Source organism: Heteronotia binoei, chromosome 4, assembly GCF_032191835.1.
Source record: "Heteronotia binoei isolate CCM8104 ecotype False Entrance Well chromosome 4, APGP_CSIRO_Hbin_v1, whole genome shotgun sequence".
NCBI lineage: Eukaryota > Metazoa > Chordata > Lepidosauria > Squamata > Gekkonidae > Heteronotia > Heteronotia binoei.
This window is the reverse complement of record NC_083226.1, coordinates 186,624,700-186,695,719: the sequence shown is the minus strand read 5'-3', so window position 1 is coordinate 186,695,719 and position 71,020 is coordinate 186,624,700. Positions and strand designations below refer to the sequence as shown.

At 51.1% G+C, this 71,020-nt stretch overlaps 1 protein-coding gene across 1 annotated transcript; it reads right to left on the bottom strand.

Moving 5' to 3' along the window:
* Window positions 1-12,170: 12,170 nt before the first annotated feature.
* On the bottom strand, window positions 12,171-26,479 carry LRPAP1 (LDL receptor related protein associated protein 1). The gene is made up of 8 exons (XM_060236477.1): window positions 26,309-26,479; window positions 24,239-24,383; window positions 18,922-19,046; window positions 17,995-18,115; window positions 16,255-16,413; window positions 15,140-15,222; window positions 14,594-14,770; window positions 12,171-12,258 (listed from the first exon to the last, which is right to left on the bottom strand). The coding sequence occupies exons 1-8, from the start codon at window positions 26,477-26,479 to the stop codon at window positions 12,193-12,195; spliced, it is 1,047 nt and encodes a 348-aa protein (XP_060092460.1). The 3' UTR covers window positions 12,171-12,192.
* Between the last annotated feature and the right edge of the window lie 44,541 nt (window positions 26,480-71,020).

Sequence of the window (71,020 nt, the reverse complement as noted above, 5' to 3'; positions counted from 1 at the left end):
TTTAAGCGGTGGAAAACCAGTCCAAGTGAGATTAGTAAAAGGGAACACAGGCTGTGGCAAATCAAATGCAAGACTGTGATCAGGCAGGCAAAAAGGGACTATGAGGAGCATATTGCAAAAAACATAAAGACCAACAATAAAACTTTCTTCAAATATATTAGAAGTAGGAAACCAGCCAGGGAGGCAGTGGGGCCCTTGGATGACCATGGGGTAAAAGGATTACTGAAGGAGGATAGGGAAATGGCTGAAAAGCTAAATGAATTTTTTGCCTCCGTCTTCACTGTAGAAGACGAGAACTTTTTGCCCGCCCCAGAACCACTAATTTTGGAAGGGGTGTTGAAAGACCTGAGTCAGATTGAGGTGACAAATGAGGAGGTCCTACAACTGATAGACAAATTAAAAACTAATAAGTCACCGGGTCCAGATGGCATACATCCGAGAGTTCTGAAGGAACTCAAAGTTGAACTTGTGGATCTTCTAACAAAAATCTGTAATCTTTCATTGAAATCTGCCTCCATTCCTGAGGACTGGAAGGTAGCAAATGTCACCCCCATCTTTAAAAAAGGTTCCAGAGGAGATCCGGGAAACTACAGGCCAGTCAGTCTGACTTCAATACCGGGAAAGTTGGTAGAAACCATTATCAAGGACAGAATGAGTAGGCACATTGATGAACACGGGTTATTGAGGAAGACTCAGCATGGGTTCTGCAAGGGAAGATCTTGCCTCACTAACCTGTTGCATTTCTTTGAGGGGGTGAACAAACATGTGGACAAAGGAGACCCGATAGATGTTGTTTACCTTGACTTCCAGAAAGCTTTTGATAAAGTTCCTCATCAAAGGCTCCTTAGAAAGCTTGAGAATCATGGAGTAAAAGGACAGGTCCTCTTGTGGATCAAAAACTGGCTGAGTAATAGGAAGCAGAGAGTGAGTATAAATGGGCAGTCTTCGCAGTGGAGGACGGTAAGCAGTGGGGTGCCGCAGGGCTCGGTACTGGGTCCCATGCTTTTTAACTTGTTCATAAATGATTTAGAGTTCGGAGTGAGCAGTGAAGTGGCCAAGTTTGCGGATGACACTAAATTGTTCAGGGTGGTGAGAACCAGAGAGGATTGTGAGGAACTCCAAAGGGATCTCTTGAGGCTGGGTGAGTGGGCGTCAATGTGGCAGATGCGGTTCAATGTGGCCAAGTGCAAAGTAATGCACATTGGGGCTAAGAATCCCAGCTACAAATACAAGTTGATGGGGTGTGAACTGGCAGAGACTGATCAAGAGAGAGATCTTGGGGTCATGATAGATAACTCACTGAAAGTGTCAAGACAGTGTGCGTTTGCAATAAAAAAGGCCAATGCCATGCTGGGAATTATTAGGAAGGGAATTGAAAACAAATCAGCCAGTATCATAATGCCCCTGTATAAATCGATGGTGCGGTCTCATTTGGAGTACTGTGTGCAGTTCTGGTCGCCGCACCTCAAAAAGGATATTATAGCTTTAGAGAAGGTGCAGAGAAGGGCAACTAGAATGATTAAAGGGCTGGAGCACTTTCCCTATGAAGAAAGGTTGAAACGCTTGGGACTCTTTAGCTTGGAGAAACGTCGACTGCGGGGTGACATGATAGAGGTTTACAAGATAATGCATGGAATGGAGAAAGTAGAGAAAGAAGTACTTTTCTCCCTTTCTCACAATACAAGAACTCGTGGGCATTCGATGAAATTGCTGAGCAGACAGGTTAAGACGGATAAAAGGAAGTACTTCTTCACCCAAAGGGTGATTAACATGTGGAATTCACTGCCACAGGAGGTGGTGGCGGCCACAAGTATAGCCACCTTCAAGAGGGGTTTAGATAAAAATATGGAGCACAGGTCCATCAGTGGCTATTAGCCACAGTGTATGGAGCACAGGTCCATCAGTGGCTATTAGCCACAGTGTATGTGTGTATATAACATTTTTTGCCACTGTGTGACACAGAGTGTTGGACTTGATGGGCCGTTGGCCTGATCCAACATGGCTTCTCTTATGTTCTTATGTTCTTATCTAGTTAAAGGGCTGGGACACTTTCCCTATGAAGAAAGGTTAAAACGCTTGGGACTCTTTAGCTTGGAGAAACGTCGACTGCGGGGTGACATGATAGAGCTTTACAAGATAATGCATGGGATGGAGAAAGTAGAGAAAGAGGTACTTTTCTCCCTTTCTCACAATACAAGAACTCGTGGGCATTCGATGAAATTGCTGAGCAGACAGGTTAAAATGGATAAAAGGAAGTCCTTCTTCACCCAAAGGGTGACTAACATGTGGAATTCACTGCCACAGGAGGTGGTGGCGGCCACAAGCATGGCCACCTTCAAGAGGGGTTTAGATAAAAATATGGAGTTGAGGTCCATCAGTGGCTATTAGCCACAGTGTGTGTGTGTGTGTGTAGATATATATATATATAAATTTTTTTGGACACTGTGTGACACAGAGTGTTGGACTGGATGGGCCATTGGCCTGATCCAACATGGCTTCTCTTATGTTCCTTATGTTCCTAACCCCCTGCACAATACAGGAAACTCACAAATACCTCCCCCTAAATTCACAGATAGGGTTGCCAACTTCAGTTTAGGAAATTCATGGATATTTAAGGGGTGGAGCCTGTGGAGGGGTGGGACCTCAGACAGGTAAAACGCAATTTCCTCCTAGGGAACCACTGGAGATCACTATGATTCACAACTGCTCTCTAGATAGCAGAGATAAGCCCCCCTTGAGGTGGGGGGGGGAGTTAATACCTTCAGTTGGGTGAGTGGGAAGACAGTAAGGGTGGCAGGCACTTGCCCAAACCCTCCTAGAGCCCATTGTATTTTTTCTTCACAACGGGCCTTATTCCTAGTAACAATTATAACTCAAGAAGCATTTTAAGGTAGATGCTGAGCTGATATAATTTTATACACCTTCCGGTGATGTCAGGGGTGGGTGGCATATGCAAATGAGTTGTGCTAATGAGTTTTTTCTATGAAATGACCCCTGGGTACAGAAATTCCCAAAATATGATCTTACTTACAATAAATTAAACACAGCAGTTTAGACCACTGTTGTCACGTTCTCCGGGTGCAGGCAGGCGGGAGTCCAAAGCCAGTCCAAGGTCAAAGTCCAAGAAGTCAAGAAGGAGCCAAGTCACCAATGCAGAATCACAAACCGGAATCAGAAGTCTGTGTCCAAAAGCCAAAGGGTCAGGGTGCCAAGGAAATCAAGCAGGGCAGGATCAGGAAGGAGTGTGGATGCAAGCCAGAGAATAGACTAGTTGCTTCCACAAGGTTGCCAGGTCCTGGGTGGAAGCTATATGGGAGCCTCAATCAGCCTGCTCCCTGGTTGGCAGCGACTCTGCTAGAACTCAAGGCTGAGAGATCTGAAGCATTGGTGTGCCTCATGTCTTCGCTCTGAAAGTTCTTTCCGGAGCCTGCTTCGAACTCTTGAGATGGGAGGAGGAGAGCTTGGAGGAGATTGATCGTCAACAGCTGACACTGGTTCCTGGAGAGTGCTTGATGGGCCAGCTGCTGTTTGTTCAGCTGAGGAACTGGCTGGCAGCTTCCAGGTCTGTTAACCCTTCCAGCTCCTCCTCATCAGGGCTCATGACAACTGTCCTTAACCATTTATCTGAGCAAGTCTGTAAAACTATTTTCTGCTGGGCAACCTTATGACCTGAGCAGAAAAGCTCTCTGGAATAGTCCAGTTTTGCGTGGTTTGCAGAGGGCCAGGAGGGGGGAGCGTCCCCCACCCCCTCACCTGGCAGGAGCCACAGGGGAGAAAGCAGCTGGCCAGGGGAAGCTCACAGGTGAGTGAGTGTTGACTTTGCCCATTTTCACGTTGGCACCTGTGTCATGCGATGCCTGCCAGCATGAATGAAGTTGCCGTGGACTGGCATGGAGGTGGCCCCACACAGGAGAGGCCAGGGCCACGAAGAGCTTGGCATGTGATTGCCATGTACGTCATACGTGTTTTGAATTATTAGCTGCCTTGTTGGTCCTTGTAAGGATAGGAAGGTGGGTTATGGATTGTGTAACTGAGTAAGGAAGTTGTTGGTTGTATTAGAGCGGAACGGGGCAAGGAGGTGCTTAAGGCAAGCAGGGTGCGGACTACAACTGCCTATGGGGGTGTTACGGGTTCGCTGCACGTCTTCTGCCCTGACGGCATTGTTTTCTGCCTCTGTGCTGCCAGCATTCCATGCCTAATACTGTCTGCTTGGTCTCGGATTTCTGGAGTCCTAATCCTATTACATCGCACTGGTTATTAGATGTCTCATTGTATTGATCCCATCGACTTAAGACTTACATGGGATAATCCGCTTGAGTCTTAAGCGAGAAAAGCAAACTGTAATCAAAGGGGGTGGGGAGATGAAGCAGACGCCCTCCGTTTCTCTCTCCACCTCTCCAGCCCTGTTGCCCCAACAACCAGGGACCTCCAACACCCCACAGCAGCCAGATGACCCCCCCCCCCATTATATTGTTCCCACAGAACCTCCAGTGCACTGGGAAAGTGGGAGCCACAATTGCAGCGGGGGGGGGGGGCCTGGATCCCCCCACCTTCCAGCAACTGGCACCAGGATCCATCCAGGTAAACAGAACCCCCCTCTCCATCAGATGAAGCAAATTCCAGACCTGGTGATCCCCATAGACAGTCACTTGGGCCAGGTAGCATCGCCCCTCTGCAATGGACTGCGTTGTGGGGGCTGTTATAGGTGAACAATCTCCAGCCCTAGCAGAGCTGCTTGCTAAACAAGCACATGTGATTCCCCCCCCCGCCCCACCTCCCATTGGCTCCTTCTTGGTAAGCAAGTTGTTCACAGCCCTCTCCGTCCAAGAGCAAAATTCAAAAGCCAAGAGCACAGCCTGTGCCTGACAAAGGCAACTTTGACCCCTGAAAGCTCATAAGCCACCCTCCTCCAGCAAAAAACCCTCTTTGGTCTCTAAGGGCCCCCTGCACTCCTTCCCCCAACCGCCCATTCTGCCGCAGACAAGAGGGCTCTCCGTCCTGCAACCCTCCAGGGAGTCTGTCAGGAAGGTCATAGAATCCTAGAGTTGGAAGGGACCTCCAGGGTCATCTAGTCCAACCCCCTGCACAATGCAGGAAACTCACAAACGCCTCCCCCACACTCTTTATTTGGACCTCACAGTGCAGAAGCTCACCAGAACGACTCATTGGACCAGATGCTCCAGGGGGGGAGCAAACGTTTCTGGGCATGATTTTAAGACCTGGCCAAGCTGGCCTAAGAAGGTGCATCTTCCAGCAGGCAAAGAAGAACCAGGTTTCTGGTGGCTGCAGGCCGGGGCCCTAAGAGCAAGAGGTCATCAAGCAAACTCCATAGCAACACGACCCCCCCCCTAGTTCCCCCTTAGCCAGTGAGAGTCCGAGACACATTTTGGGAAACGGATCAAGCAGGATAGCTGTCTTAGTCTCTCTGTTGCAGCAGAAGAGAGCCAGAGTCCCAGACTTTGACAAAGAGAGCTGTGTTTCTTGAAAGCTTCTGCTACAATAAAATTTGTTAGTCTTCAAGGTGCAAATGGACCCTTTACTATTTTGCAGCAACAGACTAACACGGCAGACTCCTCTGGATCAGGGTCCCGGGGCAACTTCAAGACTGACGAAATCTGTGGCAGGATGTGAGCTTTTGTGAGTCACTGCTCTCTGGTATCACTGAAGAAGTGCGCAGTGACCCACAAAAGCTCACATCCTGCACACATTTTGTTAGTCATAGAATCCTAGAGTTGGAAGGGGCCATAGAGACCATCTAGTCCAGCCCCCCTGCTCCATGCAGGATCAGCCTAAAGCATCTCTGACCAATAATCAGCCAGCTGCGTTTTGAAGACTGCCAATGAAGGGGAGCTCACTACCTTCCTAGGCAGCTGCTTCCACCTCTGAATTACTCTGACCGTAAATTTTTTCCCCCTAATTTGGAGAGCCAATTTGGTGTAGTGGTTAAGTGTGTGGACTCTTATCTGGGAGAACGGAGTTTGATTCCCCACTCCTCCACTTGCACCTGCTGGAATGGCCTTGGGTCAGCCATAGCTCTGGCAGAGGTGGTCCTTGAAAGGGCAGCTGCTGTGAGAGCTCTCTCAGCCCCACCCACCTCACAGGGTGTCTGTTGTGGGGGAGGAAGAGAAAGGAGATTGTGAGCCCCTCTGAGACTCTTCGGAGTGGAGGGTGGTATATAAATCCAATATCTTCATCTACCTCACAGGGTGTCTGTTGTGGGGGAGGAAGGGAAAGGAGATTGGGAGCCGCTCTGAGACTCTTCGAAGTGGAGGGCGGGATTTAAATCCAATATCTTCATCTACCTCACAGGGTGTCTGTTGTGGGGGAGGAAGGGAAAGGAGATTGTGAGCCGCTCTGAGACTCTTGGGAGTGGAGGGCGGGATATAAATCCAATATCTTCATCTACCTCACAGAGTGTCTGTTGTGGGGGAGGAAGGGAAAGGAGATTGTGAGCCGCTCTGAGACTCTTCGGTGTGGAGTGCGGGATATAAATCCAATATCTTCATCTACCTCACAGGGTGTCTGTTGTGGGGGAGGAAGGGAAAGGAGATTGTGAGCCGCTCTGAGACTCTTCGAAGTGGAGGGCGGGATTTAAATCCAATATCTTCATCTACCTCACAGGGTGTCTGTTGTGGGGGAGGAAGGGAAAGGAGATTGGGAGCCGCTCTGAGACTCTTCGAAGTGGAGGGCGGGATTTAAATCCAATATCTTCATCTACCTCACAGGGTGTCTGTTGTGGGAGAGGAAGGGAAGCATCAGCATGCATATACATACATTTAATTAACTCATGACAACAGGAAGTGAAATTGCATCAGAAACCCAACAGTTTCCCCCACTGTGCAGGGGGGGGCATGCACATTAATAGGGCTGGCCCTGGGCTGTCTGGCGCCCCAGACAAGGCGAACTTCTGGCACACACACACACACACACCACACTGATAATGCCACCAAGTCACATTTTGCTGTTCAGTCGCACAGTTGAGTCTGACTCTTTACGTCCCCCTGGACCAAGTCCCGCCAGGCCCTCCTGTCTTCCACCATCCTCCGAAGTCTGCTCAGATTCGTGTTTGTTACATCAGTAACACTGTCCAGCCATCTCATCTTTTGCCGCCCCCGTCTTCTTTTGCCTTCTGCCTTTCCCAGCATCAGGGTCTTCTCCAGGGAGTGCTCCCTTCTCATTGGGTGGTCAAAGTATTGGAGCTTCAGCTTCAGCATCTGACCTTCCAGGGAACAGTCTGGGCTGATTTCCCTTAGGACTGACTGATTGGATCTCCTTGCAGTCCAAGGGACTCTCAAGAGTCTTCTCCAGCACCGCAGCTCAAGTCACATGGGGGTGTCCCATTTGGTGCCCCCAGGAGGCTGGTGCCATACCTAGGCAATCACCTCGCTTGCCTAGTGGCAGGGTTGGCTCTCTGCACCCGGCTTGTGCTTCTTTCTGAACTGCAGATGAAACTGCCCTCACAAACACACATGTGCACACAGACACACACACACACACACACACATAGAGGCAGGCTGCAAGCCAAGCAAGAGCCTGCCTACTGAGCCGCAGCCCTTTCCCAGGCACACTCTAATGTTTATGCGTTTCTTGAACTTCCTTGTATGTTGACTGCTGCCAGTCTGAGCTCTGCAAACACACGAGGCCTCTTCTGCTCAGCGTGGCAGGGGGAGGGCGGAGGGGAGCGCACCCCCCTCGAGAGCAGCAGAGGGAAGGGCTGCAGGTGCCCCCTGCAGAAGGAAAGCGGGAGGCGCAGCAGCAACTGGGGTGGGGGTCTCTAAACAGCAACTCAGGTCCAGAGAGTGCCAGAGGAGGACTCATCCAGCAGGAGATGCTCTTGGATTTGCTGGTGCTGGTGGCTACAGTCCCGTTGGCATTTGGCAACCCCTGGGAGTCAGGGAGGAGGAGACTGGATTTCTCCCCCGCCCTTCACGGGGAGTCTCAGAGGGGCTTACAAGACACCCTGTGAGGCAGCTGGGGCGGAGAGAGCTCTCCGAGAACTGCTCTTGAGAGGAACTGACCCAAGGTCACACCAGCAGCTGCACATGGAGTGGGGCACCAAACCCAGTTCTCCTAGATTAGAGTCCACGCACTCCACCACTACACCAACCTGGCTTGGGAAACACAAGCGGAGACCTCGGGAAGCCACCAATTCCCCTAAACCGCCTGGAGATCCCCCAGAAGGAGCAGTGGGAAAGTCAGTTTGTTCCTTCATGCTCTGCATCCCGAGAAGGGCACAGAGCCACACAAGCTAGAACGCATTAGGGGAGATACTCCTCCTCTAAGTCACTGTGGCTGGAAATGCCAAACCCTGTGGATTCCTCAGAAATGGGAGTGCACTCTCCCCAGGGCTGCAGTCAGCAAGGGGGGCCCAGGGGCGGGACCCCTATAGACTCTGCAGCACCCCCACCCATCTTCCTCTTCATTGGATGCAGGCGGGAACAGAGATCCAGAAGTCCTTATAAAAGGCCAGGCAAAAGGCAGGAGGGACAGCGGGTGCAGGGGCAAAATGCCGAATGCCCCGTTTGCTCAGAGCAGAGAGAGATGCTGTGGGGCCAGGAAACGCAGGGAGATGAGGATTGGAACACTGCTGTCCGGGTGCTTGCCTGGTCTTTGCGGGCACGCTCCCCCTTCCTCATCAGCAAGCAAGAGAAGAGTGTTCCCTGATATCTGTTCAGATGCAAATCACTTGTGCTATCTACTGCCCGGAGTCATTTCATTTGTATTTTTGTTATATTTTTAATCAGTGTTCCGTTTTTATCAGCTGTGTTATATTTTTAATCAGTTTGCTGTTGCTTGGTTTCCTTGCTTTGCTTTGATGGGCGTTTCAATGCTCTTTTTCATGGTGTGCTTCTATTTGTATTCACCCCTGGGAAGTGGCACCCCCCCCCCATTCAGCCCTCCTCGTGCCAGGGGGCAGGCTGGGTGCTCCACGCCATGTCTTTGTCCCTCCCAGGCGACTGACCAGCCACTGGGTGAGACCAGAGGATGCTGGGCTAGATGGACCCCACTGCTCTGCTGACATTCTCATATGCCTTCTTTTAGAAAAAAGAAAAGAAAAAAGCCAGTTCCAGGCATCTACGATGGATACTTAGTCTGGAAGCAGATTCATTTTCTAGCAATAAGTTCTGTTTTTAGCACAGAGTCCCAAAATAATACTTTTAAAAAATTGATTGAGGTATCTGCCGCCTCTTCAGAGGCCCACTTGAGGTGATTAAAAAACCCCTATTAAACACACCACCATACCATTAGACATCACAAGCAGCATAAGACCAATCCATAAAACAGAAGCAGGACTTGAAAGGCAGCTCTTCATAGAATCCTAGAGTTGGAAGGGACCTCCAGGGCCATCTAGTCCAACCCCCTGCACAATGCAGGAAACTCACAAACACCTCCCCCTAAATTCACTGGAAACTCTTGATTTAATTTCAACCCCTTGGTTCTGGTCCGACCTTCCGGGGCCACAGGAAACAATTCCACCCCCTCCTCTATAGGACAGCCCTTCAAGTCCTTGAAGATGGTGATTCTATCACCTCTCAGCCACCTCCTCTCCAGGCTAAACATCCCCAGCTCCTTCAGCCCTTCCTCCTAGGACTTGGTCTCCAGACCCCTCACCATCTTCATCGCCCTCCTCTGTACCCGTTCCAGCTTGTCTAGATCCTTCTTAAAATGTGGTGCCCAAAGCTGAACTGAATTTGCAGGCTGCAGAGCACGAGTGTGCAGAGCAGAGCAGAGCCTGTGCCTCCCCTGAAGGGACTCCTGGGATGGATGCAGCCGGGAATGTGCTCGCCTGCTCCTGGCTTTTGAAAGGCACTGTGGTGTTGACTCACTCCCTGGGCAGAAGACAGAGCTCATTTTGGGCCAGGGCCCTGGCTGAGGAGGGCAGCATCTTGCTTGGCAGGCAGGAGGCCCCCGGCTCAATCCCCAGCTGGCCGCATCCACAGTACAAAAGGGATCAGAGAGCAGATGATGTGAAGGCCCGGGGGGCCATTCTTGGAGGGAAGCCTCTCAGCCTCTGCGTTTGCTTCTGAGGGCATCTGCAGACAGTCAGGGAGTAATGTTGAGTTTCCCGCTCAACATGAAGAAGAACTTCCTGACCGTTAGAGCAGTTCCTCAGTGGAACAGGCTTCCTCCTCAGGAGGCGGTGGGCTCTCCTTCCTTGGAGACTTTTCAACAGAGGCTAGATGGCCATCTGACACAATGAAGGTCCTGTGAATTTAGGGGGAGGTGTTTGGGAGTTTCCTGCATTGTGCAGGGGGTTGGACTAGATGACCCTGGAGGTCCCTTCCAACTCTAGGATTCCTCCTGACACAGGAAAGTAGAAAATATCTTCCACTGATCAAGTGTATGGTCAGCAGGAACTGCTCTTTAACGGCAGGCAAAGGCAACAAGAAAACAGGACCACCACCAGGCTATTTCTGGCTAGAAACTTGCCAAGAGCTTCCCGAGGTGCTTCCTGATGCAGCTGCAGGGCCGAGTCCTCCCCCTCCCTTCAGGCAGCCCACCCAGAGGCCCCTTGGCCAGGGCCATGTGGTTCAGCTGCAGCCCCTCTCCTCTCTCTCAGAGCAGGCTGAGACCAAACCTGTGAAGACTTACAGGCTGAGCACCACTGGGGAAAGCCGTGAAGCGTATAGGCCTGATAACCACCATTCCTGAGGCCTGCAGTCCTAGGGGCTCCCTGAGGGACCAAGGAAGGAAACCTTGAGGGTTAGATCTGAAAGGTCTGTGCTCAGATCCCTGCTTCTGCAGGACCTTGGCCATCCCAGAGCTTGTTCTACGCATGACATGCCCCAAACGGCCTAAATCACAAATTAAGGAAATGTCCATGACGCCTCCACCACAAGGGGGCAGGCACGCACAGAGGCAAAAAGCGGAAAGAGGCAGCAGCAAACAGAACTGCCGGAAATACTGCTAGTCTCAAAGCAACAGAACGTTGTTTGCCCTTTATGTATCTCCCCCCCCCACCACCTTTTGTAATAAAAGTTGACAGAATTCATTGCAGCACACTTTCTCTTCCCTCCCTTGACATCAGCAACGGCACACAGCTGAGAGTTCCTTTCCCCTCCTCCCAGCAGGAGAAATGGCAACCGTTCCTCGCAAAGGAGCTCAATCCGAAGGTCGCGAGGCTCTGCCCAGCAACCGGGAGGAGTTTGGACTGGGGGCAAGCGGGAGGCGCAGGGGCGGGTGGACGAGGAAAGCCAGAAGGGAGGCGGCGCTGCTTAAGACATCTCTCGCTGCGCTTGTCTGGCAATTCCTGGCTCTGACATGCCGTGTCAGTGAGGAGTCTCACTTTGATACCACGATGCACGCCGGCCTCTTAGCTGCCTTGACTCCTTTGAGGGGAAGTGGCAGCAAGACATTCCAATGAAATAAATTTTCACGTTTCATTTATTTAGCGAGTTGTAACAGAAAGTCCAGTGTCTGCTCCAGAGCCCCCTCCACATCCTCCCTCCCACGTCCTCTTCCTGGGGCACTCTCGGTCTCCTGGGGCCCACAGATGATCCACCCTCCCTCCCCCACAGAGGGAGCTGCACTTCTGCTTCACACATTTCCCCAGGAGCCAAACAAACCCCCAGGGCAACATCCGGGGTCAGGCTGGAGGGTCAAAAGCAGCAGAGGCCAGAGGGAGAAGCAGCCACGTTTGGTCCACGGGGCAGAACCCAGCCAGTTTCCCAGGCCTGCCACCAGCCCCCGGGAACAGGAAAGGCCTGTGGAGAGCTGGCTGGGCAGCCTTGGATCCCCTCCGCACTTGCCGCTGAAAAGGTCAAGAAGAGACAGGCCGTGCACTCGCGGTTCTTCTTCTTAACCGATGGTGTGGTCTGCTCCCAATCAAGGATGAAACAAGACAGCAGACGACAGTCCAGAAATCTCTCTGCCCCCCCCACCCCCCCCCCCCCCGGGACAAGCACAGCATCTAACTGCTGAGCCCACCCCCCCGCCCCAGGGCACTGTCTCCTTCTCTCTCAAGAGCCTCCCATTCCAGAAGCTTGTGCTTGCTGCAGACCCAGGCCGCAGAACACGGCGGAAAAACTGTAACATACAAGGTGGGCCCTTCTCACACTAATCAAGAGTGTGATGAGGACACATGACTGAGGGGAAAGCCCCTCTGCACCCCCCCCCCCCGGCCATTCCACACAGCCGCAACTCCCAGCGCCCTTCAGTGGCCGGGCAGAGGCTCCGCTCTGGCAAGCAGTCTCAGAGTTCATTGTGCTGCAGCCCTCGGGAGATCCTGCCCGACAGATCCTGCAGGTGCTTCTTGACCTGGAGAAGAGAAAGGGCCACGTGACCCCCTTGGCCAGGAGAGACGGGGAGGGGCCGGGCTCCCCCACTCCGCCCTGGGCACCCCCTGGCAGCAGGAGGAACGCAGCAGCTCTGAGGCGGGGGGGGGGGGGGGAGAAGCCTGGCCCCGGCAGCTGCAATGGGCGGCCCCTCTGCTGTGCCCCACAACGGGGACCTCAGAGGAGGAAGAGGAGCCAGTCGCAGCATTTGCGGGCAGAACCCCAGAACACCCTGCTGCCTTCCCCTGCTGTGGCCTCCTGGCTGTTCCGGGATTCAGAGGTTTAGGGGCTCTGAATGGGGAGGTTCCCTCAGCCGCCAGGCAGGGCTCACAGCCACAGACAGACCTGGCCTCCATGGAGCTGACTCAACCACTTCCCAGCCTTCCTAAGCCTGTGGCCTGGAATCACAGCGGCCTCTGGGGGCAGCCAAGCCCACGCCTGAACCCCTCTCTGGGCCAAGAAACTCTTGAACCTGCCCTTCCACTCCCCTCGATGCCTTTGAGCTCTCCTCTTCGGGGAGCGGAAGAACACATCCCTCTTCACCCTCTCTCGCCACCCCGGCATCCTTGGATGTGCTTCTACCACCTCCCCCCTCGGTCTAAACTGGTCGTTTGGTGTTCATTCTTCACGGGAGTAGCATTAGCCATCCAGCCTTTGCTGAAAAACCTCCAAGGGAAGAGAGCCCACCACCTCCCGAGGAGGAAGCCTGTTAGAATCATAGAAGAGTTGGAAGGGACCTCCAGGGCCATCTAGTCCAACCCCCTGCACAATGCAGGAAACTCACAAACACCTCCCCCTAAATTCACAGGATCCTCATTGCTGTCAGATGTCCATCTAGCCTCTGTTGAAAAACCTCCAAGGAAGGAGAGCCCACCACCTCACCAGGAGGAAGCCTGTTAGAATCATAGAAGAGTTGGAAGAGACCTCCAGGGTCATCTAGTCCAACCCCCTGCACAATGCAGGAAACTCACAAACACCTCCCCCTAAATTCACAGGATCCTCATTGCTGTCAGATGTCCATCTAGCCTCTGTTGAAAACCTCCAAGGAAGGAGAGCCCACCACCTCCCGAGGAATCGTTCTAACGGTCAGGAAGTTCTTCCTAATGTTGAGCCGGAAATTCTTTTGATTTAATTTCAACCCCTTGGTTCTGGTCCTACCTTCTGGGGCCACAGAAAACAATTCCACCCCATCCTCTATAGGACAGCCCTTCAAGTACTTGAAGATGGTGATCCTATCACCTCTCAGCCGCCTCCTCTCCAGGCTAAACATCCCCAGCTCCTTCAACCTTTCCTCATAGGACTAGGTCTCCAGACCCCTCGCCATCTTTGTCGCCCTCCTTTGGACCCGTTCCGGCTTGTCTAGATCCTTCATAAAATGTGGTGGTCAAAACTGAACACAGTACTCCAGGTGAGGTCTTACCACAGCCTGTGATCATGGAAGTTCAGTTGGCCATCTAGGATCATGGAAGTGTCAGATGGCCATCTAGCCTCTGTTTAAAAGGAGAGCCCACCACCAAGGAAGGAGAGTCCACCACCTTTCGAGGAGGAAGCCTGTTCCACTGAGGAATCGCTCTAACGGTCAGGAAGTTCTTCCTAATGTTGAGCCGGAAACTCTTTTGATTTAATTTCAACCTATTGGTTCTGGTCCTACCTTCTGGGGCCACAGAAAACAATTCCACACCATCCTCTAAATGATAGCCCTTCAAGTCCTTAAAGATGGTGATCACATCACCTCTCAGCTGCCTCCTCTCCAGGCAAAGCAGCTCCTTCAGCCTCTCCTCCTCATGGGCCTCAGTCTCCAGATGGGTGATTTGGCTCAAGGTCTCCCAGTGAGCTTCACAGCAAGTGGGGATTTGAATCTGATTCTTCCTGGACCACACTTGTGAACATAAAGCCCCCTTCTTGCATTTTACAAGCTCCTTGGAAGAGCCGGAGAAAAGACCTTGCCCCACTTCACTTCAGGCAGCCTGCCAGACCACGTGTGTGTGTGTGTGTGTGTGTGTGTGTGTGTGTGTGTGTGTGTGTGTGTGCACTACCTGAAGAAGTGGGGAGCTCCCCATCGCTGGCAGTCTCTAAGCAGTGGCTGGACAAACACCTGTCAGGGATGCTCTAGGGAGATCCTGCACTGACTGAGCAGGGGTTGGACTAGATGGCCTCTACAGCTCCTTCCAACTCCACAGTGATTCTATAACGTCTCTGCCTGGGGAGACTCCTTGGGATGAGGGCAGTCTGCCTGCACAGGCACTCCACCCCTTCTCCGCCCTGCAGGTCCCCAGACAAGCCCCCCAGCCGAGGGGAGTGGGAAGGCTCCCTCTGACCTTGTAGCCCAGCTCTTTGGTCTTCTCCTCCAGCAGGCTGTACTTCTCCTTGTTCCTGCTCAGGTGCTCCTTGTCGCCAGTCCCCTCCACGTGCTTCAGCTTCTCCTGGGAGATCTCCAGCTGCTTCTGGTAATGATGGTGCTTTTCCACCTTGGCCTCAAAGTGCTTCAGCTCCTCCTGGGAGAGCAGAGCAGGACATGCCTCATTTCTGGCCACGGATGCCCTTCCTTCTGGCATGCAGAGCAGCCTCAGTGCCCCCAGGCGGCCAGAACAGGGCTGCTGCTGTGTGGTTGTCGGGGGGGGGGGCTTTTGGGGTGGGGGGAGAGGCCAGCTCCAGACCACCCACACCACACCCATGCCCCAGCAGCAGCAGAAGGCAGCTGGCAAGGCCTCCCTGGCCCAGGGCCCTCCGTGGAGGGAAGGGGGGGCATCTGGAGTCTTTGGCACTCAGCAGTGTGTGTGTATGTGTGTGGGGGGGGGGGAGAACAGAAGTGCCCTTCCCCACCCCACCCCACCCCTCTGTCAAGCCAGTTCTGTCCAACTCACCCGAAGTGAATCCAGTTCTTGCTCTGTAAAGTTGCCGAGTTTTGCCATATCCCACAAGTCAATCACTCGGGGCTCTTCAAATTCTGCAGTGACAGAAAGCAAATATGCAAAAATGTACTTCCTGCAATGATGGCCCTCCCCCCTTCTCCCCTCCCCAAGTGGCTCCCCCTCCTTCTCCTCTCCTCCTTTGAGAGCCAGTTTGGTGTAGTGGTGAAGTGTGCGGACTCTTATCTGGGAGAACGGGGTTTGATTCCCCACTCCTCCACCTGCAGCTGCTAGAAGGGCCTTGGGTCAGCCAGAGCTCTGGCAGAGGTTGTCCTTGAAAGGGCAGCTGCTGGGAGAGATCTCTCAGCCCCACCAGAAGAGAACAAGTTTGGTGTAGTGGTTAAGTGCACAGACTCTTATCTGGGAGAACTGGGTTTGATCCCCCACTCCTCCACTTGCAGCTGCTGGAATGGCCTTGGGTCAGCCATAGCTCTGGCAGAGGTGGTCCTTGAATGGGCAGGTGCTGTGACAGCCCTCTCAGCCCCACCCACCTCACAGGGTGTCTGTTGTGGGGGGAGAAGATAAAGGAGATTGTGAGCCGCTTTGAGTCTCTGATTCAGAGAGAAGGGCGGGGTATAAATCTGCAGTCTTCTTCTTCCATTTTATCCTCACGCCGACCCTGTGAGGCAGGCTACACTGAAAAGGTGTCCCTGTCCCACAGCAAGCAGGGTGGGAATTCAGGCCTGGAGTCTCCCAGATCCGAGGTGGACCCTCTGCCCACTCCACCACACTACCCGGCCCCTCTGGTCCTTCCCTCCAGAAGCCCATGCCTGGCCTTTCCGCTCCAACATCCTCCCAGGTCCGGGGCAGCCTGTTCTTCCTCACCCTCCTTGGAAGGCTTGCAGGCCAGACAAATGCACCCCCTCTCCTGGGCCCCTTTCCAGCCAGGCAGGCCCCCAACTGGCCTCCTTCTCCCCCCTCCTCTCTCAAAGCCGGCTGGGACTGGACTGGGGGCAGCCTCTGGGATACGGCCATCTTGGCTCCCTCCCCCCCCCCCAGCAGGAAGAGGCAAGATGCAGATGGCTCCACCCGTGCCCCCCCTGCCCCCTAGAGGGGGGAGTCGCCCGCACCGCTGGAGGCGTCGTAGCCCTGGTGGCTGACTCTGCGCAGCCGCTCGAAGCCCTGGCTGATGCTCTGCATCTTCTCCTTCAGCTCTCGGTGCTGGTGCTGCAGCAGCTCCTCCTTCAGCGCCTCCTCCTCCAGGGGCTGGATCACGTTCTTGGAGAAATCTGTGGCCAGAAAGAGGGCTTAGCTGCTCTTGAAGACGGGCACTCCCCCACCAGGCCAAGGACGGGGACCTCTCCCACAGCCCCCTACAGTCCAAACGGCCCGCACCTCAAACAGACCTGCTGCAGTTTTACTTTTGTGCTGGTTTGGGGGGGGGGGCGGAGGGTGTAGGATTCTGTCCTGCTATTTTTAGGTTAAATGGCTTTACAAAACAAACCATTAACCAGCTTATGCCAGTCTCCGGACAGCACACACTCCCTATGTAAACTTTGTGACATTTTCAGAAGTTGGGAGCACACTTCTGGGCCGCCCCCTGAACCCCTCGACTGAGGGGGCAGCAGCAGACAAAGGGGACTCTTCCCAGAAGGGCTGAACATCGGAGAGGCAACTGGAGGTCCCCCCCATCCCCAAGAAGGCCCCATGGGAAGCAGGAAAGCTGGAGCATCTGCCTGGCAAGGAACCCCTGAAGGGCTCAGGATTGTGGGGCTTTGTGAGCTCCATAGTCAATACTCAGACCTGCTGCTGCACGATCTCCCAACATCACCAGGTGTGGAGGGAAGGGCTCTGGGAGGGCTGCATTCACCCCTGCTTGCTGGCTTCTCTGGCAAGCCACGCTTGGAAACAGAGTGGTGGACTATGTGGAACCTGACTCTTCCGTGGCAGGGCTGCCCCTCGGGGCCCTGGGGATGTCCGTGGAGGAGCCCAAGGCAGCGTGGCGGGCATTCAGAACTGTTGCAGAATGTGGGTTTTAATTGTGTGCTGCCCTGAGGGGCAGGAAGGCACCCAAAGAGCCACAGGGCAGGGCAGGGGGCAGAAGGCACCAAGAAAGAGAAACCCAGCAAGGCCAGACTCTAAACTGACCGTCTGGTGTTCAGATGGGACCCTGCACCCTTTCCCAAGGGTGGATCTGTAAAACGTGGCAGGTCTTACAACACCCAGAAAAAGGGCCCAATGCGACTCAATGGGATGCTTGTGCGTTCCACACTCTGCAACCCCCTTGGCTCTAAGCCTGCTGCTGGCCTTGGTTGGCTCATCTCAAAGCCTCCCTTAATAAGTCAATACAACTAAGTTCCATGAAGAAGTTGGGCAGAAGATTCCTGCATGGGGGTGGAGTGCTCGAGGTGGGAAGGGGCTGTGCCGGAGGCATCACCTGCATCCCCAGGCGGGCAATTCTGGCACCAGGTTTCCTGAGCAGCTGCACATCTCTCCCCCCCACCGTTCCCTGCAGCAGCTTCTTGCTCAGGAGGAAAACTGGACCATGTGACTCCCACAAGAGAGCAGCAGCTGCAGCAGCCTTGAGGCCTCAGCTGCCACCATCTGGAGGGACGGTGGCTCAGTGGTAGAGCATCTGCTTGGTAAGCAAAAGGTCCCAGGTTCAATCCCTGGCATCTCCAAAAAAGGGTCCAGGCAAATAGGTGTGAAAAACCTCAGCTTGAGACCCTGGAGAGCCGCTGCCAGTCTGAGAAGACAATACTGATTTTGATGGACCGAGGGTCTGATTCAGTAGAAGGCAGCTTCATATGTTCAATATCTCCTTCTCAGCTCCCCCCCCCCCCCCGCTGCAAGCCCTCAGGTGCTGTTACCTTCTGTACGGCTGACGGTGTCCAGCAAGAGATTGTAGTCGTGGACCTTCTCGGTGTGGTGCTTGAACTCCCTCCACAGCTTCTCCAGCTCCTCCTTGGAGAACTTGCCGGAGGCCTTGGCCTGGAAAGAAGACCCGGGGGTTGTGAGGAACAGCCCACACGACAAGACTGGCCCCTGAGCCCAGGGCTTGGGACACCCCCCTCCCCCAGCTCCACACTCTGTTTTTGAGTAGGGCAGAAAGGAGTTAGGTGGCCCTCTGAGGGCAAGGCTGCTTCCGTGAGAGAGAGGCCAGAGAGGGCTGCAGCAGGGCCTTTCAGGGAAATGCTTTTTTGCCACTTTGGAGTCTGCAATTTCCCCCCAGACCAGTTTGGCAAGGGATTCTGGGGGGAGGAGGGTTGGCTGTCGCTGGGGGGGGGGGAGAGATTTCTGAATCTCTTGCATTGTGCAGGGGGTTGGATTGGGAGGTCCCTTTCCACTCTACAATTCTGTATCTGGAGAGAACGACTGGAGCAAGGGAGGCTCAAGCTTCACTGGAGCACTGAGCATTTCAGATACAGCCCCTGGGTCCACTCTGCCTCTGTGTCTGCCTTGGCCTATGTTTGGAGCACTTTCTCTAGGAAGAAAGGTTGAAGCTAAAGGGCTCTTTAGCTTGGAGAACGTCGACTGCGGGGTGACATGATAGAGGTTTGCAAGATGATGCATGGGATGGAGAGAGTAGAGAAAGAAGTCCTTTTCCCCCTTTCTCACAATAGGAGAACTCGTGGGCATTCAATGAAACTGCTGAGCAGTCGGGTTAGAACGGATAAAAGGAAGTTCTTCTTCACCCAAAAGGGTAAAGATTCATCACCAGGGAATGCAGCTGACAAGAGGAACCCAGACCAAGGAAACAGCCGCCCGATGTGAGGAAGAGGCTTCATCTCACCCACCTTGTTCCACAGCTTCTCCAGTCGGGGGTCGTCCAGGACGTCGTTTTCCAGGCCCCCCTTGATGTAGTTTGTGGCCCCCAGCTGAGCGTCCTTCTTTCCGTCCAGGCCGTATTTGGCCATAATTACTGCAGGGGGAGAAATCAGCCCCAGAATGCTTTGCACCAAGACCCACAACTTGGCTAGTGATGCTCTTCTCACCAGGCCTTCTGGGCCTCTGTGGCAGACGGAAGCCCCTCTGAGGGCTCCCAGCTGATTGCTTTGGATCTGCCAGTGGGCGGCAGAAGTTCTAACGGGGGGAGGGGGGGAGAGAACACACGACCCACATGCCCAGTCAACTCCCCCTCCCAGTCCTTGTTTAACCACAGCTCTGGACTCTGCAACGCCTGGGGCATGTGCCTGCTGCTGGTCTCAGACAAGCCTCTGTGTGGTCAGCAGAGGGTGAGAGGCTGGCAAGGAGAGCCCAGCACACCTCTGCCCAAAGCCACTTGGGGAACCAGTGGAAGGCCTCCGATCCCAAAAGCCCGTCAAGAATGGCACAGCAAGTCTTGGGAGGGAGGCAGCCTGTGAGACCAGGCAGGGATGCTGGCAGGCCAATGAAGAGCAAAGCCCTTTGGCTCCAGAGGGGAACTCCTCTGCTTGCAACAAAAGGACCCAAAGGAACAAAAGCTGCTCCCAGGAGTCCGCTGCAGCACCAGTCAGCAAAGGCCAGCTGGGAGGGGGAATGTGCCTGAGGGAGCAGTGGAGTGACTCTTGAGACACAGACGGAGAGAAAACCAGGAGCACAGAGAGTTTGGGTTGGCAAAAGGAAGTGAGAGAGAGAGGGGACACGCACACACACGCAACGGACAGGCTGAGGAGTGAAAAGGAGAACAACGCGGGGATTTTGCAGAAGTAGGCAGCGCATGAGTGGCTGGGCTAGACAGGCAAGGATTTGTAAAATGAAGATGTCAGGAAAAGAAAATACTGCTGACAACAGTTGAAAGGATCAGGCTTATTTGTGTGTCTTTTGCACAATTCTATTTGACTGATCTGTATTTTTCAAATACTGGAAGTTGGAAAAAGTGACAAAACTCCCTGCACTTCTATGTTCTCAAAATAAAAGTTATTTTAATGCAGTTTATTTTATAGATATTGAGTCCTCGGCAGTTTCCCCCTGAAAATTAAGGGTTCCCACTCATGCTGTGTAATCTCAGCTACCATAAGTGGGAGGAGAGGGGGTGAGGGGGGGGTCCAGAGTGATCCTGGGGGCAGCGTGGTTTGTAGGTTTTGGGAGGGAGGCAGGAAAGCACTTCTGGTGCGAGAGGCCTGAGAAGCCCTACGTGGGGAAAAACGGACTGCAGATCTGAAAGGAGCGGGGGGGGGGGGGGGGGTGCACAATTCCTAGAATTAAACTTCCTAGAATCCTAGTCTTAAAGGTGCTGCTGCACTCAAACTTTGCTCTGCCAGTCTGGCCACACTGATTCACACAGAGGGTCAATGTGGTGTAGCGGTCAAGTGTGCAGACTCTTATCTGGGAGAACCAGGTTTGATTCCCCACTCCTCCACCTGCAGCTGCTGATGTGATCTTAAGAACATAAGAGAAGCCATGTTAGATCAGGCCAATGGCCCATCCAGTCCAACATTCTGTGCTCCATATTTTTATCTAACCCCTTCTTGAAGGTGGCTATGCTTGTGGACGCCACCACCTCCTGTGGCAGTGAATTCCACATGTTAATCACCCTTTGGGTGAAGAAGTACTTCCTTTTATCCGTTTTAACCTGTCTGCTCAGCAATTTCATCGAATGCCCACAAGTTCTTGTATTGTGAGAAAGGGAGAAAAGTACTTCTTTCTCTACTTTCTCCATCCCATGCATTATCTTGTAAACTTCTATCATGTCACCCCTCAGTCGACGTTTCTCCAAGCTAAAGAGCCCTAAGCGTTTCAACCTTTCTTCATAGGGAAGGTGTTCCAGCCCTTTAATCATTTTAGTTGCCCTTTTCTGAACTTTCTCCAATGCTATAATATCCGTTTTGAGGTGCGGCGACCAGAACTGCACACAGTACTCCAAATGAGACCGCACCATCGATTTATACAGAGGCATTATGATACTGGCTGATTTGTTTTCAATTCCCTTCCGAATAATTCCCAGCATGGCGTTGGCCTTTTTTATTGCAAACGCACACTGTCTTGACATTTTCAATGAATTATCTACCATGACCCCAAGATCTCTCTCTTGGTCTGTCTCTGCCAGTTCACACCCCATCAACTTGTATTTGTAGCTGGGATTCTTGGCCCCAATGTGCATTACTTTGCACTTGGCCACATTGAACCGCATCTGCCACGTTGACGCCCACTCACCCAGCCTCAACAGATCCCTTTGGAGTTCCTCACAATCCTCTCTGGTTCTCACCACCCTGAACAATTTAGTGTCATCCGCAAATTTGGCCACTTCACTGCTCACTCCCAACTCTAAATCATTTATGAACAAGTTAAAGAGCATGGGACCCAGTACCGAGCCCTGCGGCACCCCACTGCTTACCATCCTCCACTGCGAAGACTGCCCATTTATACTCACTCTCTGCTTCCTATTACTCAGCCAGTTTTTGATCCACAAGAGGACCTGTCCTTTTACTCCATGACTCTCAAGCTTTCTAAGGAGCTTTTGATGAGGAACTTTATCAAAAGCTTTCTGGAAGTCAAGGTAAACAACATCTATCGGGTCTCCTTTGTCCACATGTTTGTTCACCCCCTCAAAGAAATGTAACAGGTTAGTGAGGCAAAATCTTCCCTTGCAGAACCCATGCTGAGTCTTCCTCAATAACCCGTGTTCATCAATGTGCCTACTCATTCTGTCCTTGATAATGGTTTCTACCAACTTTCCCGGTATTGAAGTCAGACTGACTGGCCTGTAATTTCCCGGATCTCCTCTGGAACCCTTTTTAAAGATGGGGGTGACATTTGCTACCTTCCAGTCCTCAGGAACGGAGGCAGATTTCAATGAAAGATTACAGATTTTTGTCAGAAGATCCACAAGTTCAACTTTGAGTTCTTTCAGAACTCTCGGATGTATGCCATCCGGACCTGGTGACTTATTAGTTTTTAATTTGTCTATTAGTTGTAGGACCTCCTCTTTTGTCACCTCAATCTGACTCAGGTCTTTCAACACCCCTTCCAATATTAGTGGTTCTGGGGCGGGCAAACACTTCTCATCTTCCACGGTGAAGACGGAGGCAAAAAATGCATTCAGCTTCTCAGCCATTTCCCCATCCTCCTTCAGTAATCCTTTTACCCCATGGTCATCCAAGGGCCCCACTGCTTCCCTGGCTGGTTTCCTACTTCTAATATATTTGAAGAAATTTTTATTGTTGGTCTTTATGTTTTTTGCAATATGCTCCTCATAGTCCCTTTTTGCCTGCCTGATCTTGGGTCAGCCACAAGTTCTCACAGAGCTGTTTCTCTCAAGAGCAGTTTCTGTCAGAGCTCTCTCAGGTCCAACTACCTCACAGGCTGTCTGTTGTGGGGAGGGGAAGGGAAAGGAGATTGTGAGCCACTCTGAGACTCCTTCAGGTAGTGAAGGGTGGGGTATAAATCCAATCTCCTCTTCTTTTTCTTCCAGGACATTATTGATTCATTTTAATTTACATTATTTAGTTAGCCTTTGTCCCATGGACTCAAGGACATCACACAAGGTGAGAACATAAGAGAAGCCCTGTTGGATAAGGCCAATGGCCCATCTAGTCCAACACCCTGTGCCACATAGTGGCCAAAAAAAAAGCCAGGTGCCATCAGGAGGTCCACCAATGGGGCCGGGACACTAGAAGCCCTCCCACTATTGCCCCCCTCCAGCACCAAGAATACAGAGCATCACTGAGTGTTTATGAGTTCTTGTATTGTGGGAAAGGGAAAAAAGTCTTTCTTTCTCTACCTTCTCTGTCCTATGCATAATCTAGTAAACCTCTCTCATGTCTCACCCCTCAGTTGACATTTCTCCAAGCTAAAGAGCCCCAAGTGCTTTCACCTTTCTTCATAGGGAAAGTCCTCTAGCCCAGTGGTCCCCAACCTTTTTGGCACCAGGGACCGGTTTTGTGGAAGGCAATTTTTCCACAGATCGGGGTGGGGGGGAGGGGATGGTTTCGGGATGATACAACTCTGCACTTTATTTTGGTGTGGTGGTGAAGTGCACGGACTCTTATCTGGGAGAACCGGGTTTGAGTCCCCACTCCTCCCCTTGCAGCTGCTGGAATGGCCTTGGGTCAGCCATAGCCCTCACATTGTCCTTGAAAGGGCAGCTTCCGTGGGAGTCATTTCGGTGTGGTGGTTAAGTGTGTGGACTCTTATCTGGGAGAACCGGGTTTGATTCCCCTACTCCTCCACTCACACCTGCTGGAATGGCCTTGGGTTAGCCAGAGCTCTCTTATCTGGGAGAACCGGGTTTGATTCCCCACTCCTCCCCTTGCAGCTGCTGGAATGGCCTTGGGTCAGCCTTAGCCCTCACATTGTCCTTACAAGGGCAGCTTCTGTGAGAGCCAGTTTGGCGTAGTGGTGACGTGTGCGGACTCTTATCTGGGAGAACCAGGTTTGATTCCCCACTCCTCCACTTGCACCTGCTGGAATGGCCTTGGGTCAGCCAGAGCTCTCTTATCTGGGAGAACCGGGTTTGATTCCCCACTCCTCCACTTGCAGCTGCTGGAATGGCCTTGGGTCAGCCAGAGCTCTCTTCTCTGGGAGAACCAGGTTTGATTCCCCACTCCTCCACTGGCACCTGCTAGCCTGGCCTTGGGTGAGCCATAGCTCTTGCAGAGTTGTCCTTGAAAGGGCAGCTTCTGGGAGACCTCTCTCATCCCCACAAGGTGTCTGTTGTGGGGGAAGAAGATAAAGGAGATTGTGAGCTGGTCTGAGATTTGGAGTGGAGGGCAGGATATAAATCCAATGTTGTTGTCTTATTATTATTACTACATTGTTATATATAATGAAATAATTATTTCATTATAATTACTGGGGAGGGGAGAGATTTTGGTTTGGCTATTTTATCTTTGGTTTTAGCTGAGGATGTTTTAACTATTACTGCAAGCTACCTTCAACCCAGAGGAAAGGTGGGATAGAAACATTCTAATGAATAAAACAATCTCCACCAGATGTTAGCCAAAGGTTTTGGGGTAAACTTGCTCTCAAGGTATCTAAAGAAGGGAGGCGTGACTCACAAAAGCTCCTCTCCTGCAGCCACAAATGTTGTCAGTCCTGAAGGTGCTCCGGGATTCTCGCTCTTTCCTCCTGCTACAGACAGACTGACCCGGCCGCCCATCTGGATCTTTGCTCTCTGTGGGCATCCCTCCTTACCGTGCAGCCTGCGCCTGAGCTGGGCTTCTTTCTCTCCATCTTCGTCCAGCCCTTCAGCCTTCAGCTTCTTCCACCGCAGCTCATCCTTCTCTTGAATCTTGAGGTCGCTGTGCAGCTCAGCCAATTTCACAGCAGAGAGATGAAGCTGCTCGGGCAGAGAGAGGGAAAGACCCCGTGAGTCGCTGCTCTGGGAATTCAGTGGCATTCAAGCCCTCTGTGCTTCTGCCACAAAGCCAGCCTATCCAGAGCGTGGAGGAAGGAGCTGGGGAACAGGGAGAGAGTTGGGGGACAGCATCCCTAGAGAATGGGGTGATGGCCAGAGGCTGCCTCACAACATAGAGCACGTGCTTTTCTCATAATACAATCATTCAGAAAACGGACACAAAACTGCACAGTTGGCCAGAGTACTTGCATCCTACAGGCATCCCTTTGGGAAGAGGCAAGTTAGCCGTATTCTTATTTTGCAACACTGCCTGCCTCTGTGTAGCAACCGTGGACTTCTTTGGTGGTCTCCCATCCAAGTTCTAACTAGGACCGATGCTGCTTAGCGGCAATCCAGGGCAGAGCGTTTTATTTATTGTTACATTATTTTAATCGTAGGCTGCACTAAGCAGGACTCTAAAGAAACAGCCTAGGAATGCCCTAAATAAAGGGATCCCTTCTCACTTTCCACCTGGAGTCCGGCTTCTCTCGCCCAGCTTTTAAAAATTATTATTAACATGGCCACAAACGAGCTTTGTGCTACCTGTTTGTTCTTTAGCAGCACAAGCAGCTTTTTCCTGATCATCAATTGATCCCTATTTCTAGCACACGCACAGCTTCTTTGCGGCATGATCTCCACCAGGACATGAGACCAATGGCCAGTCCCCCATTGCCCCAGCACCCAGCAACGGCTGCTCAGCTTCCAAGCGTCACAGAAATGACACAGCCCTTCCCTGGCTGGGCATTCCGCTCATGCACCCTGCTAATGGCAGCCGCTGCACACCACGAAGGTCCTCCATCTCCAGCAATATCATAGCACAGGCTTTGGGCTGCCCCGGCAGCAGAGCTCAGCAGGAGAGCAGAAAGCCTCAGGACCAAGTCTGCCCAAAGCCTCCCTGTCTTGCACACAGCCCACTCAGCAGAAGGGAAGTCCACCAGGCCTAGCCCACTCTGTGGAACAGGGTCCGTCAGCCTTGCCCTTCAAAGGGCTTCCAAAGCGGGGTGGGAGGCCATGCCTACGTGGGCACGACCAGGCTGCACATCTGCCTGCAGCGGCCTTCCTTTGTGGAGCTCCCATCTGCCGGACCTCTGAGCAGGTGGCAGCGGGAGAAAAGACAGACAGACCGACCGACCCAGCTCAGGGTCCCTGGCTCCAAAGTCCAGCAGCCTCTGTGGGGCCAGCCATGAGTCAGAGTGGGTGAATAAGCCCCTCTGACGGCCCTGCAGCCCCTGAGCAACATCAGCCCCTTCCCCATCCAAGGCTGCAAAGAGGGGCCCACGCCAGGCCACCCCTCTGACCCCCACCCCCCCCAGCATTCAGGCCATCTCTCGCTCTGCACTCAGCACCACCCACCCACCCGCCTGACTGCCCCAGGATGGAAGAGGCGGCCCTGGGGAGGGGGGTCCCAGCAAGCCCAGGGGTGCGGGGAATGGATGGCGTTCTCCGGGACCCCCTCCCCACCAAGGAGGGAGGTTTGGGGGGGAAGGGCCAGCAGCGGGGGAGACCATGGAAGTGCTCCCCACCCCCTACCCTCCCCCACCCTCCTCCCCCTCCCCCCCACCAAAGAGGGAGGTTTTGGGGGGAGGGGATCCCTTCAGGGAGGGGCCAGAGGGGGGGAGACCCTGGCAGTGCTCCCCCCCACCCTCCTCCCCCAACCCCTCCCTCCCACCCCGCGCCCCTCCCCCTAGCCCCCTCAACGCCTCCCCCACGCCCCTCTGCCTCCCTCCCCCAACGCCTCCCTCCCCCAACGCCTCCCCCTCCCCCTGCCATCCCCTCCCCCACCCTCCTCCCCTCCCCCTCCCTCCCACCCCGCGCCCCTCCCCCTAGCCCCCTCAACGCCTCCCCCTCCCCTCCCCCGCCCCACCCACCCGGCGGCCCTTCCCCCACAGCTGCTCCAGCTTGACGAGGCGGAACTCGGCGGGGGGGGGCTCCTGCTCGTTGGCCGCGCGCGAGTACCGCCCCGCCCCCTGGGCGGAGACCAGCAGCAGCCCCGCGGCGGCCACGGAGCTCAGCGCCAGCCAGGCCCGCACAACCGCCATCGCCCCGCTCCCACTGCACGGCGCCGGACTTCGACCCCCGGCGTGCCCCGCGCCACGAAGGGGCCGCCGGTCCTGACGTCACCCCGCCCGCGCTGCGCATTGGCTGCCCTCGACTCTTCGCTTACGACCCCGCCCCCGGAGGGCTCGTCGCCTGGGCAACGCGGAGGCGCAAGGGAGGGACACGCCCACCTCCCCCGCACCGCGGTGGACCGAACCACTCGAGAGCGGGGGCGGCCGGGGCCCTTCCTTCCTTGCAGGGGGTGGCGCCACTCCCCTCCCCCACCTCCAGCAGGAGCCGCCCCCCCCCCCAGTAGTTCAACCAGGGACCCCACCAGGCAGCCGAGAGAGAATCACAGAATCCTAGAGTTGGAAGGGACCTCCAGGGTCATCTCGCCCAACCCCCTGCACCATGCAGGAAACTCACAATCGCCTCCCCCTGAATTCACAGGATCTGCATTGCTCCTTCTAGCCTCTGTTGAAAAACCTCCAAGGAAGGAGAGACCACCACCTCCCAAGGAGGAAGGCTGTTAGAATCATAGAAGAGTTGGAAGGGACCTCCAGGGTCATCTAGTCCAACCCCCTGCACAATGCAGGAAACTCACAAACACCTCCCCCTAAATTCACAGGATCCTCATTGCTGTCAGATGGCCATCTAGCCTCTGTAGAAAAACCTCCAAGGAAGGAGAGCCCACCACCTCCCAAGGAGGAAGCCTGTTAGAATCATAGAAGATATGGAAGGGATCCCCAGGGTCACCTAGTCCACCCCCTTCACAATGCAGGAAACTCACAAACACCTCCCCCTAAATTCACAGGATCCTCATTGCTGTCAGATGGCCATCTAGCCTCTGTAGAAAAACCTCCAAGGAAGGAGAGCCCACCACCTCCCAAGGAGGAAGCCTGTTAGAATCATAGAAGATATGGAAGGGATCCCCAGGGTCACCTAGTCCACCCCCTTCACAATGCAGGAAACTCACAAACACCTCCCCCTAAATTCACAGGATCCTCATTGCTGTCAGATGGCCATCTAGCCTCGGTAGAAAAACCTCCCAAGGAAGGAGAGCCCACCACCTCCCGAGGAGGAAGCCTGTTAGAATCATAGAAGATATGGAAGGGATCCCCAGGGTCACCTAGTCCACCCCCTTCACAATGCAGGAAACTCACAAACACCTCCCCCTAAATTCACAGGATCTTCATCGCTGTCAGGTGGCCATCTAGCCTCTGAAGGAAAACCTCCAAGGAAGGAGAGCCCACCACCTCCCGAGGAGGAAGTCTGTTAGAATCATAGAAGAGTTGGAAGGACCCTCCAGGGTCATTTAGTCCAACCCCCTGCACAATGCAGGAAACTCACAAACACCTCCCCCTAAATTCACAGGATCCTCATCGCTATCTGTGTTCTGGTCGAGAGAAAGAGATTGAGTTTCTTCATGCTCTCAATGACTGGGCTATGGAGCAGATGGTCTCAGAACCTACCAGGGGTGGGGCGATCCTGGATTTGGTCCTAAGTAATGCCCAAGACTTGGTGAGAGATGTAAAAGTGATTGCGCCGCTTGGGAGCAGTGACCATAATGTTATTGATTTCACCGTTAAAGAGCAGTTCCTGCTGACCATACACTTGATCAGTGGAAGATATTTTCTACTTTCCTGTGTCAGGAGGAATCCTAGAGTTGGAAGGGACCTCCAGAGTGATCTAGTCCAACCCCCTGCACAATACAGGAAACTCACAAACACCTCCCCCTAAATTCACAGGATCTTCAATGCTGTCACATGGCCATCTAGCCTCTGTTTCAAAACCTCCAAGGAAGGAGAGCCCACCATCTCCCAAGGAGGAAGCCTGTTGGAATCATAGAAGAGTTGGAAGGGACCTCCAGGGCCATCTAGTCCAACCCCCTGCATAATGCAGGAAACTCACAAGCACCTCCCCCTAAATTCACAGGATTCTCATTGCTCTCAGTTGGCCATCCAGCCTCTGTTGAAAAGCCTCCAAGGAAGGAGAGCTCACCACCTCCTGAGGAGGAAGCCTGTTAGAATCATAGAAGAATTGGAAGGGACCTCTAGGGTAATCTAGTCCAACCCCCTGCACAATGCAGGAAACTCACAAACACCTCCCCCTAAATTCACAGGATCTTCATTGCTGTCAGGTGGCCTTCTAGCCTCTGTTGAAAAACCTCCAAGGAAGGAGAGCCCACCACCTCCCGAGGAAGAAGCCTGTTAGAATCATAGAAGAGTTGGAAGGGATCCCCAGGGTCATCTAGTCCAACCCCCTGCACAATGCAGGAAACTCACAAACACCTCCCCATAAATTCACAGGATCCTCATTGCTGTCAGATGGCCATCTAGCCTCTGTTGAGAAACCTCCAAGGAAGGAGAGCCCACCACCTCCCAAGGAGGAAGCCTGTTAGAATCATAGAAGAGTTGGAAGGGACCTCTAGGGTCATCTAGTCCAACCCCCTGCACAATGCAGGAAACTCACAAACACCTCCCCCTAAATTCACAGGATCTTCATTGCTCTCAGATGGCCATCTAGCCCGTTGAAAAACCTCCAAGGAAGGAGAGCCCACCACCTCCCAAGGAGGAAGCCTGTTAGAATCATAGAAGAGTTGGAAGGGACCTCTAGGGTCATCTAGTCCAACCCCCTGCACAATACAGGAAACTCACAAACACCTCCCCCTAAATTCACAGGATCTTCATTGCTCTCAGATGGCCATCAAGCCATCTCCCAAGGAGGAAGCCTGTTAGAATCAAAGAAGAGTCAGAAGGGACTTCCAGGGTCATCCAGTCCATAAGAACATAAGAGAAGCCATGTTGGATCAGGCCAGTGGCCCCTCCAGTCCAACACTCTGTGTCACATAAGAACAGAAGAGAAGCCATGTTGGATCAGGCCAATGGCCCATCCAGTCCAACACTCTGTGTCACATAAGAACATAAGAGAAGCCATGTTGGATCAGGCCAACGGCCCATCAAGTCCAACACTCTGTGTCACACAGTGGCAAAAAATGTTATATACACACATACACTGTGGCTAATAGCCACTGATGGACCTGTGCTCCATATTTTTATCTAAACCCCTCTTGAAGGTGGCTATACTTGTGGCCGCCACCACCTCCTGTGGCAGTGAATTCCACATGTTAATCACCCTTTGGGTGAAGAAGTACTTCCTTTTATCCGTCTTAACCTGTCTGCTCAGCAATTTCATCGAATGCCCACGAGTTCTTGTATTGTGAGAAAGGGAGAAAAGTACTTCTTTCTCTACTTTCTCCATTCCATGCATTATCTTGTAAACCTCTATCATGTCACCCCGCAGTCGACGTTTCTCCAAGCTAAAGAGTCCCAAGCGTTTCAACCTTTCTTCATAGGGAAAGTGCTCCAGCCCTTTAATCATTCTAGTTGCCCTTCTCTGCACCTTCTCTAAAGCTATAATATCCTTTTTGAGGTGTGGCGACCAGAACTGCACAAAGTACTCCAAATGAGACCGCACCATCGATTTATACAGGGGCATTATGATACTGGCTGATTTGTTTTCAATTCCCTTCCTAATAATTCCCAGCATGGCATTGGCCTTTTTTATTGCAAACACACACTGTCTTGACACTTTCAGTGAGTTTTCTATCATGACCCCAAGATCTCTCTCTTGATCAGTCTCTGCCAGTTCACACCCCATCAACTTGTATTTGTAGCTGGGATTCTTAGCCCCAATGTGCATTACTTATGTGACACTCTGTGTCACATAAGAACAGAAGAGAAGCCATGTTGGATCAGGCCAATGGCCCATCCAGTCCAACACTCTGTGTCACACAAGAACATAAGAGAAGCCATGTTGGATCAGGCCAACGGCCCATCCAGTCCAACACTCTGTGTCACAGAAGAGAAGCCATGTTGGATCAGGCCAATGGCTCCTCCAGTCCAACACTCTGTGTCACATAAGAACATAAGAGAAGCCATGTTGGATCAGGCCAATGGCCCATCCAGTCCAACACTCTGTGTCACATAAGAACATAAGAGAAGCCATGTTGGATCAGGCCAACGGCCCATCCAGTCCAACACTCTGTGTCACAGAAGAGAAGCCCTGCTGGATCAGGCCAATGGCTCCTCCAGTCCAACACTCTGCGTCACACATAAGAACATAAGAGAAGCCATGTTGGATCAGGCCGATGGCCCATCCAGTCCAACACTCTGTGTCACACAGTGGCAAAAAAAATTATATACGCACACACACACACTGTGGCTAATAGCAAAGGGGCACCCGCTTGGGGGAATCAGGCCCACAGCAGGCTGCTGGCCCTCTTTGGCCATCCCCCCTTTCTGCCCTGTGGGTGAGTTGTGCTCCCACAATGTGTGCCCTTTCCTTAGGGTGACTGAGGCACACTGCGGGGTGTGGTGCTAAGTCCCAAGGCCAGGGGACTGACTGATATAGCCCTGCCATGCCTCCTACCCATGCCCATGGACCAGGGTGTCTATCACCTGCCAGGTGTTGGAAGAGGAAGACCGAATGCTGTCACTTAGCCTCCCACTGCATGGGGGTGGGACCAGTGAGTTAGACGGACAGGCAGACTGTGGGTTTCTTTCCTGTTGCTCTCCCTGCCTCTGTTCCCTTCGATGTGTAGACGGATAACACAGGGAAATTGCCTCCCTCCCTCCTCTCTCTCTCTCTCTGGCTCTCACATACAACCAAAAAAGGAGCAGGCTGCTGGCCTCTTCAGCACGAAGGAGGCTGGATGCCTCTTAAGAACATAAGAACATAAGAGAAGCCATGTTGGATCAGGCCAATGGCCCATCCAGTCCAACACACTGTGTCACACAGTGGCAAAAAAAATTCTATATACACACACACTGTGGCTAATAGCCACTGATGGACCTCTGCTCCATATCTTTATCCAAACGCCTCTTGAAGGTGGCCATGCTCGTGGCCGCCACCACCTCCTATGGCAGTGAATTCCACATATTAATCACCCTTTGGGTGAAGAAGTATTTCCTTTTATCCATTTTAACCTGGCTGCTCAGCAATTTCATCTAATGCCCACAAGTTCTTGTATTGTGAGAAAGGGAGAAAAGGACTTCTTTCTCTGCTTTCTCCATCCCATGCATTATCTTGTAAACCTCTATCATGTCACCCCTCAGTCGACGTTTCTCCAAGCTAAAGAGTCCCAAGCGTTTCAACCTTTCTTCATAGGGAAAGTGTTCCAGCCCTTTAATCATTCTCGTTGCCCTTTTCTGCACTTTTTCCAGTGCTATAATATCCTTTTTGAGGTGCGGCGACCAGAACTGCACACAGTACTCCAAATGAGACCGCACCATCAATTTATACAGGGGCATTATGATACTGGCTGATTTGTTTTCAATTCCCTTCCTAATAATTCCCAGCATGGCTTTGGCCTTTTTTATTGCAAACGCACACTGTCTTGACATTTTCAGTGAGTTATCCACCACGACCCCAAGATCTCTGTCTTGGTCAGTCTCTGCCAGTTCACACCCCATCAACTTGTATTTGTAGCTGGGATTCTTGGCCCCAATGTGCATTACTTTGCACTTGGCCACAAGGGGGGGCCACCGCATCTGCCACGTTGACGCCCACTCACCCAGCCTCAACAGATCCCTTTGGAGTTCCTCACAATCCTCTCTGGTTCTCACCAGCCTGAACAATTTAGTGTCATCCACAAACTTGGCCACTTCACTGCTCACTCCCAACTCTAAATCATTTATGAACAAGTTAAAGAGCATGGGACCCAGTACCGAGCCCTGCGGCACCCCACTGCTTACCATCCTCCACTGCGAAGACTGCCCATTTATACTCACTCTCTGCTTCCTATTACTCAGCCAGTTTTTGATCCACAAGAGGACCTGTCCTTTTACTCCATGATTCTCAAGCTTTCTAAGGAGCCTTTGATGAGGAACTTTATCAAAAGCTTTCTGGAAGTCAAGGTAAACAACATCTATCGGGTCTCCTTTGTCCACATGTTTGTTCACCCCCTCAAAGAAATGTAACAGGTTAGTGGTTAGTGTTTACATGTTTACAGCTAGAGAACAAAACTAGGAATGGCTTCTCTTCTCCAAACTTAGACAAAGAGAGGAAGAGAACCATAAAATGCAGAACGGCCAATACATTGATTTCCAGTCAGAACACTCAGTTCCAGGTGATTTAACTAAGACCCCCACAAACATTGGGGGCTTTCTCTTTAGCTAACAGATGGGTTACAGTAAACACATGTGACTTCCTGTTGATTAACAAAGTTAACTCTATAATGACTGAAGTGTTGCTAACTTGCAAAATTCTAACACTCTGATGCTTGAAAATTCAGCCCCCACCCCCAATCTTGCTGGTTCTGAAAGTGCTTCTGCTCTCAAATTTAGTAAAGGCGCCCCCCTCCACCATGTGTGATCTAGCCCCTGGGACTGCAGAGGGCCCCCTGAGGCTGCAGGGGAGACAGCGGGCTGCTTCAGAGACCCAGAGTGCCTGCTCGGTTCTCTCGACGATGGAGACCCTCACTGGCCTCCTCCTTAGCTTTGAGTTGTTTAGGCAACGAAGTTAGTGAGTTGCAAACTAAGTATCCAGATGCTGTTTTTATTGTAGCAGGGGATTTTAATCATGTTGATTTGCGAGTTGTTCTTCCTAAGTTTTATCAACAGGTGACATGTGCGACTAGGGGTTTGAATATTTTAGATAAAGTTTATATAAATATAGCACAGGGGTATAGAGTTTTGCAGCTACCACAGTTAGGTATGTCTGATCATTTATCCTTGGTCTTGGTTCCTGTGTATATTTCTAAGCGGAAGAGGGGGGTGATTGTAACTAGGACAGTGAGATGCTGGCCTGTGGGGGCGACTATGCAGCTTCAAGACTGCTTTGAACGAACAAATTGGGACATCTTTGAACATCCAGACCTAGAGTGTTATACAGATACAGTTTTGGGGTATATGGCCCACTGTATTGATATTGTTACAACAAACAAGTGTATTCGAACCTATCCAAATCAAAAGCCATGGATGACTGGCACTGTTAGGTTTCTCTTGCATAGGAGATATAAGGCTTTTAAGTCTGGGGATGCCTCACTTTACAGTGTGGCCAGAGCAAATTTGAAGCGGGGTATTAAACAGGCCAAAGCTGCATATAAGGGCAGGATAGAAGAATGGCTTTCTCAGAATAATTTGAGACAAGCCTGGCAGGGGATTCAGCAGTTAACTAATTTCAAGGCGCTAAAGGCTAGTACGAATGGAAAGCAGGAGCTGGCAGAGGAGTTAAATACTTTTTATGCCCGGTTTGAAGTGGATCAAAAGGAAGCGGAATTACTAGTAACATCATCATTGGGGACCGAGCAAGGTGCTCCTTTCGTTGTGAGGGAGCACGATGTTAGGTGTATAATGAAGGCAGTAAATTCTAGAAAGGCTGCAGGTCCCGATAATATCCCTGGTTGTGTGGTAAAGGAATGTGCAGGGCAGTTAGCCGGGGTGTGGACTGAGATTTTCAATCGTTCTTTGTCACAATCCATTGTTCCCACTTGTTTGAAGGCTTCCCTTATTGTCCCAATACCAAAGAGGACGCCAGCAAAGGTTTTAAATGACTATAGGCCAGTGGCCTTGACTTCTGTGATAATGAAGTGTTTTGAACAATTAGTTCGAAAATATATTATTTCCTGCCTTCCTGTTATTTTTGATGAATATCAGTTTGCTTACAGGAAAAATAGATCTACTGAGGATGCTGTTAATACTGTTCTTTATACTGCTTTATCGCATTTGGATAAAAAGGGGACGTATGTTAGAATGTTGTTTGCAGATTTTAGTTCTGCTTTTAATACAATATCACCCCATAGATTGTTGTCTAAGCTTAAAGATTTGAAGCTGTCGGACTCTATATGTGAGTGGATTTTGAATTTTTTGTCAGGTCGTTCACAAAGGGTTAAAATGGATGGATATATTTCCTCCGTGAAGATCTTAAATACTGGCACCCCTCAGGGATGTGTCTTGAGTCCACTTCTTTTCACTATTTACACATCTGATTGTGTTTCCAGCAGTCTGAGTAACAAAATCATTAAGTATGCAGATGATACAACGTTGGTAGGGCTCATCTCTGAAGATGATGAGTCTGCGTACAGGAGGGAAGTTCAACAGCTGTCCCTTTGGTGTAAAGTAAATAATCTTATTTTAAATATAAATAAGACGAAGGAAATTATAGTGGATTACAGGAAGAGTAGTTTGGACACCCAGCCGTTGTTTATTGATGGTGTTATGGTAGAACAGGTGACAGAATGGAAGTTTCTGGGAATTACCATGAAACAGGATCTAACATGGGGGGCAAATACTTTAGCTCTAGAGAAAAAGGCCCAGCAACGACTATACTACTTAAGACTCTTAAGATCACTACAACTGTCAGGGAGTCTGCTGGTTGCCTTTTATCGTAGTTCCATTGAGAGCATTTTATCTTATTGCCTCTGCGCGTGGTTTGGGAGCTGCACGGAAGCAGAGAGAAGGGTGCTCCAAAGAGTGACGAGAAGAGCACAAAAGATTTGTGGATGTTCTCTCCCCTCATTGGTGGATCTGTATAATATGGCATGTAAAAGGAAGATACAAATGATCCTAAGGGACCATACACATCTGGGCCATTTGCTTTTTGAGATCTTACCGTCAGGTAGACGATATAGAGTGTTGAAGGCTAGGACAAACAGATTTAAGGACAGTTTCTATCCAAGTGCTGTGGTTAGGTTAAATGCAGGGTTATGAAGGATTATCTGTTTTAGATGTATTTAATGGTTTAAATGGTTTTAATGGTTTTATGAATGTTTAATGGTTTTATGAATGTTTATTTAAGGGTTTAAATGGTTTTAATGGTTTTATGAATGTTTATCCGTTTTAGATGTATTTAAATGGTTTTAATGGTTTAAATGGTTTAATGGTTTCAGATGTATTTAAATGGTTTATGAATATGTGTGTTTGATGTGTTGGTATGTTTGTGGAAGAGCACCTCATTTCGTTGCTCTCTTTTTGTTGAGAACAATGACAATAAATTCATCTATCATCTATCTATCATATTGTCTCCACCATGCTCTCCCTGTCCCCGCCCCCCACAGGCCTGAGCCACATGGCCACCAGAGGCAGCTTTCATGGTGATGGCCCCTGGCTAGTCCAACCCCCTGCACAAGGCAGGAAACTCACAAACACCTCCCCCTAAATTCACAGGATCTTCATTGCTGTCAGGTGGCCATCTAGCCTCTGTTGAAAAACCTCCATGGAAGGAGAGCCCACCACCTCCCGAGAAAACCTGTTCCACTGAGGAATTGCTCTAATGGTCAGGAAGTTCTTCCTAATGTTGAGCCAGAAACTCTTTTGATTTAATTTCAACCCATTGGTTCTGATCCTACCTTCCGGGGCCACAGAAAACAATTCCACACCATCCTCTATATGAGTACTTGAAGATGGTGATCCTATCACCTCTCAGCCGCCTCCTCTCCAGGCTAAACATCCCCAGCTCCTTCAACCTTTCCTCATAGGACTTGGTTTCCTGATCCCTCACCATCTTCCTCGCCCTTCTCTGGACCCTTCCAGCTTATCTATATCCTTCTTAAAATGTGGGGCCCTAAACTGAACACAAGACTCCAGGTGAGGTCTTACCTGAGCAGAGTAAAGCGATACCATCACATCATGTGATCTGGACACTAGACTTCTGTTGATACAGCTCAAAATTGCATTTGCCTTTTTAGCCTCCGCATCACACTGTTGACTCATGATCATTGTATTTTCCACTAAGTGTCAAGCATCGATATTTCTCAATAATCAAGCTTTTGTTCTTTAATCAATAGTTGCTTTATTGTTGAAACTCCATAGCTTGCCCAAGGACGGACTCCTTGGAAGTAATGACATACATAGCATTGCATAGTAACTTATAGGCATGCTTCAAAGGGAATGGTTACAGATAACTTCAGAAGGATAATATAAAGATACAAATTAAGTTGAGGGTTCAAAGGCTACTCACTATGTCTTTATGACTAAGGAATGTCAGCTAATAAAAACATCTCCCTTTCTCAAACATTATCTGGGAACTGATAAGACCTGACTGTGTGAATCTGGGGGAGAGGCACTCTACACCATTAGCACAAGGTTACTCTAAACTCTCATTTCAGCTATTACACCCAGATGTTCCATTAAAAAATCATAGGATCAGGCCTGTGCTTCAAGCTGGTTCAGATCTCTTCATTCAGGGTTGCAGTCTCCAATCTTAGCCATCAAAGGCTTGGTGGAAGAACACTTTTTTTTTCTTTTTAATGATGAATGATGGTAACCCTTAGCATGCTCATGTTTTCCGTTGATTGTAGTTCTACTTTGATTTCATGTATTCTAGCCAGACCCTCTCCATTACATCCATAGTAAAGAGCTCCATTTTCACAGAGTTTGCTACGTTTCACAGAGTTTGCCCCGTTTTCACAGAGTTTGCTACGTCATGGTGCGACCGAATTGTCCAGCGGTATAACCGGATGGGCAGGCTGGGCCCACCAACCTCGTCAGCCTAAGAGAAGGAAAACTCTAACATCAAACCCGGGCAGATAGAGCTCGTTAATGTAACACCTACCACCTGGAGGACTCGCTGCCGGCGTCCCGGCTTACTGGGCCATGGCAGATGACCCCCAGGTGAAAGGGTGGAGCCAGTACCGCGCACACTGCGCTTCACCTAAAAAATTCCTCTGCGCAGGCCTGAAGGGCATATCCACACACACAACCCACAACGCATCAAGTCCTGCAGCGATAGGCAAGGGGCGAAACGGCAGGTGGAAGGTGCCACTGGAAGCCGCAGTCCCGATCCTGCATGTAGGCGGTTCAGGATATTGGTCGCCTGATGCTAACCCGGAGACGAAAGCATCTTTCGGCAGCACCCTGAACGACCAAGCAGCCTTATCTAGGGACAGCACTGCTTGCTCCACACGGAGAGGGGCCTAGAAAAGGTGGCCTAAACAAAGCTCGTCTCCCCCACCCCAGTTGGCTAGCCGCGGTCAACGGGCATCCTTACTTGCGGTCGAAAAATAACAACAAAGAAAAGGCATGCACCTGCCTCACAAAGTGTGCAAAGACTAAAGCTTGCGTGTTGGAACATCAGAACCATGCTTGACACAGTAGGCAGTGGTCGCCCTGAACGACGCTCTGCTCTAGTTGCCCACGAACTTCTCAGGTTGAATATCGACATAGCAGCTCTCAGTGAGGTCCGTTTCCCTGAGGAAGGTAGTCTTCAAGAACACGGTGCTGGCTATACCCTCTACTGGTCGGGCAAGTCAAAGGCTGAGAGCCGCCTTTCTGGCGTTGGCTTCATGGTCAGGAACTCCATTGCCTCCAAACTCGAAAACCTTCCAACAGGTCACTCAGATCGCATCATGTCCATGCGCCTCCCACTTCAAAACAAGCAGCATGCAACACTCTTCAGTGTGTATGCCCCAACCCTTCAAGCAGATCCTGCAGAAAAGAACAAGTTCTATGCTGATCTACACAACCTCGTACGGAAGACCCCTACAGAGGACAAGGTGATCATCCTTGGCGACTTCAATGCCAGAGTAGGTAAAGACTCGGAAGCCTGGAAAGGAGTACTTGGCAAACACGGAATTGGCAACTGCAATGACAACGGGCGCCTCCTGCTAGAATTCTGCATGGAGCACCAGCTCACCATCACCAACACTATCTTCCAGCAGAAGAACAGTCTGAAGACAACCTGGATGCACCCACGGTCCAAGCATTGGCACCTTATCGACTACATTCTGGTGTGCCAGAGAGACCTTCGAGATGTCTTACACACCCGAGTAATGCCCAGCGCAGAATGTCATACGGATCATCGTCTTGTACGCTGCAATCTCCGTCTTCACTTTAAGCCCACACCCAGGAGAGGAGGTATCCCTCGGAGGAAGTTTCAGGTTGGCAGCCTCCAGTCAGCCGAAGTTAAAGCTGCCTTCCAGGCAAAACTCCAGTCAAGAATTGAGGACCTCAGTTGCCCCACAGACCCTTCTCCAGAAGCACTCTGGGAACACCTAAAAACTACCGTCCTGCAGATCTCTGAAGAAGTCCTCGGGTTCTCCACAAGGAAGAACAAGGACTGGTTTGATGAGAACAATCAAGAGATCCAAGAATTACTGGCAAAAAAGAGATCTGCCTACCAAGCACATCTTGCTCAGCCCTCCTGTCCTGGGAAAAAAGCAACCTTTCGCGCTGCATGTAGCAACCTCCAGCGCAAGCTTCGAGACATTCAGAACGAGTGGTGGACCAAGCTTGCAGAGAGAACCCAGCTGTGCGCAGACACTGGTGATTTAAGAGGGTTCTACGAAGCCCTGAAGGCAGTATATGGTCCATCATATCAGGCTCAGAGTCCCTTGCATAGTGCAGACGGCCAAGTGCTCCTCACAGACAAGGCATCCATACTGAACCGGTGGTCGGAATATTTTCAGGTTCTCTTCAGTGCCAACCGCGTAGTTCAAGATTCAGCAATCCACCTCACCCCACTTCAACCGGTGAAAACAGAGTTGGATGAGATCCCCACCCTAGAAGAGACTGTTAAAGCCATAAAGCAACTGAAAAGTGGCAAGGCAGCAGGAGTTGATAGAATTCCACCAGAGATCTGGAAGCATGGGGGCACAGTACTACATAGCTCACTTCACAAAGTACTTGTCACCTGCTGGGAACAAGGCAAATTACCACAGGACTTTCGTGATGCAATCATCATCACCCTATACAAGAACAAAGGGGAAAAGTCAGACTGCTCCAACTACCGGGGGATAACCCTGCTCTCCATCGCAGGCAAAATCCTTGCCAGAATACTCCTGAACAGACTGGTGCCCACCATTGCAGAAGAACTCCTCCCAGAGAGCCAGTGCGGCTTCAGAGCTAACAGGAGCACCACCGACATGGTATTTGTTCTCAGGCAGCTCCAAGAGAAATGCAGGGAACAGAACAAGGCTCTGTATGTGACTTTTGTCGACCTTACCAAAGCTTTCGATACCGTTAGCAGGAAAGGCCTGTGGCAAATCTTGGAACGTTTAGGATGTCCCCCAAGGTTCCTCAGCATGATCATCCAGCTACACGAAGACCAGCGAGGCCAAGTCAGACACTGCAACGACCTCTCGGAGCCCTTCCCAATAGGCACAGGTGTAAAGCAAGGCTGCGTTCTCGCGCCAACTCTCTTTACGATCTTCTTTAGCATGATGCTTCAAAGAGCCGCAGTAGATCTAGATGAGGACGATGGTGTCTACATCCGCTATCGCACCGATGGCAGCCTGTTCAACCTGAGGCGACTAAAGGCACACTCCAAGACAATGGAAAAACTCATCCGAGAGCTACTGTTTGCTGATGATGCTGCACTCGTCTCCCACTCGGTATCAGCTCTGCAGCATATGACGTCCTGCTTTGCAGAGGCTGCCAAGCTATTCGGCCTAGAAGTTAGTCTGAAGAAGACAGAAGTTCTCCACCAGCCTGCACCCCAGGAAGATTATCACCCTCCCTGCATCACTGTGGGTGAATCAGTTCTGAAGACAGTCCAGCAGTTCAGCTATCTGGGGTGCATCATCTCCTCAGATGCCAAGATCGACAAGGAGATTGACAACAGGCTGGCAAAGGCAAACCGTGCATTTGGCCAACTGCACAAAAGAGTGTGGAGCAACAAGCATCTGAAAAAAGGCACAAAGATCAATGTTTACAAAGCGGTTGTGATGACAACCCTCATCTATGGCTCCGAATCGTGGGTTTTATACCGTCATCACCTGCGACTCCTTGAGCGTTTTCATCAGCGCTGCCTTCGCACCATCCTCAACATCCACTGGAGTGACTTTGTGACCAACACTGAAGTCCTCAAGCGGGCAGAGGTTACCAGCATCGAGGCACTGCTGTTGAAGACGCAGCTGCGCTGGGCGGGGCATATTTCTAGGATGGAAAACCACCGCCTTCCCAAGATTGCCCTGTATGGCGAACTCTCCACCGGCCATCGAAATAGAGGGGCACCAAAGAAGAGGTACAAGGACTCCTTGAAGAAATCCCTTAGCACCTGTCACATCAACCATCACCAGTGGTCTGACCTAGCCTCAGATCGCAAAGCATGGAGGCACACCATCCACCAGGCTGTCTCTTCCTTTGAGAACACACGCATAGCTGGTCTTGAGGACAAAAGGAGATGGAGGAAGAATCGCACTGCTACAGCACCAACCCTAAATCAGACTTTTCCCTGCAGCCACTGTGGGCGGACCTGCCTGTCCCGCATTGGTCTTGTCAGCCACCAGCGAGCCTGCAGCAAACGTGGACTACTGCACCCTTCTTAAATCTTCGTTCGCGAAGCCAAGCCGAGAGAGAGAGAGAGAGAGAGAGAGAACTCTAAACATCCTGGGTCCAGATGGATTTATTATGCACCATTTGGTTAGAAGGAGAAAACAAGGGGGGGAAGAGCATGAAGAGTGTTCTGCTTTGTATCTGACTTGTTTTTAGTTTTTAGTTTAGTTTCTTTACGATTTATATCCCGCCCTTCCCACCAAGGTGGCTCAGGGTGGATCACAGCACATAAAATCTAACATAAAAATATTAAGTTTAAACATTTTACACAGTTAAAAACATTAAAACATAACAGAAATCTAATAGAACTACACTCAGTTTCCTATGCCAGTTAGTCTGCTGAACACCATTAGAAATAGCATATAGAAATGGCATGCTTGACACTCCTAGATCCTTTTTGCACATACTGCTAAGACAAGTCTCCCCCATCCTATAGCCATGCATTGGATTTTTCCTACCTAAATGCAGAACTTTCCATTTCTCCCTGTTAAAATTCATTTTATGCTTTTAGCCCAGTTTTCCAGCTTGTCAGGGTCAACCTGTATCATTCTGTCTTCTGCTGTGTTTGCAACCCCTCCCAATTTAGTATCATCTGCAAATTTAATAAGCATTCCCTCTATTCCTTCATCCAAATCACTGATAAAGATGTTGACCAAAAAAGGGCCCAGGACAGATCCTTGAGACACTCCACTTGTCACCCCTCTCCAAGAGGATGAGGAACCATTCACAAGCACTCTTTGGGTGCAATCTGTCAGCCAGTTACAGATCCACCTAATGGTAACAGGATCCAAACCACATTTTACCAACTTGTCAACAAGGATAGTATGTCAAACTTTATCAAAAGCCTTACTGAAATCAAGATAAATGATGTCTACAGCATTCTCCCAATCCACCAAGGTAGTCGCTTTCTCAAAAAAAGAGATCAGGTTAGTCTGACATGACTTGTTCTTGAGAAAATCATGCTGGCTTTTAGTAATCACATTCATTCTTTTTAAATGTTCCAAGACCGACTGTTTAATGATTTGTTCTAAAACTTTTCCAGGTATAGGCGTTAAGCTGACGGGTCGGTGATTACCCGGATCGTCTTTTTTCCCCTTCTTGAAGATGGGGACAACATTTGCCAGGCTTTTAGTGAAGGAGCTAATCTGTTAACACAGCTTTAGTCTGGAAATTGGTCTTGCAAACTGGCTGAGGTCTCTTTTTATGGTCAATGTGTTTATGCTGTGCTGGGTTTTAATTAATATTGTTCCTGTTTGGGGTTTGTATTAGTTTAACTTTATAAGCTACTCCAGGAGGATTTCTGGAGACGTGGCATTCCCTTTTTTCTAAATAATTAATTGTGGAAGTGGTTTCCTTGGGCTTCTCCCCTCACCAAGGGCTGCCCTCAGTCACTTCCTTTGGCCAGATGGGCTGCTGGGGGTTCAGGGGTGAGAAGTTCACCTGCTTTCACAATGTGACTTTCTCTTCTGCTGGTGTTCTGGTCACAAGGCCACTTTCAGCTTCTGCACAATGCCTGTTCTGCTGTCTTCCAGGCAGCCTTGGTGGGTGGCTTCACATGGGTGCTTCTGTTCTGGTGACGTCTTTTTATTAGCCCTCGCTACCAACCCACCCTCCGCCCAGCCCAGTCCAGGCTGCTCTGGCCAGCAGGGGTTTTCCAGGGTCTTGGGTGGAAAAGGGCCCCTTGGGTCACCTGCCAGGAGGTACTGATAGCCAGCCAGGGGTCTAACAGGGTGGGGCTTCTGCAGGCTCTTCTCCAGCTTGGGGCGTGGGATTCCCCAGAAGTGAACTTCTGAACCCTGGCCACTTTAACCACCGATTCTGAACTTCTCTGATCTTTTGCATCATCTGGCTTTGCAAGTGTTAACCACAAGTTTCAAACGATCTTTTCAGTCCATCTTTTCAGTGCCTCCCCTCAGCAAAAACCTGTGTGCTTTTCATGCCTTGTTGTTGTTGTGGAGTCTGAGTCTTTGTGACCCCATGGACCACATCATGCCCTAACCTAATTTGGGTCTGGGGTCCTTGAACTCCTAAAGCAGGGGTGTCAAACATGTGGTCTGGGCCAAATCAGACCCTCAGATGGGTCCCCTCAAGCAACTGACTCTTGTCTGCTTCCTTCTGCATCACAACTTGCTTTGCAAGGCTTGCTCAATCGCACAGCAGCTAAAAAGCAAAACCTCTGTTTTCTCCATTGGTTGAGGCTCCTCCCCTGGGGAGGAAGGGGGGAGGGATAGCTTGCTTTGCCAGGCTCTCTCAATCGCACAGCAGAGATACTGAATGAAGCTTCTCTTCCTTTTATTGGCTGAGGCTCCTCCCCCTCCTGGTCCCCTGGGGAAGAAAGGAAAGAGCCAGAGCTTCCTTTGCCCAGTTCCCTGAATCGCATGGGAGAGATACAAAGAAAGCACCTTTAAGACCAATGAGTGCTAATGTTTTAAGCATGTTTTATTTTAAGTTTTTTAAAAAACTTTTTTTTGTCTGTGTCCTTTATAAAGTTTGTATCTTAAATAGGCACACACATGGCCTGCCCAACAGGGCTCAGCCCAACAAGGTCTCATTTATGTCAGATCCAGCCCTCATAAGAATGAGTTTGACACCCTGCCCCCCCCCACTCCCTCAGAGAAGGCGGAGCCTGGGGTTCATTAACTGATTAGACAGATGAATCGCCCAATCCTTGCTGCTGCAGGGCTCTGGGCTACGCACAAGAACAAGAACAACATCGACATAAAGGGGAACGATTAGACTAGATTAGATTCAAGTGTGACGGAGGGAGCTTCGATATCCTATACGGCAGGGGTGGCCAACGGTAGCTCTCCAGATGTTTTTGCCTACAACTCCCATCAGCCCCAGCCAGCATGGCCAATGGCTGGGGCTGATGGGAGTTGTAGGCAAAAAACATCTGGAGAGCTACCTTTGGCCACCCCTGCTATACGGGATATCGTAAATAGATTCCTCTCTGAGGGACTTTTCCCAAGGCCCTTTAAGGGGCAGTAGTTCACCCCCTCTTGAAAAAAAATCAACATTAGACCCAGCCGAATTGGCACACTACTGGCCAGTCTCGAACTTACCTTTTTGGGGTGAAATTATCGAGAGTGCTATAGCGCTACAGTTACGGAGCTTTCTGGAGGATACTTCCATCCTAGACCCACACTAGTCCGGCTTTCGCCCGGGTCATGGGACGGAGACAGTACTGGTCACCCTGGTGGATGATCTCCAGCAACATCTGGACTGAGGCGGTTCGGCAGTACTGATGTTGTTGGACCTGTCGGCGGTGTTTGACACAGTCACCCATCAGTTGCTGATCCACTGCAGGGATTGAGGGGTTGGCCTTACAGTGGCTCTCCTCCTTTCTCTGCGGTCGGGGACAAAGGGTGGCGATCGGGAGGCAATCGTCCCAGAGACACCCACTTAACTGTGCTGTGCCTCAAGGGGCGGTGCTCTCCCCGATGTTGTTCAACATCTATATGCGCCCTCTTGCCCAGATTGTCTGGAGATATGGGCTGGGTTGCCATCAGTATGTTGATGACACCCAGCTCTATCTTGCAGGGGTGGCCAACGGTAGCTCTGCAGATGTTTTTTGCCTACAACTCCCATCAGTCTCAGCCATCAGCCATGCTGGCTGGGACTGATGGGAGTTGTGATGGAACCGGCCCGATTCTGCCTTCAGACGCAGTCCCGTCAACTCCCTATTGAGTCGCCAACTCCTGGGGGGAGCTATTTCTCCTCCGGCCACTTGGGCTCGCTGCCACCACCTGCTCAGTCTAGGGGTTCAGATTGAGAGGAACAGGACTCCCAATCCCCCTCTCCAGCTATGAGGCCAGGCCTCAAGGTCCTCTGCCACCCTGTACTTGGGTATCACAGAGACCACAGCACTTCTTCGGGGAACCCCTGGAGGATTGGCACCTTATCCAACTGCATGCCTTCCCCCTGCCCCGGGGCCCCCTTCATAAAGCAGTGTGGTCTAAGCGGTTGGGGATCTATGTGGTACAGAGTTTGACTGCCAGCATTCAAAACAGTAAAAAAAAATGTTTAATAAGAAGAGAAAGAAAAATAAAAACAAAAACAGTTACATGTAGAAGTTTAGCACAGCAACTGATCAGCAACAAGAAGGGCAAATAAAAGGTGGATTTAAACGCATCCTCTCGTCCCTGGTGTAAACTTGGTCTACCTTGTGAATTACTTACTCGGTCTGACTGCCTGGGGTCCTCCTCCTCTTGAGTAGGCCTCTCCCACAGTCAGGAGCCCACAGACTCACAACCTCTTTCTTTGAGGGCCAGCTGCGGACTGCCCTTTTCCCGCCTAACTCAAATAAAAAGAAAAAAAGAACTTCCTGCCCCTCTAGGAGGCTTTCCACCTAGAGTTGCTGGTTTAACTCCAGAAGGGAGGAGGGAATGAGGGGAAGGCTAAAGAACTTCCTGCCCCTCTAGGAGGCTTTCCCCCTAGAGTTGCTGGTTTAACTCCAGAAGGGAGGAGGGAATGAGGGGAAAGCTAAAGAACTTCCTGCCCCTCTAGGAGGCTTTCCCCCTAGAGTTGCTGGTTTAACTCCAGAAGGGAGGAGGGAATGAGGGGAAAGCTAAAGAACTTCCTGCCCCTCTAGGAGGCTTCCCCCCTAGATGGTTTAACTCCAGAAGGGAGGAGGGAATGAGGGGAAGGCTAAAGAACTTCCTGCCCCTCTAGGAGGCTTTCCCCCTAGAGGCGCTGGTTTAGCTCTGGAAGGGAGGGGGGGGGATGAAGGGAAGGCTAGGCCCCAAAGCCTGCCTAGCCGTTTCATGTTCCCTCCCAACTAAGATGGCGTTTCTCCACAGGAGTTGTAGGCAAAAAACATCTGCAGAGCTACTGTTGGCCACCCCTGTACTAATGGATGGCTGGCCTGCCTCTGCCCCAGAAAATCTAGACCTGGCGCTGCAAGCCGTGGCTTAGGCTGAGACGTCTGAAGCTGAAACCGACAAATACAGAGGTCCTTTGCCCGAGTCGCAGTGGTCCGGGAAGGGAAGTCCCTCTACCAGCTTTTGATGGAGTGCCACTAATATCAGCACATAGAGTCAGAAGCTTGGGGGTGCTGCTGGAGCCCACATTGTCAATGGAGGCCCAGAGAACAGCTAAATCCACCTTCTTCCATCATAGGCGGGTACGACAGCTGGTTCCCTTCCTTGAGTGTAGCAACCTGGCAACTCTGATCCATGCAACAGTCACCTCGAGACTGGACTACTGCAATGCCCTCTACATGGGGCTGCCCTTGTCTCCTGCCCAGAAACTGCAGTTGGTGCAGAACGCGGCAGCCAGGCTGTTATTGGGTCTCTCTATACGGGAGCACATACAGCCAAGGCTGCGGGAACAGCACTAGCTGCCAATAGTATTCTGGATTCGCTACAAGGTGCTGGTTATTACCTTTAAAGCCCTATATGGCCGAGGACCTGTCTACCTTAGGGACCGTCTCTCCCCACATGTTCCCCACAGGGTACTTAGATCCAGAATGCAGAATTTATTGTCGTTCCCTGGGCTGAGGGAGGCGAGACTGAAGGCCACTAGAGAGAGAGCCTTCTCAGTTGCGGCCCCCTACTGGTGGAACCAACCTCCAGAAGAAGGAAGGGCCTTGTGGGACCTTGCAAGGCCTGTAAAACTACTATTTCGACTTGCCTTCAGCTGAATAATAGTCCAAGAGGACACCCAACATCGCTGAACATATTGAAACTAATACTAGCACCAAAATTGTTTTAAATTGTTTTAAACTATTTAATTGTTATTATCAACTTAATTGTCAAAACTCCAGTGTTTATTAATTGTTTTATTGTTTTAGTCTTGATTGTTAGAATCATAGAATCCTAGAGTTGGAAGGGACCTCTAGGATCATATAGTCCAACCCCCTGCACAACGCAGGAAACTCACAAAAACCTCCCCCTAAATTCAGAGCATCCTCATTGCTGTCAGATGGCCATCTAACCTCTGTTGAAAAACCTCCAAGGAAGCAGAACACACCACCTCCTAAGGAAGAAGCCTGTTAGAATCATAGAAGAGTTGGAAGGGACCTCCAGGGTCATCTAGTCCAACCCCCTGCACAGTGCAGGAAACTCACAAACACCTCCCCCTAAATTCACAGGATCCTCATTGCTGTCAGGTGGCCATCTACCCTCTGTTTAAAAACCTCCAAGGAAGGAAAGCCCACCCCCTCCCAAGGAGGAAGCCTGTTCCACTGAGGAATCACTCTAGCGGTCAGGAAGTTCTTCCTAATGTCGAGCCAGAAGCTCTTTTGATTTAATTTCAACCCATTGGTTCTGGTCCTACCTTCCGGGGCCACAGAAAACAATTCTACCCCATCCTCTCTAGGACAGCCGTTCAAGTACTTGAAGATGGTGATCATATCACCTCTCAGCCACCTCCTCTCCAGGCTAAACATCCCCAGCTCCTTCAACCTTTCCTCATAGGAATTGGTCTCCAGTCCCCCTCACCATCTTCGTTGCCCTCTTCTGGACCCGTTCCAGCTTGTCTAGATCCTTCTTAAAATGTGGTGCCCAAAACTGAACACAATACTCCAGGTGAGATCTTACCAGAGCAAAGTAAAGTGATACCATCACATCACATGATCTGGACACTACACTTCTGTTGATACAGCCCAAAATTGTATTTGCCTTTTTAGCCACCGCATCACACTGTTGACTCATGTTCAGCGTATGATCCACTAAGACCTCTAGATCCTTTTCGCACATACTACTGCTAAGACAAGTCTCCCCCATCCTATAACCATGCATTGGATTTTTCCTATCTAAATGGAGAACTTTCCATTTATCCCCATTAAAATTCATTTTATTGCTTTTAGCCCAGTTTTCCAGCCTGTCAAGGTCATCCTGTATCCTGTTTCTGTCTTCTGTGTTTGCAACCCCTCCCAATTTAGTATCATCTGCAAATATAATAAGCATTCCCTCTATTCCTTCATCCAAATCATTGATAAAGATGTTGAACAAAACAGGCCGCAGGACAGATCCTTGAGGCACTCCACTTGTCACTCCTCTCCAAGAGGATGAGGAGCCATTCACGAGCACTCTTTGGATGCCATCTGTCAACCAGTTACAGATCCACCTAACGGTAACAGGATCCAAACCACATTTTACCAACTTGTCAACAAGGATAGATGTGAGCCCCCTGAGCCTGCTTCGGCAGGGAGGGTGGGATATAAATTCAAGAAATAAATAAATAAATAGCAATTAATACCACCAAATTAAAAATCAAATGGGGAGCCCCTCCCTCCACTTGGGGCTGTGCAGGGAACCGGCAGGATGTGCCATGAGCACTAGCCATTTGCTGTGGGGTAGCCCCCTGGGGCCTCCATCTCTGCTGCATCAGAGGGCTCCAGGGACGCCAGATGTTCTGGTCGTAAGGGGGTGTCTGCACGTGGCACAGGGCATATGAGGAGCATGTGGTGCCGCTTGGCTGGACAGACATGCAAAAGAGGGCCGGGCAGACGTCCTCATGTTGCTGGGCAGCCCAGGCCCTTCCCTTCCCTTCTGCAGCTGGCGTCGCCCTCTGCTCAATGTGTGAGGTGTCCTGGATTAACCACAAGGGGGGGTCTCACCTGGCAAGTCCATGTGGCATACTGACGAGGGCCCCCACTCTGCCACAGTGCTCACTGGGTGTCCTGGGTCTAGCCAACCTCGTAGGGTTGTCTTACGGATAAAATGGATCAGAAGACATCTAGGTGTGGATCACAAGGGGTTGGAATTCCAAGTTACTTCCATTCCAGCCATTATGGGGTTAACAGATGTTAGTAAACAGGATATGATATTATGTAGTTTGCATCCAATTAGAAACTGTCCATGGCGGCCCAGGGAAACCAAGAAGGGAGTGTGTTTGACCTGCAGCCTTCCTGTTGGTCGCTTAGCCCCTGGCTCGCAAGCTGCTCTGATCTTCCAGGCAAGCTTAAGGGCTGTCTTCGGTCTCTGCTGGCTGGAAAGCAGCAGAACACCCAGGACCTCCATTACGAAAATGGCCACAGAACTCTTCGGATGCAGCTAGCAAGGCCGAATGCATTTTCAAGCTTTCTTTCAGCCCAAGCTCCCTTCCGTGATTTTTTTGTTTCCAGGAAACTCTATTTCTTTTTAAAGCCTGTGTCTCATCTCCATTCTGTCTGCACCCCACCTCGGATTTCTAAATTAATATCTCAACACAATGCCCTCTGCCAAGGCTGGGGGGGGAGCCTTAAGGTTGGGGCTATCTCTGGGCAAAAGAGACTTGGGGCTGTGCTTAGGCAGGGACTATGCTTAGAGAAAGAAGTACTTTTCTCCCTTTCTCACAATATGAGAACTTGTGGGCATTCCATGAAACTGCTGAGCAGTCGGGTTAGAACGGATAAAAGAAAGTCCTTCTTCACGGAAAGGGTGATTAACATGTGGAATTCACTGCCACAGGAGGTGGTGGCGGCTGCAAGCACAGCCAGCTTTAAGAGGGGACTGAATAAGCATATGGAGGTCCATCAGTGGCTATTAGCCACAGCTTATTGTTGGAACTCTCTGGGGCAGTGATTCTCTGTATTCTGGTGCTTGGGGCGGCACAGTGGAAAGTCTTCTAGTCCCACTGGTGGACCTTTTGATGGCACTTGGGTTTGCGTTTTTTTGGGCACTGTATGACACAGAGTGTTGGACTGGATGAGCCATTGGCCTGATCCAACAGGACTTCTCTTCTGTTCTGATGTGTGACACAGAGTGTTGGACTGGATGGGCCACTGGCCTGATCCAACAGGACTTCTCTTATGTTCTGATGTGTGACACAGAGTGTTGGACTGGATGGGCCATTGGCCTGATCCAACAGGGCTTCTCTTCTGTTCTGATGTGTGACACAGAGTGTGGGACTGGATGAGCCATTGGCCTGATCCAACAGGGCTTCTCTTATGTTCTTATGTGACACAGAGTGTTGGACTGGAGGGGCCACTGGCCTGATCCAACAGTGCTTCTCTTCTGTTCTGATGTGTGACACAGAGTGTTGGACTGGATGGGCCATTGGCCTGATCCAACAGGGCTTCTCTTATGTTCTTATGTAACACAGAGTGTTGGACTGGATGGGCCGTTGGCCTGATCCAACAGGGCTTCTCTCTTATGTTCTTATGTCTGCACAGTGATGCTCTGTAGTTTCGGTGCTTGGGGAGGCACAGTGTGAGGGCTTCTAGTGTCCTGGCCCCACTGATGGACCTCCCGATGGCATCTGGGTTTCTTGGCCACTGTGTGACACCAAGTGTTGGACTAGATGGGCCATTGGCCTGATCCAACATGGCTTCTCTCTTATGTTCTTATGTCTGCACAGTGATGCTCTGTAGTTTCGGTGCTTGGGGGGGCACAGTGTGAGGGCTTCTAGTGTCCTGGCCCCACTGATGGACCTCCCGATGGCATCTCGGTTTTTTGGCCACTGTGTGACACAGAGTGTTGGACTGGATGGGCCATTGGCCTGATCCAACATGGCTTCTCTGATGTTCTTATGTGACACAGAGTGTTGGACTGGATGGGCCATTGGCCTGATACAACAGCGCTTCTCTTATGTTCCTATGTCTGGGACAGGGATGCTCTGGGGCTTGGAGGGACAGAGTGGGAGGGCTTCTAGTGTCCTAGCCCCACTGGTGGACCTCCTGATGGCACCTGGGTTTTTTGACCACTGTGTGACACCAAGTGTTGGACTAGATGGGCCATTGGCCTGATCCAACATGGCTTCTCTTATGTTCTTATTTCTGGGGCAGTGATACCCTGTATTCTTGGTGCTGGGGGGGGCACAGTGGGAGGGCTTCTAGTGTCCTGGCCCCAGTGGTGGACCTCCTGATGGCACCTGGGTTTTTGGCCACTGTGTGTCACAGAGAGTTGGACTGGAGGGGCCATTGGCCTGATCCAACAAGGCTGCTCTTATGTTCTTATGTGACACAGAGTGTTGGACTGGATGGGCCAGTGGCCTGATCCCACAGGGCTTCTCTTATGTTCTTATGTGACACAGAGTGTTGGACTGGATGGGCCATTGGCCTGATCCAACAGGGCTTCTCTTCTGTTCTTATGTGACACAGAGTGTTGGACTGGAGGGGCCATTGGCCTGATCCAACAGGGATTCTCTTATGTTCTTATGTAACCCAGAGTGTTGGACTGGATGGGCCATTGGCCTGATTCAACAGGGCTTCTCTTCTGTTCTTATGTGACACAGAGTGTTGGACTGGAGGGGCCACTGGCCTGATCCAACAGGGCTTCTCTTATGTTCTTATCTGACACAGAGTGTTGGACTCGATGGCCACTGGCCTGATCCAACAGGGCGTCTCTTATGGTCTTATGTGACACAGAGTGTTGGACTGGAGGGGCCATTGGCCTGATCCAACATGGCTTCTCTGATGTTCTTATGTGACACAGAGTGTTGGACTGGATGGGCCATTGGCCTGATACAACAGCGCTTCTCTTATGTTCCTATGTCTGGGACAGGGATGCTCTGGGGCTTGGAGGGACAGAGTGGGAGGGCTTCTAGTGTCCTAGCCCCACTGGTGGACCTCCTGATGGCACCTGGGTTTTTTGACCACTGTGTGACACCAAGTGTTGGACTAGATGGGCCATTGGCCTGATCCAACATGGCTTCTCTTATGTTCTTATTTCTGGGGCAGTGATACCCTGTATTCTTGGTGCTGGGGGGGGCACAGTGGGAGGGCTTCTAGTGTCCTGGCCCCAGTGGTGGACCTCCTGATGGCACCTGGGTTTTTGGCCACTGTGTGTCACAGAGAGTTGGACTGGAGGGGCCATTGGCCTGATCCAACAAGGCTGCTCTTATGTTCTTATGTGACACAGAGTGTTGGACTGGATGGGCCAGTGGCCTGATCCCACAGGGCTTCTCTTATGTTCTTATGTGACACAGAGTGTTGGACTGGATGGGCCATTGGCCTGATCCAACAGGGCTTCTCTTATGTTCTTATGTGACACAGAGTGTTGGACTGGAGGGGCCATTGGCCTGATCCAACAGGGATTCTGTTATGTTCTTATGTAACCCAGAGTGTTGGACTGGATGGGCCATTGGCCTGATTCAACAGGGCTTCTCTTCTGTTCTTATGTGACACAGAGTGTTGGACTGGAGGGGCCACTGGCCTGATCCAACAGGGCTTCTCTTATGTTCTTATCTCACACAGAGTGTTGGACTCGATGGCCACTGGCCTGATCCAACAGGGCGTCTCTTATGGTCTTATGTGACACAGAGTGTTGGACTGGAGGGGCCATTGGCCGGATCCAACAGGGCTTCTCTTATGCTCTTATGTGACACAGAGTGTTGGACTGGAGGGGCCATTGGCCTGATCCAACAGGGATTCTGTTATGTTCTTATGTAACCCAGAGTGTTGGACTGGATGGGCCATTGGCCTGATTCAACAGGGCGTCTCTTATGGTCTTATGTGACACAGAGTGTTGGACTGGAGGGGCCATTGGCCTGATCCAACAGGGCTTCTCTTATGTTAAGAACATAAGAACATAAGAGAAGCCATGTTAGATCAGGCCAATGGCCCATCCAGTCCAACATTCTGTGTCACACAGCGGCCAAATATATATATATATATATACACACACACACACACACACACACACACTGTGGCTAATAGCCACTGATGGACCTCTGCTCCATATTTTTATCTAACCCCTTCTTGAAGGTGGCTATGCTTGTGGACGCCACCACCTCCGGTGGCAGTGAATTCCACATGTTAATCACCCTTTGGGTGAAGAAGTACTTCCTTTTATCCGTTTTAACCTGTCTGCTCTTATGTTTATCCGTTTTAACCTGTCTTATGTTCTTATGTGACACAGAGTGTTGGACTGGAGGGGCCACTGGCCTGATCCAACAGGGCTTCTCTAATGTTCTTATGTGACACAGAGTGTTGGACTGGAGGGGCCACTGGCCTGATCCAACAGGGCTTCTTTTTTGTTCTTATGTGACACAGAGTGTCGGACTGGAGGGGCCCCTGGCCTGATCCAACAGGGCTTCTCTTATGTTCTTATGTGACACAGAGTGTTGGACTGGATGGGCCACTGGCCTGATCCAACAGGGCTTCTCTTCTGTTCTTATGTGACACAGAGTGTGGGACTGGATGGGGCATTGGCCTGATCCAACAGGGCTTCTCTTCTGTTCTTATGTGACACAGAGTGTTGGATTGGATGGGGCATTGGCCTGATCCAACAGGGCTTCTCTTCTGTTCTTATGTGACACAGAGTGTTGGACTGGAGGGGCCACTGGCCTGATGCAACAGGGCTTCTGTGATGTTCTTATGTGACACAGAGTGTGGGACTGGATGGGGCATTGGCCTGATCCAACAGGGCTTCTCTTCTGCTCTTATGTGACACAGAGTCCCCCTCAATGCACAGGATCCTCATTGCTGTCAGGTGGCCATCCAGCCTCTGTTTAGAAACCTTCAAGGAAGGAGAGCCCACCACCTCCTGAGGAAGCCTGTTAGAATCATAGAAGAGTTGGAAGGGACCTCCAGGGCCATCTAGTCCAACCCCCTGCACAAGGCAGGAAACTCACAAACACCTCCCCCTAAATTCACAGGATCTTCATTGCTGTCAGGGGGCCATCCAGCCTCTGTTGAAAAACCTCCCAGGAAGGAGAGCCCACCACCTCCCGAGGAGGAAGCCTGTTAGAATCATAGAAGAGTTGGAAGGGACCCCCAGGGCCATCTAGTCCAACCTCCTGCACAATGCAGGAAACTCACAAACACCTCCCCCTAAATTCACAGGATCCTCATTGCTGTCAGGTGGCCATCTAGCCTTTGTTTAAAAACCTCCAAGGAAGGAGAGCCCACCACCTCCCGAGGAGGAAGCCTGTTAGAATCATAGAAGAGTTGGAAGGGACCTCCAGGGCCATCTAGCCCAACCCCCTGCACAATGCAGGAAACTCACAAACACCTCCCCCTCAATGCACAGGATCCTCATTGCTGTCAGGTGGCCATCCAGCCTCTGTTTAGAAACCTTCAAGGAAGGAGAGCCCACCACCTCCTGTGGAAGCCTGTTAAAATCATAGAAGAGTTGGAAGGGACCTCCAGGGCCATCTAGCCCAACCCCCTGCACAATGCAGGAAACTCACAAACACCTCCCCCTCAATTCACAGGATCCTCATTGCTGTCAGGTGGCCATCCAGCCTCTGTTTAGAAACCTTCAAGGAAGGAGAGCCCACCACCTCCTGTGGAAGCCTGTTAAAATCATAGAAGAGTTGGAAGGGACCTCCAGGGCCATCTAGCCCAACCCCCTGCACAATGCAGGAAACTCACAAACACCTCCCCCTCAATGCACAGGATCCTCATTGCTGTCAGGTGGCCATCCAGCCTCTGTTTAGAAACCTTCAAGGAAGGAGAGCCCACCACCTCCTGTGGAAGCCTGTTAGAATCATAGAAGAGTTGGAAGGGACCTCCAGGGCCATCTAGCCCAACCCCCTGCACAATGCAGGAAACTCACAAACACCTCCCCCTCAATTCACAGGATCCTCATTGCTGTCAGAGGGCCATCTAGCCTCTGTTTAAAAACCTAGAAACCTAGAGTTGGAAGGGACCTCCAGGGCCATCTAGTCCAACCCCCTGCACAATGCAGGAAACGCATAAACACCTCCCCCTCAATTCACAGGATCCTCATTGCTGTCAGAGGGCCATCTAGCCTCTGTTTAAAAACCTAGAATCCTAGAGTTGGAAGGGACCTCCAGGGCCATCTAGTCCAACCCCCTGCACAAGGCAGGAAACTCACAAACACCTCCCCCTAAATTCACAGGATCTTCATTGCTGTCAGATGGCCATCTAGCCTCTGTTGAAAAGCCTCCAAGGAAGGAGAGCCCACCACCTCCCGAGGAGGAAGCCTGTTAGAATCATAGAAGAGTTGGAAGGGACCTCCAGGGCCATCTACTCCAACCCCCTGCACAATGCAGGAAACTCACAAACACCTCCCCCTAAATTCACAGGAACTTCATTGCTGTCAGATTGCCATCTAGCCTCTGTTTAAAAACCTCCAAGGAAGGAGAGCCCACCACCTCCCAAGGAGGAAGCCTGTTCCACTGAGGAACTGCTCTAACAGTCAGGAAGTTCTTCCTAATGTTGAGCCAGAAACTCTTTTGCTTTAATTTCAACTCATTGGTTCTGGTCCTACCTTCTGGGGCAACCAGAAGATAATTCCACATCATCCTCTATAGGACAGCCCTTCAAGTACTTGAAGATGGTGATCCTATCACCTCTCAGCCGCCTCCTCTCCAGGCTAAACATCCCCAGCTCCTTCAACCTTTCCTCACAGGACTAGGTCTCCAGACCCCTCACCATCTTTGTCGCCCTCCTCTGGACCCGTTCCAGCTTGTCTAGATCCTTCTTAAAATGTGGTGCCCAAAATTGAACACAATACTCCAGGTGAGGTCTTACCAGAGCAGAGCAAAGCGATACCATCACATAACGTGATCTAGACGTAGTCATTCAAACTACAGTCTGTCGAGCGGCTTCGTCATGATGTCTGCGATCATTTCTTCAGTAGGGCAGTACTGTAATTCAATCAGTCCTTCTTTAATCATCTCTTGCACAAGTAAACACTTGCTGACAATATGTTGGTTGTCTAGTTTTATGTTCTCAGCTTTGCATATGCTTATGCATGCTTGGCTGTCTTCATACATGAGTACTGGTTTAGGTTCCTCTATTCCAAATTCCTTAAGAAGAAAAATAATCCATTCCAGTTCATTGCATGCCCTTTGAGCAGACACACATTCAGCTTCAGCAGTAGATTGAGCTACAATCTTTTGTTTCTTAGTGTTCCAGTCAATCAAACTATCTCAGTAGAAGAATACATTTCCACTTGTTGATTTTCCATCTCCTTCATTTCTCCCAAAGTTAGCGTCCATGTAGACTACTAGTCTTGGGTTGTCACATGCTGAAATTAGTAGTTTGTAATCAGCAGTTTTAAACAGGTATCTTGCCAGTCTCTTTATGGCATTCCAATCATGGTAATATGGTGAACTTGTCTTTCTACTCAAGATTCCAACGGCGGTAGAAATATCTGGTCTCGAGATTCTGCTTAAGTACAGTAGTTTTCCAATTGCTTCTCTATATTCATGATTGTTTTCAAGCAATTTTCCTTCTTTCAAAGTTAAGTATGCTGGATCAAGTGGTGTACTAATGTTTCCATGTTTCTTTAATCCCATAGATTCGATAAAGTCCATAATTTTGTGTTTTTGGTTCAGCACAAAACTTCCATCTTCAGCTCTTTCAATTTGTATTCCAAGGTAATGCTTTATGTTTCCCAGTTGTTTGACTTCCACATCTTTATTTAGCTGATCAGCCGTTTCTTTGATGTCCTCCTTGTTGTAGCAACATAAAATCAGATCGTCAACGTAAGTCAATATGTACTGGTATTGTCTATTTTTGAGTCTTGTAAACAAACAGGGTTCTGATTTCCCTTGTTGAAATCCTTGCTTCTTTAGTAGTTCTGTCAGCTTATCTGACCAACCTCTTGCAGCTTGTTTTAATCCATAAATTCCTTTTTGAAGTTTACACACAAATTTTTCCTTTCCAGCTTCTTCAAATCCTCCAGGTTGTTCCATGTAGCTTTCCTCTGTTAAGTCTCCATTGAGGAAAGCTGTTTTAATGTCCACGTGTTCAACTTACATGCCTTTGGAGGCTGCAATTGTTAGGAGTATTCTGAACGCAACATGACTTATTACAGGTGCAAAAGTCTCTGTATAGTCAATTCCTTCTTCTTGCTTGTATCCTTTTGCTACTAAACAGTGGCGTAGGGAGGGGGGGCGGGTCGCCCCAGGTCTGGGGGGCCCCTTGGCAATGCCAAGGGGCCCCTCAGAAGCCGGCTGCCTGGCGTCCCCACCTCTGGGAAGGACTGAGGAGGCCGACATGTCCGACAACGGCTTTGACCGGACTCCTGGCGCGGGTCGAGGCCGAGGTAGAGGCAGCAGCCCGCTGGCTCCCGAGAGCGGGGCCGGCTCCAGCTCTCTTCCCGCAGGAGCTACGAGGGCAGCCGCAACAGTTTCCCTGCAAGGCAGCGCGAGAGAAGCGCCTGGAGCCCGGCTGCAGTTCGCTGGGCGCTCTGGCCCATCAGGTTTCGAAGGGCGGGGCTGAGTTTACTCCACGGCCCGCCCCCTTGCCCAGCCCGCAAGCGACAGGCGGGAGGAGGAGCGAAGGAAGAGATTGCGGAGCGGGGTGGTGGTGCTGACACCGAGGAGATGCGGCCGGAGGGCGGTTTGGCAGCCGAGCAATGCCCGGTGAGTTGCCTGCTTTGAGAACTGCTGCCATTCACCAAGGCCAAAGGAGTCTTCTTCCGAGCCTGCGCGTGAGAGCCGGGCTGCTTTCTGCAGTTCCTGAGAGAACTGCGACGAGGGCAAACGAGAGACTGAGAGAGATGCTTGTGGAACACTGACACCGCCAGCTGCCGTTCTTCCAAGCACACTTCCCAGCAATCTCAGGGCACAGGCACTGGCCTGCCTGCGCCCTCTGATAGCATTCAGCGGGACTCGATTCCAAACAAATACCGGTAGGCCTCGGCGGCTCGGTCTCGGTGGCTGGCGTAGCGTCCCGAGCCTCGTTGCTCACTCACAGCAACGGAAGAGCAATGTAAGCAGCATGCAGTGGAAAGATTGGTGGATTAGAATCCAGTCCATGCATTTGATGAACGCTGCAAGAATTATTGGGCTCTTTAGATGTCACCGCCAGACTGCACTCCCCGCCCCCCGCTGTGTAACGCACTCACAGTACAGGACTACCCCTTTATAAGTTTATTACGCTGTGTAAACAGATTCATGTGGGCCATCGTCGGGCTGGTCTGAAGCAGCAAATCAAAGTCTGAGTTCATTGGCACCTAAACTTTCGTGTGCATGCACACTTCTTCAAATATCTTGAATAAAACTTCGTTGGTCTTAAAAGTGCCACTGGACTGTGTTCTACTATCCTCTGTTAAGTTGTTAGTGTCATGCCTCGATCTTAAATATTCTCACAATTAGTTGACCGTGGATATTCTGTTGGCGTAAGCTAGTGTAGCCCAATGACTTCAAGTTAAACTGACTCCTCCCTCCTGTGAACATTTTTTTTAACCTCTCTAAAAATAATATTGTATGAACTGGAGGAACAGCCTGACCTGTGCAGAATTAGGTGCGGCGAAACCAATGAGTTGAGGCATGCCTGACTATGCATAGGATGAGGTAATTTTCTGCTGCGGGAGGGGGAGCGATGGCAGAAGTCAAGCCTCTGGCAAGGCTAATTGCAGGGGTGGCCCACGGCAGCTCTCCAGATTTTTTTTTGCCTACCACTCCCATCAGCCCCAGCCAGTTTATCAATTACATGACCTAAATCGCACCAGCAGTGCCATCTTGGGGGGGGGGGGGGTGCCGCCCCCAAAGTGACACCACTTCCTGTTTCCCCCCAAAAAAGTGGTGGCCATTTTGGGGAAGTTACATCACTTCCTGTTTCCAGCAGGGCTCCCTGGCAAGTGGTGGCCATCTTGCGGAAGTGACATCACTGGAAGTGACATCATATCCTGTTTCTGGCGGCGTGCACACACGTAGGGGGGCCCACATAAATCTTGGGCCCCGGGCCCCCAAAGCCCTAGCTACGCCCCTGCTACTAAACGTGCTTTGTATCGATCCACACTTCCATCAGGATTGTATTTTACTTTGAGTATCCATTTACAACTAATAGCTGTTCTTTCAGGAGGTAAGTTTGCAAGTGTCCAAGCTTGCTTTTCATGTAAAGACTTCATTTCATCATTCATTGCATCCATCCATTTCTTTCTTTCTGGATCGGGTAGCTGATTTATTTCTTTCCAAGTTGAGGGTTCTTTGACAGGTTGTACTGTTGCACAAATTCCAAGTCTTGGCTTTGTTGCTCCTTGCGGATTAGCGGGCGGGGGGGAGGAGTGGCGTTGTTCATATGAGAGGCTTACTCCTTTAGGGCGCTCCCGGCCCCAAAGATCGAAGGTATTGAATGTGCCAGTCTGGCGTGGAAAGTTGGAGGGGAGTTGGCGATCTGGTTGGTGTACCATTCGCCTAGCGCACTGGCCGGCGCCTTACCGTCCCTGCTCGAGGCTGTGGCAGGCTGGGCATTGGAGCACCCAAGGCTGGTGATCCTGGGTGACTTCAACGTCCATGCGGATGACCCGGCCTCCAGTTTGGCGATGGACCTAGTGTCATCCATGGCGACGCTAGGGCTCTCTCAATTTGTTACATCTCCCACGCATCAGGCCAGGCACACGTTAGACCTAATCTTTGTGGCCGGGGTCATGGTGGACGATATAATCGCAAAAGCAGTGCCATAGTCGGACCACCTCGCCCTTAGGGCACATGTGGACGCTCCACGCCAAACCTGTCTAGGCGACGAGCGTATTATGGCTCACCCACGAAGCCAGATGGACCCGGAACGGTTCCAAATGGCTCTGCGGGATCCCTGGCCCTCTGGCGATTCCCTCAATGACCTGGTTGAGACCTGGCATAGCCGGCTTTCCAGAACCATTGACAAGATCGCACCCCGACGCCCTCTGCGACCCCAGACTAGGCTGGCACCGTGGTATACCCCGGAACTACGTCAGCTGAAACAAGGCCTCAGACAGCTAGAGAGGCAATGGCGGCGTACTCATGACGAAGCGGCTAGAACATCTTATAGAGAGTTTATGAGGTCCTATGAGATGGCAGTCAAAGCCACAAAGAAAACATACTTTGCGGCTAAGATTGTGTCTGCAAATTCACGCCCGGCACAATTATTTAAGATAATTCAGAACCTTACTACATTGCCACAAGGCAAACCAGATGTTAAGGAATTAGAGATAGGCTGTGAGGCATTCACGAAATTCTTTGCAGACAAAGTCCAGTCGCTCTGCCGTAACGGCCCCGCCATATTAGATACAGTATGTGAACTTGAGGCTCCGTGCCTGTCTTCAGGTTTGATCCTGGACCATTTCGACCCGCTCGACCAAGAGGAGGTTGACAGGATCCTCTCTACTGCATGCCCAACAACTTGCGATCTGGACCCATGCCCCTCCTGGCTAATTAAAGCTTGCCAGGGGGAGCTGAGATGTCCTATACGGGACATCATAAATAGATCTCTTTCGGAGGGTTCTTTTCCAACCCCTCTGAAGGAGGCAGTGGTCCGCCCCCTCCTGAAAAAAGCTACATCAGACCCGGCCGAATTGGCTCATTACCGGCCAGTCTCAAACTTGCCCTTTTTGGGCAAGGTTATAGAGAGGGCTGTGGCGTTGCAGTTACAGAGCTTCCTGGATGACACTTCCACTTTGGATCCATTCCAGTCCGGCTTCCGCCCGGGCCATGGGACAGAGACGGTTCTGGTCGCCCTCATGGATGATCTCCGGCGACACCTGGATCGAGGTGGTATGGCAGTATTGCTGTTGTTAAACCTTTCGGCCGCGTTCGATATGGTCGACCACCGGCTGCTGGCCCACCGCCTCGCCGACGCAGGGATTCAGGGGCTAGCCTTGCAATGGCTTTCCTCGAGGGTCGGGGACAAAGGGTGGCAATTGGGGGGGAGCTGTCCAAGAGACACTCACTCAACTGTGGGGTGCCTCAGGGAGCAGTTCTCTCCCCGATGTTATTTAACATCTACATGCGCCCCCTTGCCCAGATTGCCCGGAGGTATGGGCTGGGTTGTCACCAGTACGCGGATGACACCCAGCTCTATCTATTGATGGCCGGGCTGCCGATGTTCCTATAAATCTGGACCGGGCGCTGCAAGGCGTGGCAGACTGGATCAGGTAGAGTGGGCTGAAACTGAACCCAGCGAAGACAGAGGTCCTTTGTCTAGGGCGCGGTGGTCCGGAGGGAGGTGTCTCCCTTCCAGCTTTTGACAGTGCGTCACTGATAGCAGTGCGCAGGGGCAGGAGCTTGGGAGTGCTACTGGAGTCTTCCTTGACAATGGAGGCCCAGATAGCAGCCACTGCCAAATCTGCCTTTTTCCACCTTAGGCGGGCGAGGCAGTTGGCTCCCTTCCTGGAGCGCAATGACCTGGCAACAGTGATCCATGCAACGGTCACCTCGAGGCTAGACTACTGTAATGCCCTCTACATGGGGCTGCCCCTGTGCCGAACCCGGAAGCTGCAGCTAGTGCAGAATGCAGCAGCCAGACTGCTATTGGGCCTACCTCGGTGGGAACATGTGCGGGCTGGGCTGCGGGAACTGCATTGGCTGCCAGTTATTTACCGAGTTCGTTACAAGGTGCTGGTTATTACCTTTAAAGCCCTATATGGCCGAGGACCTGTTTACCTTAGGGACCTCCTCTCTCCATATGTTCCCCAGAGAGCACTGCGATCCAGCTCACAAAACCTTCTGGAAGTACCTGGGCCAAAGGAGGCCAAACTAAAAATAACGAGAGAGCAGGCCTTCTCTATAAAAGCACCCCAATGGTGGAACCAGCTGCCGGAAGAGGTGCGGGCCCTACGGGACATTAGCCAATTCCGTAGGGCGTGAAAAACCGCCCTCTTCCGGCTAGCCTTCCAAGATGGAACCTGAAATGAACACCATGCCATCTCTCTCTCTCTCGGCTTGGCTTCGCGAACGAAGATTTAAGAAGGGTGCAATAGTCCACGTTTGCTGCAGGCTCGCTGGTGGCTGACAAGACCAATGTGGGACAGGCAGGTCCGGCCACAGCGGCTGCAGGGAAAAGTCATGCCATCACTAACATCAATATAACCGAGATAGCAATAAGATGAGATTATTTTAGATTGATTTTAGACTTTTATATTATGTACATTTAATGGTAAATTTTAAATGGTATAGAAATGTATAATTGTTTTATTGTTCAACATGGCTTTTGCCACACCCTGTGAGCCGCCCTGAGCCTGCCCCGGCGGGGAGGGCGGGGTATAAATAAAATTTTATTATTATTATTATTACTATTGCTGATTTTCTCACACTATCTGTGGTTGTCTCTGCTTCTCTTGGACTTCCTGCTTCCCCTTCTGATTCATTTCTTTCTGGTGAAGGTGGACCTGCCTGCTCACAGGTGGTCTCTGCAGGTTGCCAAATAGCATAGTAACTGAAGGTAAGATTCTGTACTGTGGATTCAGCTTGTATAGGAGCTTGCAAAGCACTGTTGCCATCTATATATCCCACATTGCATTCTTTTACAGTACGTGCATTAGGGACTAGGATTCTGTATCCTCTTCCACCATTAGCATAGCCCACAAGTATACCAAGTTCTGCTCTGGGGTCTAGTTTTCCCCTTTTCTCCTTAGGTACAAACGCATATGCTTTGCAACCAAAAGGTCTTAAATGTTTCAAACCGGGTCATTTGCCACACCAAATCTCAAATGACGATTTATTAGTCACTTTGGATGGAATTCTGTTATGCAAATAAACTGCAGTATTTATGGCTTCACCCCACATATAATCTGGCAGTCCAGATTGCATTAGCATTGATCTGGCCATTTCCATGATTGTACAGTTCAGTCTCTCAGCTGCACCATTCTGCTGGGGTGAATAGGGTGTAGTAGTTTTATGTTGAATGCCTTGTTGTTCCATAAACCTTTGGAACGCACTGCTACTGTATTCAGTTCCATTGTCTGTGAGCAATACTTCTGGAACTTTGCCAAATTTATTTCTCACAGCAGCAACATAGGATTTAAATTTGTCAAATACTTGATCTTTGCTGTATAAATCGATGGTGCGGTCTCATTTGGAGAACTGTGTGCAGTTCTGGTTGCCGCACCTCAAAAAGGATATTATAGCATTGGAGAAAGTCCAAACCCCTTGCTACCCAATCAGAGGGACAGAGGAGATCCTGGGAAATGTAGGCTTTTCCCAGTAACTGCTAAGCAGGCTTCCCTGGGGCCTGCAGGCCTCACTAGGCCCAGGATCATGACACAGGGTGGTTTGCCATTGCTTTCCCCAGTCTTTTACACTTTCCCCCAGCAAGCTGGGGACTCATTTTACTGACCTCGGAAGGATGGAAGGCTGAGTCAACCTCGAGCCAGCTACCTGAATCCAGCTTCCACTGGAATCGAACTCAGGTCGTGAGCAGAGAGTTCAGACCACAGTACTGCTGTTGTACCACTCTGCGCCACGGGGCCACTATGAAAATTGTGAGCGACTGCATAAATTAGTTTGCTCTGGGGCCATTTTTCCTGAGCGAAGACCAAAATGTGTGAGCCGGAGGCCAAAAATCTGTGAGCTAGCTCACACTCACTCAGCTGAGAGGCAACACTGGCCATGACCCCCTTGCAGGTCAATGTTTCAGCTGAGAGACTCTAGTCACCCCCTGCAGTGTCACACGGCTGCCGTTTCGTTTCCTCTTGTGCTTCATCAGCCATGCAAATCTTCAGGGCCTGCCTGGCTTCTTGGCCGGCAAGAAGGGCTCTGTTCCTGCTCAAAATGAAGAATGGCTTTCTCTTTATAAGACATTTATAAAAATTTGTCTCCCTGCTGCATAGCTTGCAACTTGAGAGCGTCCTGCCAGTATTTAAAGACTGGAGGTTTGGAACCAGATAAAATGGGCTTGCTCCTTATAGAAAAGTACGTTGCAACAATGGGTGGTTCCTTCAGGAAGCCTCAGTGCTTGCGTGGGAAGGGTTTGGCCAGCAGTGAACGGGAAGGTTTTGCACCCGCTTTGAGTAAGAGAAGCTGGCTGACTCCTTCATCAGATGCAGCTTAACAAGACAAGGACATTTATAACACTGATGAAGCGGCAACACGAAACGCGTCTGTGGTAACTAGTTACTTGTATGCTATACCACTAAAATTACTACGGGCTCTATTGAAATTGTCTCTTATGGTTGTTACTGTGGATTTTTGTATCAAAGAAGTTCAAAAGTAGTTTCTATTTTAAAAAATATGTAAATCCTTAAGTAATTCTATCTATTAAAAAGCATGGTAGCCTATTTCCCTCACAGTTTGCCAGCCAGCCAGGGTGGCCAGGTCGGGCGGTGTGCTGATGCCACGGCTGCTCTGGGTTGGCACACCTATGGGAGAGGATCGGAACGTGCCCTTGGGCTTGCAAAGGGGCACCCGCTTGGGGGAATCAGGCCCACAGCAGGCTGCTGGCCCTCTTTGGCCATCCCCCCTTTCTGCCCTGTGGGTGAGTTGTGCTCCCACAATGTGTGCCCTTTCCTTAGGGTGACTGAGGCACACTGCGGGGTGTGGTGCCAAGTCCCAAGGCCAGGGGACTGACTGATATAGCCCTGCCATGCCTCCTACCCATGCCCATGGACCAGGGTGTCTATCACCTGCCAGGTGTTGGAAGAGGAAGACCGAATGCTGTCACTTAGCCTCCCACTGCATGGGGGTGGGACCAGTGAGTTAGACGGACAGGCAGACTGTGGGTTTCTTTCCTGTTGCTCTCCCTGCCTCTGTTCCCTTCGATGTGTAGACGGATAACACAGGGAAATTGCCTCCCTCCCTCCTCTCTCTCTCTGGCTCTCACATACAACCAAAAAAGGAGCAGGCTGCTGGCCTCTTCAGCACAAGGGAGGCTGGATGCCTCTTCTCCATCCTCATCCATCCAAGGTAGTTTGAAGAGATTCTGCCTCTGTCTCTGAGCTTTACCCTCTGGATAGAGTGTAGTTCTTAAATGAAGCTGATGAGGGGCTCAAGGTAACTTTGGGACTCTGCCAGCAGACGGAGAACGAAGGGCTTCTGCTGCATGAAACTGGTCCCACTCTGGATTCACTATGTCATGGGTGCTGGGGACCCTGCAGAAGAAGCTGAGCCTGCAGGAGAAACTGTGCCCCTGCCACCTGCACCAGTGGCCCTGCCCCCTGCGGGAGAAGACCCAAGCCCCCCTGCCTCGCCCTCTCAGGTGGCTCGGGTGCATGACTGCCTTTGCCAGGACCTCAGGGATCGAAGGAGGACGGCACGCTCACGAGCAAGTCGCTCCCTGAGCCCTGAGTTTTGAAAGGATCTTGGCTCTTCTAGGAGTAAGGATGCGTGAGTCTTAGCAGGATCCTGGCCGCTCTCTGAGTCAGCACTTAGCCCAAATGGGCAACAGACAGCAGAGGGCTATATAGCTGTGGGATTTGGGAGAAGGCTTTGTGGAAGCAACTAGTCACTTACCTGATGTTCTAGCAGCCACTTTGGCTTCTGACTTTGGCTTTGACTTCTGGACCCCCCCCCCCCGACTTCAGCTTCTGAACCTCTGACCTGCGATACCTGGACTGTGATTTGGTTTTGGCACACCGGACCCTCTTTGCTCACCAGCTACAGGCCTTGGACTGCCCCTGGACTTCGCCTGACCCAGCCCCAGCTTGTGACACACTACCCCGTAGACCAGTTACTCCCAATGCAGGGAGGGGCTGCCACTTGGCATATAAGGGGGGGTGTTCAGCTGGGGGGCAATGGGGGCTGGGCACTGTGCTTGCCCACATCCTGTGGTTCTTGGGTCATCGGGGGCATGGTTCCTGGGGTGGGGGTGTTACTTTCATTACCCACGATGGGCACCTACGGCCTACGCCAGGGTTCTTGGCAAAGGAACTTCCAGCTGGGGTCTTCCCGGTTAGGACACTGCCAGTCTCTTTGAGGGAACTCTCTTGCACCCAGGGCAAGCAGGCAGGGGAAACAGAAGTCATGACTGCGCAGCCCACAGTGGGATTTGGAAGTGTTGGCTGGGACTGGGAGAAGGCGGCTGAAGAGGAGCTCCAGCTGGAGGTTTGGGCAGAGCCCATCTTGGAGCCTTGGGGAAAGAAGCAGAATTCTCAGAGGCCCCGAAGGAGCAGGTGGCTCGGGATCAGGGCGGCTGAGGGTGCCACAGAGCAGAGAGCTGGTTCAAGGGCTTCTTGTTCCTCGGACTACCATCTACGGACTGAAGCCGTCGGGACTGCCTCCTGGGGTTGAGGGGTTAAGCAGACTCGAAAGCGGTTGTGGCTGCCCTTTCATTGGCCGTGGGGGGGGGCAGCATGTCAAACGTTCCGGTCAGTCTTGCGGAATGGGGAGCTGAGGCACCTTGGCTCCCCAGCTGCGGCCAAGGTGCAGGACGGAGACATCTCTTATTCATTTGTTTTGTTTAAAACACCTTTTCTGCACAAACAGGGTCCCCACAATGGCCAAAGTTTCAACGTTTTATTTATATATTTATTTATGATAATAACTCAATTCAAACACCAAAACGCAGGTGACCACCACCACTGAGGAGGAGGGCTAATAAGGGAAGCCTGCGTTGGGAAAGCTCCACAATAAACGCTGCAACAGAACTCGGACTCCAGACCTGAATGCCATTTCCAATGCAAGAGGACCAGGGGTGGGAAATCAAAGGATGAGGGGACCGCAGGCTTCCCAGGCCAACGGAGTGTGAGCAACGCAGAATGCAGGACTGCAACCATTCAAGGCAATACTATATTTCACTCCCATATCAGGGCACCCTTCCGGCCCATTTGGCCAGCCCCACTACAGACTCATCCCATTACCAGAATGGCACCCTCCCCCACCCAAAACATTTTCTGCTTTGCACACACTCTGTGGGAGCCCCCCTGAGCACCTCAGGCAAGCCGTTCCACAGAGCAGGAGCTGTTGTGCTAGAGAAAGGCAGGGAGGCCCTGGTCTCAGAGAAAACACTCTTTCCAGAGCCACAAACTCCTCAGACTGCAGGCCCAGAGGGGATGAGTTTCCTTTATGGAAACAGGCAGGAGAGGGAGATGGCCATTTGTCCACCTGCCAAGAAGGAGCAAGATTCATTGCTGTTTGGGTATTTTGAGTTTGGCCATAAAGGTTTTGGGACACACACCTTGATTTGATTAGAGAAAGCGGGCAGAGCAGGGTCTCTGGGTGTTGGGGTGTGCAAGTCTGCAACACTTCAGTAATTATAGAGTTAACCCTGTTGTTATTGTCAGTCAACAGGAAGTGACATGTGTTTACTGTAACCTATCTATTTAGCTAGGCAGGGGTTGGGTACAGTGGCTCTCCAGATGTTTTTTGCCTACCACTCCCATCAGCCCCAGCCAGCATGGCCAATGGATGGGGCTGATGGGAGTGGTAGGCAAAAAAACATCTGGAGAGCCACTGTTCCCAGCCCCTGAGAGAGAAAGTCCAGGAAAGTCTGTAAGAGGTCTTAGTTAAATGACCAGTAATGGAGTGCTGTGACTGGAAATCAATGTATTGCCTAGTCTGCATTTTATGGCATCTCTTCCTATGTCTAAGTTTGGAGAAGAGAAGCCATTCCTAGCTTTGTACTCAAGGTGTAAAGATGTAGGAGTTAGAGTCTGTTATTTTACTCCCAGTTTACCCTCCCTTGTAGTTTTAAGTAAAGCAATCATATTCTTTTAAACACACAAATGATCTCTGTGTATTCTCTGTTGTGCTACTCGTTTCCAACTCTGCTAAATAATATTTTTCTCTAAGAATATCCGATACTGGGACCCCCCTTCCAGCTTTGTGCTACTTGCAGCCTGCACTTCCCTACTCTTCTGTGATTAAATGAAGCCATTCCTTGTTATGAACTGTGACAACAACACTTAATCCTACCCAGGGGCTGGACTGCTCCCTCATTGTTATGTATTGGAACTGGAGTTTGGCCTCGGGGCCAGCAGAGAGGGGCTGAGCTGGAGACCTCAAGCAAGAGCCACCTGGACTCAGGAAGGAGGCCCATCAGGGATCCTTAGGCCAGCTATTAACCTAGAGTTGTGTGTCATGGGATGGTGGTAATGGGATTCTGGAAGGAGGCCCATCAGGGATCCTTAGGCCAGCTATTAACCTAGAGTTGTGTGTCATGGGATGGTGGTAATGGGATTCAGGAAGGAGGCCCATCAGGGATCCTTAGGCCAGCTAGTAACCTAGAGTTGTGTGTCATGGGATGGTGGTAATGGGATTCAGGAAGGAGGCCCATCAGGGATCATTAGGCCAGCTATTAACCTAGAGTTGTGTGTCATGGGATGGTGGTAATGGGATTCAGGAAGGAGGCCCATCAGGGATCCTTAGGCCAGCTATTAACCTAGAGTTGTGTGTCATGGGATGGTGGTAATGGGATTCAGGAAGGAGGCCCATCAGGGATCATTAGGCCAGCTATTAACCTATAGTTGTGTGTCATGGGATGGTGGTAATGGGATTCTGGAAGGAGGCCCATCAGGGATCCTTAGGCCAGCTATTAACCTAGAGTTGTGTGTCATGGGATGACGGTAATGGGATTCAGGAAGGAGGCCCATCAGGGATCCTTAGGCCAGCTAGTAACCTATAGTTGTGTGTCATGGGATGATGGCAATGGGATTCTGGAAGGAGGCCCATCAGGGATCATTAGGCCAGCTATTAACCTATAGTTGTGTGTCATGGGATGGTGGTAATGGGATTCTGGAAGGAGGCCCATCAGGGATCGTTAGGCCAGCTATTAACCTATAGTTGTGTGTCATGGGATGGTGGTAATGGGATTCAGGAAGGAGGCCCATCAGGGATCCTTAGGCCAGCTAGTAACCTATAGTTGTGTGTCATGGGATGATGGCAATGGGATTCTGGAAGGAGGCCCATCAGGGATCATTAGGCCAGCTATTAACCTATAGTTGTGTGTCATGGGATGATGGTAATGGGATTCAGGAAGGAGGCCTTTCGGGGATCCTTAGGCCAGCTATTAACCTATAGTTGTGTGTCATGGGATGGTGGTAATGGGATTCAGGAAGGAGGCCCATCAGGGATCCTTAGGCCAGCTATTAACCTATAGTTGTGTGTCATGGGATGATAGTAATGGGTTTTTGGCTGGGGAGATTTGCATGCTTTTAAGCAGGGCCCTTGGTCCTGCCAGACAGTTCTGTTTCTATCTCACTATGTTGAATCACTGAATAAAGAGCTGAACTCGCTATCTCTTGGGCGTCCGCATGCTTTGAACCCAGTACATTATACTCATGTTCTGTTTTTCTCCTCCTTTAGGATTCCCGTTGGCACTAAGTGACTCCTAGAAGAGTAACAGGTTGTTTTTTTGCAGCATAGGACCCAACTCTGGTGAGGCTTTGGGGGGCAGAGAAGGGATTCTTTCATGTGACATCAGACCTCTGGACCAACTCAGCTCTCTCTCAGCTGTCGGCTCACTGGCTGGCTGCGGGCAGCAGAGGAGAAGGGGCAAAGGGGCCGAGGGGGGGTCACAAGCCAGATGGGCCTCCGATCTTCACCTCGCCCACATGGGTCTGCAGCTGGGTGAAGGGGCATGGTGAGAAACCCCACAACGGCACAAGGCTCAACTGGAACCCATCACATGTGGGAAGTGCTGCAGTCTCCAAGCCCTCTGTGTAAAGGGAGCCTCCTCATCCAGAGGCAGTACGCCTGGACTAGTAGTGCTGGGGGGCAACACAGCAGGGGAAGGTCTTGGTCTTCAGGCCCCCTGCTCAGCCACTGTGCTGGATGGACCCCTGGCTGGGTCCAGCTGAAGTCTGTGTGTGCTCTGAGACCAGCTGCTGGGCATCAACCAAAGGGCTCCCTCTGCTCCCCTCCAGCACAGCAGGGAAGGACTGGGGCTCAACCCTCTGCTTTGGGTGTAGGAGGTCTCAGACTTCAAAAGGAACAGGCGCTAGGTAAAGTGAAAGGCCTTCCTCTGCCTGCTGAGCCTGGAGAGAGAGCAGCTGCCAGTCTGAGGAGACAAGACCGACCTGGATGGGCCTGGGACCATGGTGCATAGCCTGCGGGGACCGTTGTGCTAACAAAGATTGCCTGGTCCTTCGAAAGTGGCCTTTTGCTGTTGCCTTTAGGACTTAGACAAGCCTCTCAAGCATTTGGGTCTGTTGACCAGGAAAAGGGTGTGGCCGCCTTCTCACAAACGTATCTCTGGGACTCTGAATTACAGTTGGTTTTTTGCAGGGTTCCATGGCTCATTTTTACACAATAATCACCATAACCACCAAGATTCGTTCTGCCGGAAAGAAAATTTAAAAACTAGTGAAAAAAGGTGGGGGAGGAAGCACACCTGCTCGGGGTGGTGGTGGTGGTGATGCAACAAGCCACCTGACCAACTCCAACTCCTGCCCATTAGCTTGCAGGGTCAGTGCCTCAGATGGGACAGACAGTCCCAACACAAGAGGCGGCCCAGCGTGGCTGAGCACCCCACAGAGCAGCCCACCCTATAGAACGCCCCCCTCCCAATTGGCAGGCCTTGGGTGCCACTCACTGTTGTCCTTGTGTCTCCAGGCTCTCTGCTGGCAGAGGTCAGGAAGAGCCCCAAACCCACGACAGCCCCGACCAGCTACATGACCACTGGCTGCCCTGATTCTCTTTATTTATCTCTACCCTACTTTTCTCCCCAGTGAGGACCCAGAAAATCTGATAACATGGTTCTCCTCTCCTCCGTTTCACCCTGACGACAACCACCTTGTGAGGATGGGTAGGGACAACTGGCCCAAGGTCACCCAGCAAGCTTCCATGCCAGGGTGGGGATTCGAACCTGGGTCTCCCAGCCCCTCGACCAGTGCTCTAACCACTACTCTACTGCCATTCTCACCTGCACCATTCAAAGCTAGGATGTGACAGAAAGGATAGAAAGATTTATCAAGCCCACAGATTATTATCCTTTCTTGCTGACCCACGTGGGAATAAATGATACTGCCCAGCACAGCCCTGAACCAGTTTGGTGTAGTGGTTAAGTGTGCGGACTCTTATCTGGGAGAACCGGGTTTGATTCCCCACTCCTCCCCTTGCACCTGCTGGGATGGCCTTGGGTCAGCTATAGCCCTCACATTGTCCTTGAAAGGGCAGCTTCTGTGAGAGTCAGTTTGGTGCAGTGGTTAAGTGTGTGGACTCTTATCTGGGAGAACCGGGTTTGATTCCCCACTCCTCCACTTACACCTGCTGGCATGGCCTTGAGTCAGCCATAGCTCTGGCAGAGGTTGAAAGGGCAGCTGCTGGGAGAGCCCTCTCCAGCCCCACCCACCTCACAGGGTGTTTGTTGTGGGGGAGGAAGGTAAAGGAGATTGTGAGCCGCTCTGAGACTCTTCGGAGTGGAGGGCGAGATATAAATCCAATATCTTCTTCTTCTTCTTGAACGTCTTAAAAGAGACTATGTGGCTCTGGGTCAGAAGGTGAAGGAGCTGGGAGCACAGCTTGGGTTCTCGTCAGTTCTCCCTGCTGAGGGCCGTGGCTTAGGACGAGAAAGAAGAATGCTTCAAATAAACAACTGGCTCATTGACGGTGTTTTCAGGAAAGATTTCTGGACCATGGCTTTGAGATGGTGGTCTTTTATCAAGAGATGGCTTGCACCTTACGACAGTAGGAAAAAGGGTGTTTGGTAACAGCCTTGCTAACCTAATAAGGAGGGCTTTAAACTAAATTGCATGGGGGAGCGAGATGATTCAAAACCTCCTAGGATGTCAATAACTGGAGATAAATTCATCGTTATTGTACGAGAAAATGTAAGAAATACTGAAGCCATCAGAAGTG

Excerpts from the sequence above, each read along its gene's own strand:
- LRPAP1 (XM_060236477.1), bottom strand. The coding sequence starts at position 26,479 with ATGGCGGTTGTGCGGGCCTGGCTGGCGCTGAGCTCCGTGGCCGCCGCG. Across the intron at positions 19,047-24,238 it reads GCTCAGGCGCAGGCTGCACG|TAATTATGGCCAAATACGGC; the intron begins GTAAGGAGGGAT and ends CTCCCCCTGCAG. Across the intron at positions 15,223-16,254 it reads GGGCTACGACGCCTCCAGCG|AATTTGAAGAGCCCCGAGTG; the intron begins GTGCGGGCGACT and ends CTGTCACTGCAG.